The sequence below is a fragment of the Sinocyclocheilus anshuiensis genome, unplaced genomic scaffold (genome assembly GCF_001515605.1).
Source record: "Sinocyclocheilus anshuiensis isolate Anshui unplaced genomic scaffold, SAMN03320099.WGS_v1.1 scaffold454, whole genome shotgun sequence".
Classification (NCBI taxonomy): domain Eukaryota; kingdom Metazoa; phylum Chordata; class Actinopteri; order Cypriniformes; family Cyprinidae; genus Sinocyclocheilus; species Sinocyclocheilus anshuiensis.
The window spans coordinates 3267874-3322686 of NW_015548217.1; the positions used below are offsets into that span (position 1 = coordinate 3267874).

Below are 54813 nucleotides of genomic sequence, written 5' to 3' on the forward strand. Positions count from 1 at the left end.
CTGGGAAGTTTGTGTGCATTGGGAATCATATTTTTTCAAATAAAGCCAAGGTAACACTCATTTTACATAAAGCACACAGTGAAAATGACATGATTATGACAGTGGGCAAATGCATAAAGCGCAGCATAATTTAAAATCACGAGTTTAAAGTTTGTCGATCGCGCGTCTCAGTGAAGCTGAACTCTCCTCCTGTCCACATTCCATTCACACGGACCGACCGTCAAGCAGAGAGAACATGCGATCATGCAGGACACAAATGCACACTTCACAAGATCTCACAACTGGATCCGACTAAGTTTGCAAGGTTTTTAATCACAGCTATTTTATGCAGGCTGTGTGCATTTTACTGTGAACTGACTATTTTGAAACTTATATGGTAGTTAAATAGCCCCTAGACCTCAGTTATCGTGAAAAAAGCCAGGAAATTTCAGTTTTGACAATATGGGGCCTTTAACGACAACAGCGAACAAGAGGGAGAATGTGAGCACTGTGTGCTCAGGCGCTGCCGTTCTCAGCGCCGTCAAAATAAAAGTCCCGCCTCAAACGCATCGGCCAAACAGGAAAACTTATCGGCCGATGCCGATATTTAAAAAATGCCAAATATCGGCCGATATATCGGTCGACCACTACTCTTATTGGTAGAGGTGGGAGTGTTCAGAAGAATATGCTGAATAAGCCAACTAAAGATCTCAGCCCTATGCACACTTAAAACCTTATTTTTTCTTCTGCCATGCTGGTGAGTGCTCAACACAACTACTTGCAGATTACAAGGTCGCCTTTGTGTTGATTTGCACATACGTACATAGAAACAGAGAAAAATATAGACGTGACAGTGTTTGGGGAGACTTCCTGTAGCAGACCAGTCATCATGTGAAACCATCATGAGTCTTATAGTGCGTGCTTGACTTCACTGAGACCTCTGACCTTAGATACACAAGGAGGATCAAAATACAGCTAGATTTGCATGAAGGAAATTTCTTGAAGAAAATAGCAGTGTTTACAAGGCAGCAAAGACTATACCTAAAATTTACAAGTCCAGTCATAATTCAAATGACTGTGAGAAGAAACACTAATGATGATTCATTAGCATTTTATTTTTTAGCTCAGCCATCACAGGATAGTGGCATATGTCAATGTGTGTGATTTGCAAACCTTATAACCAAAGATACTGTAGATTAGACACATAATATACTGTATCTACAAATTAATGTTTGAATTGAGCATGTAAACTGAATCAATTTATATGAATTGAAAAATTTTCAAACTTAATCTGAGGTCACATTTATAACTTTTTTTGCCAATTTTCATGGGCAAAATACAGTCATTTCAATATGAATCCATGTATTAGTGCATTAGTGTGAGGGTGAAAGACTTCATGGGTTCAAATTTGTCATTTATTTGTGGATTCGCCATGTTGACGAACAGAAAGCTGCTTTGTTTGAAGGTGAATTCTGTGCAAAATGTTCTTCATACATCACTGCACGACTAACAGTGGACCTTATTGGCCAACGTTTTGCCGGAATTTCGGAGGTTTAGAACAAATCCTAAGCAGAATGTTTGAAGTATATCAACACTTTTGTTAAAAAGCAAGCTCCTTTGTGGAAAGTACATGGCTGCTAACATCTTAATAAACCATTATAGTCCTTAAATCATTTCGTTCTATTCAAATGTGGAACAAAATAGTCCCATGGTTGATGATGCATTTGTGTTGTGAGCAGTGTTTGCTCTCGGGGGGACTCTGGGGTCATTTAATTTGTATTCTCCTGTACATGTTGAAAGGTGGGCCTTTTGTATTACATTTCCTGAGTGCACTGAGTAATGATGAGCGAGGACCCAGACGTATCAAGCTCCCTAGGTGACCATTTTCACTTATACGTGAGACACCTTCACTCCTTCTCATCTGATATAATCTGCTCAGGATGAGATATTAACGCCAGTTCCCTGTGAGGACTTCATGATGTTCCCAACAGTGGTCTTTTGATGGCCAGATATTTTACAGCTCAGCTTAAGATGATCTGCAAAACAGACTTCAGCCACAAATGTTATGAGCCACTAACGCTGTTAGGACAATTACTAATACAAAACCAGCAACACCCTAACACAATCCTGAGCACCCTAGCAACAATATAGGAACATGCTGACAAATTCTTAATGGACAAGCACAACTCCTGAATCAGAAAATGCATAATTCCTCTTAGGGCAACAGATGCTTGTCTGGTGATTTTTGTTATTTTGTAACACAAAATAATGTACCATCTCTTAGAGGACTGACATCATTCTGAATAAGATGAAAATAAATCTTCAGTCAACATGAAACCACCTGTTCACAACAAGAATGAAAACTATAACAGTAACTGTAATGATAACTATATTTACATCCACACCAACATACTATAACACTATGCCTATTCTAAGCTCACTGCTAGTTGTTCTCAGTGTGTAGATTTTGATTGGCTGTCAAAGTTTTTGCTGTTCATAAGGCGGAAAAAATCACTCTAAAAGTGATTTTTGTGATATTGCTCTTCTGTATCTTTATCTAAAAATAAATGAGTAAATAAAACTTTTGAAATAAAATAAAATAAAATGTAAAAAATGGGTTTTATTTCAGCTAACTTCCAAGGCAACGTTTCATATTTTTTGTGTAGTTTCTAAAATAACTAAAACTAAAAATGAATGAAATAAAAAGTAACAGACCTAATAAAAAAAAAAAAAAAAAATGACATAAAAACACAACAAATTACAATTAAACAAACAAACAAAAATAAATAAATAACTTTAAAATTTAAAATCAAAGTGAAAAAGGAAAATATATAAAAAATTAATACAAAATGTTAACAAAAACTAGAATATATATCAATGATATTAAAATAATACTGGCTACTGATTTTGTCATGGTAATTATATAAGACAAACTATTATATTTATAAAAAAAAAGTATTATATTTAATATTTATTTTATTTTTGTTATTATTATTATTATTATTTTTTATTTTTATGTATTTTTTAATAATTTTAATGTGTCATCTTGAGTTCAGGACCATCTGTGACATTTTACATTCCGGTTGTGTAAAAGAATCACAAAGTGAGTCTGAATCCGCAATTAATAACTTCAGGTTCTATGCCAGTCCAAATCCTGTACAATTCATAGCTCACGCAAAAATTATGACTCTATATCTTGACAGCACACATCCTCATTCACTTTCATTATATGTAACAGTGCAGCCATGCAGGATATTCATCAACAATTCACTTTTAGTGTTTTCCAAGGAAGAAAAAAATATCCTACTGGTCTGGAATGATGTGAGGATGAGCAAGTGATCCTTTCTAGACGAACTTGCTTTAAAATTGGTCCCTGAAGGCATTTTCCAGTTTGTAAAAATAGAATTGGCACAGACTTACCACTCAAATTTAGAAGAAAAGTATTAGATTCTGCTGATGTCTCGAATGTCTAAATCAGTGCTTCTCAAAGTCCGGACTCTGATCCGGATCCGGACCCGCCTCCATTTCGTATTTCAAGAGCACTAATTATATTTCCTACGTTGATAAACGCATGTTAAACTTATAAATTATTTGTTTAGTTTTTTTATGTCTTTTTGGAGATGGTCCGAAATGAAAGCAAAGGCGAGACACTGAAACTTTTCCTTCATGACATTTGTTGTCATGACATCCAGTGAGCGTATGACGTTTGACATTTGACATAATCAGGCGACATTTCACGCTAATATGAGTATTATTATTATTATTTTTTTTTCAATTTTTGTTATCACTTAGATTAAGGCCATTTGACTTCTAGCAGTGTCCAGTGTTTTTTTGGCGGCCCGTCACAATATCAAAACTGACCGCCACAAATTTCAAAATTAAAATGCAGCGCGGGTGTTTTTATATGTATGTATCTTTAAAAAGAACCGACCGTCTTCAGAAAAGCTTCGATGTCATTTTCATTTCGTCTTTCCTGTAATATGCCTGATAAAGTAGCGCGTGTGAGTGCAGCGCTTATTTGATTACAGCCGTTACCGGGGAAACGGCTATATCTCCCACTCCAAAAGCGCCTCCTGCTGGCAGATAATGAATTTGCATTTGCACGTCTGTGGAAAACACTGGTGTCTGTCAACAAACATAAACAAAAAGCATGCTTCAGAACTGTTTTGAGAAGGTGCTTAAGTTTTGAGCCATGTAGTATTACTATGAATTAGGCTTACTACTGCTACTACTATTACTATCTTGTGCCCTGCAGTAATCATTTACTCAAACTCTTTTATGAGATAAAGGGGGGACAAAAAGAAAATCGGCCAAAAAAATCAGCATCATATATCAGCCATCGACTGCCCTGATTTCTAAATATCTGCATCGGCCAGAGAAAAAATCTTGTCGGTCGCTCGTAAGTTCATTGTTTTGCCACTTTTGCACTTGTTATTGATGTATTTTGAATGAAAAGGGCACTTTATTTAAAAAAAAAAAAAAAAAATGCTTATTTGTTATGCATGTTATGTATGTTTATTAAAAACAAGTTTTGTAATAACCAATTGTTCCAGTCCGGACCTTTGACACTGATGAAAATTTAATGTAGGCTTTGAGAACCCCTGGTCTAGATGATAAATGTCAACATTTCAATGGCGACCCAGGCTCATCAGTCAACAAGTCAGCACAGAATCCTACAGGGGATCGTCACAGTACACATCTGGAGCTTTCAAAGACCCACACCTGAATCAAACAGAGGAACGGCTTGGGATGAAAAAACGAGAAGGCTGGAGGGTTGCCAAATCTCCCGTATTCATGCCATGCACTGAACAGCTCATTCACGCATAAACAAACGCATTTTTCTCGTTTAAATATAGTGACACGAAATTAATCTTGGGAACGTGAAAGTCCAAGCAAACATTTGCTCTAGAGATCATTAATTTTTTCTCATTGTAAACAATCAGAAAGAGGGAGGTATGCCAGCGAGGATTGTGGGAGCTGAGAATGAAAAAGACTATTTGAATTATTTATGGAGCAAGAGTGATGTTTATAAGAGGGAGCTGAAATGTTCATGGAACGTTTAAGAGTTTAAAGAGAGAAGATCATGCCTGTCAAATGAAAAAAAAAGGCCTTGAGCTATAGATCACAGACAGTTACAGTATGCAACACATTTTCCTTCATTTAATTAAATGTGTGACACAGAGGAATCAGACCCATTGATCTGATCTTACTCTCCATCAGAAAACAAAAGCACAGCATTTAATAAACTCTCTCTCTGAGGCAGAAAATGACTGTGCATGCTTGGTTCGCAGGCCTCTAATAGCGCTGTAATCCTCCTCTGTTTGATAGGTAGCAGGTTCCCAAACGCCTCTGCCTCTCTTTTGGTCCTGTCCCAACCTGCAGCCATGGCAGGTCCACTTGAGCAAGGCAGGATGAGGAATTCTCAGCATTCCACAGAGTCAGAGGACTGGAAGAACCAATCAAAGAGCTGAACACAACACCACCAGCTCCTGCACAGGAAGAGAAGATAAAGCACTCCATGCTGAACGAGCTGTTTAAAGAGGTTGTAAGAAGACTATAGTATATTTGTTTTGTGCTCTGAAAGGCTGCCATCTCTGCAAAGGGATCAAGTCGGGATATGAATAGTTCACTCTAGCAGGCTTAAAATTGGCTTGACATTAAATTTGACCCTTTTTACATTTACATTTACATTTAGTCATTTAGCAGACGCTTTTATCCAAAGCGACTTACAAATGAGGACAATAAAAGCAGTCAAAACTAACAAAAGAGCAACAATATATAAGTGCAAATGACAAGTCTCGGTTAGCCTAACGCAGTACACGTAGCAAGGTGTTTATATATATATATGATATATTTTACCCCTTAAAGCATATTCTTGGTCTTATTGTGCATGATTCATTGGTGCACTTTATTCCAAAGATAAAGTGTTTGTCTGTGATTTAATTGAAGAATAATACATTTCTCTGACTTCCTGTAATCTCTTTTCTCCAGCACCTGTTAGAGGTGACTTCTCATCATCCAAACAATCTAAATGAATAAAATACAACAGATTATGAAAACAAAATGATTTGCAAACAGATTTTCCTTTTCATTTTAAGTTCTCGTTTAATCCCATTTCCTTATATTTTGTCACAATTATGATACGAAGATGATTCTCCGTAACTCAGAAGGATCAGAGAAGTGGAACCAGTGATATTTTAGTATAATTGATACGTTTTTATTATTTTTTTTATTTTTTTAAATGCCTAATTTTTTTTACAATTTAAAAAAAAATAAAATGTATTTTTAGTATTAGTGTATTTTTTATTTGTAATGTTTTTTTTAGTTTTAGCTAATGATAATACATTAATAATTATATGTTTTGGTCAATATTTAAATTATATATTTTTATATTTTCACTTTATTTTTAGTTCAAGTTTTAATTATTTTGTTGTGTTTTTGTCATTTTATTAGTTTTTTTTTTTTTTAAACGTCTATATAATTTTTATTCATTTTATTTTCATTATTTTAGTACAATATTTTAGGGCTTAAGACAAATGAAAAATGGTTTTTTTTGCAATTAACAAAAATGTTTTTTAAGGTTTTAAGTTTAGTTAACAGTAATAAGTTAATAATTATATGTTTTTGTAATTTTATTTGATTTTAGTTTTTTTTTTTAAATGTCTATATAGTTTTTATTACATTTTTTTGTTTGACTTATTTTAGTACTTTAAGTAAAACTAAAGAAAAATGAGTAATGTTAATGCTTTTTTCCAAATAACATTTTGTTATAGTATTAGTTTTAGTTAATTAAACTGCATGTTATTCCCTAAAAAACTATCAAGGTTCATCCTTCACCTCCCTTGTCTCTTTCAAACTTACACGTCTTCATTTCACACACTAAAGCAGTGTTAATGCATGTTGTAAATGGGCAATCGCTTGCACTTCTGCATTATTTAAAAGTTCACACTCCTCATGCTCAACTCAACAAGATCTAATTCTTGTCTCTGAGGTGAGACAGTGTAGACATTTGGGTTTGGTGGACAAATGCAGAAAAGCAGTGAAAACATACAGCAGAAATGTATTTCTCTCTTTTCACTGAAAACGCTTCAGTTTGAGCCAGCACATTCCATCTCTCAGGATATGCGGAGGGAAGAGAGGGGTCTGCGCAGTGTCCTGCTTAGACAAACATGGCCAACAGTAAAGAGAGATTTGATTAGATCTCTCTCATAAGATGCATCAATAAAATGCCCCCATGCAGCCCAACTTCAGTTCAGCTCTAAAGCACCTCAGTAACACACAACTGAGAAGAATCAACCACAAAGAAAATATTTTTTTTTCTTCCCAAAGATGAAATACTGATGTCAGGAAAAGGTTTTAAATGTATATTTCTCATCAAAATCTCATATTTAGATATAGTCTTTTCATTACAATCTTTTTATAATAACTTCATTTTCCTCCATAAGCACATTTTCCCCCAAATTTGAATTACTGTACTGCAAAAAAATAAGTAAATTAATAAATTAATAAACCTCATACTCTTCACTATAGCACAGTAATGAAAATCATCCTGTCTGGGCACAATAAAAAATGAAAAATAAAATAATAAATAAAAATAATAAAATAAAATCTATCTATCTATCTATCTATCTATCTATCTATCTATCTATGTGTGTATAATTATTTAACTACATTTAATATTATTATTTATAATAATATTTAATATGTATAATATTTCATCAAATATTATTATATAATTAAATCTATCTATCTATCTATCTATCTATCTATCTATCTATGTGTGTATAATTATTTAACTACATTTAATATTATTATTTATAATAATATTTAATATGTATAATATTTCATCAAATATTATTATATAATTAAAGTATGTTATATAGTGACATACATGAAGTCAGAATTTAGAAACTTAATTGTAACTTTATTAATTTTAATAATTTTAAAGAAACTTTATAATAAAATCAAAAGCAGCATAATATAAATCAATTACTTAAACAAGTAATTAAAAACAAATACTACCAGTGTAACATCTTTATCATTGTAATGTGTATATATAAAATTGTATACATACATACATGTACTGTACATATACATACATACTGTTTGTATTTATTTTTTTTATTTTTTTTACAGGTCCACTACTCTGACTTTATTAGCTGGTCTTTCACAAACTGGCTTGTACAGTTTTACAGCATATAAAGCATCTTACAGGGTGTTTTTAAGTGGCAGATTGTTAAAGTGAGCACAGCTGGGTCTTCTTTAACCGTGCATCTGCCCATCTAGCCATCCTAGACACAGATCCTAAATGCCATTTCTGTACCAGTGTCCCCATCCGCCTGTGAGCGAAGGACACACTCCCCGTGACCGTGTGGCCCCTCTCATGTTTCAGTGCCTGGACAATATCACGCTCCCCAGAGGGCACAGCATCCATCCAGTCCTTAACAGTAACACTGGGTTAAGTGACAAATTTATAACCGCCTGATGAAGCAGAGAGGTGAAGTGATTTAGGTGATTACTTTCAAAGCAGTGTCATCGACTAAAACATGCGCCAAGGAGATTCCTCGGTTCTTTGATGTGCCTTCAGGGCCTGTCGATGAAACTAGACGATAGGCTCTTGATTAGCAGGAAATCACAAATAAGGAAAGAGCAATTTGGGGGAACTCCCTACCATCCCACAACAGAGGCATAGCTGACAGCTTCACAAAATACATCAGCGACAATCATATACAGCATATTCAATCCATCTTCTCACTAGTGCTGACCCATATTTGTGCTGCTAATTCTGGTGCTACATGCTTTGATATATAGCAGCGCGCCATTGCTGAGAGTTTTCCTTTTGAAAGCATGCAGCCACCGAGAGGGTAATAGGTTTATCAGGAGCATAAACAGTCTGCAGGCAACAGGTTATACAGGATATGAGGGCATGACAAAGCTCTGTCGTACAAAACCTGCATATCTTTGAAGATATATACTTTAAAGCAAGAACATACTTCAGTGCACTTCTGATAACAGACATTATCTTATAACAGATACAGTATAAAAGCCTAAAGAAAGGATTATGTTTATATGCGATTGTTTCCTGTCTTTGAAATGAAAGCACAGCCCACATTCAGCTATAAATCCATGTCCTGAGGTGTAATTTTCTTTGGCATAGCCAGCGGTAAAAGTATACAGGTTCATCTGAACCTATGTCTCATTTCTCATAATAGGGAGAAAGATAATGCAATGATCTCAAAGTTGCAGTATTCTACTGTCCTGTCTTTGGCTACACGGTTTAAACACAGTCCTATTGTTTTGACTGTTCTTGGCATCTGTTGGCGTGTTAACACCCATCCTATTTCACCGGAGTTGTATTCAAATTACCTCAGAGGGTAACTAGAAGACTGTAGGAATAGTAAACCGATATAATGGTGCCATTTATAGTCATGTTAAAGTATAGCTAGAACTGTACTTAAATTAAAAGTAAACTAGTGCTGTCAAACGATTAATCGCGATTAATCGCATCCAAAATAAAAGTTTTTGTTCACATAATATATGTGTGTGTACTGTGTATATTTATTATGTACATATAAAAGCACACACATACAGTATATATTTTGAAAATATGTATGTATTCCTAGAGTATATATTTATATTCATATAATTTACATTATAGGCTACATAAATATATTTAATATATAAACATTACATATTTTTCTTAAATATATACATGCATGTGTTTGTATTTATATATACATAATAAATATACACAGTACACACACATATATTATGTGAACAAAAACTTTTATTTTGGATGCGATTAATCGCGATTAATCGTTTGACACCACTAAAGTAAACATAACAGATCAAAAACATATTGTGATGGTTCAGTGATGGCATCAGATGTGACATATACTGTAGCATAATGCTGAATGAATATCATATTTATGAAAAACATGACATTGCCCAAAATTTGTTTATTTTACCAAGGCGGTATAAGCTTGGTGGTAGGTAGCCTATTTTGTTAGTGTTTATAGCATATTTACTTCAAGAGAACTTCAGGTAGGCTATAATATAAAGCAGAACAACTCGGATGGTAATAAAAATACAAACAAAAACTGTAGACGAGTAGCTAAATTATGGCGTCTGCGCAGTTTGTGAAAGTTAAAGACTCACAACGAACAGGTTGCCTTTCGGCGGTAGCGCTGAGATTCGTTTGAACCATTTGGTTCATTTTAGTGAACCGATACACTGAACAATCAATACTGATGCTTTTAAAGTTTGCAGGGCTGATAACAGCTGGTTCGTGGCTGGTCCAAGATGGTCTACCAGCTTGCACTAGCTAATGACAAGCTAGAACCTAACAATCATGCAGATACCAATAGTTTCCAGTAGCCTATTATGAATGATAATATTTAGTAGCCTACTCTAGAGATTTTAGAATATTGTTATGTTAGATTTACTCTTGAATCATTCTTTATAATGTAGTGACTAGCAGTGTTGGGGGTAACGCATTACAAGTAACGCGAGTTACGTAATCAGATACGCTACAAACGCTTCTCAAATCAGTTGAATCATTCAACAGAATCGGTTCAATAGCCTAAATGATTCGCGAATTGGACATCACTTCAGCGCTGCAGGTGCGAAAGAGAGGTTGTTTTAGTTTATTTGGATGCTCAAAACTAGATATTAATTCATATGAATGAATCCATCCACGGAGCATAAATATCTAAAGGTTTGTGACGTTGAATATGCGATCGTCATTTGTATTCCTCGTTCTAGCCTGTGTTAGACTAGCGCAGAAAGAACGAAAAGAAACAAAAAGAGCAACTTTCGATATATGTAATATCATTCTGGTACTTACAAGTTCGTCTTTGTCTTTTCGGTCTGTTTGTGCAATGCAACAGAAAATCCAAATAAGCTGCCCTCGGTTTTTCCTTCTTTGATAACCGGGAACTGCACGTCAATGTTAAATCCAGTGTTCGTTTGAATTGCGCAAATCAAGAATACGCACAAGTGCAGAGACTTTCCAGCCATGATTAATATTCCCCTCTCTCTCCCTCTCTCTGCCACTTGTACAAGCAAAGCCAATGAGATTGAATTGATCAATCACACGCCATAGGAAAGCGTCTTACACTCTCTGGCACTGAGCTGTAAGGTGTTTCTTACTGTTCTCGGTTCCCCGCTTCCACACACCCGCAGCGAATTCCAACCTGCCGCTGTCCGCCACACTTCACCAGCCCTCAGCCCTGCTTCCCCAAATAGAGGACTAGATATGTCCCACAAGTCTGATAAGAGAGAGAGAGAGCCCTTAAATGCAGTAGTGCGCGCTCTCTCTCTCTCTCTCTCTCTCTCACTCACACACACACAGACACACAGTTACACACAAGCCTTCACTTGTTGCTGTGCTGCACATTAGATTTAATTTGTCAAGGTTTTGTTATTCAAATTGTAACGTGGTGTGCATGGGTGAATCCTGAGAAAACATGTCCAGGTCACATTTCACAACCAAATCTACAGGAAAACAAACATTAATGATTAAGTTACCCTTTTAGTGTCCTTTAGTAATAATATGAGAATTTTTACAATAAAATCAGTATAAAGTCAGTACAACAAATGCTATCATGATGCATAAACACGTTTGAATTTAAATATGTATAGAAATTTAATTATTTTTGACATTACAATAATAAAGAAGTAATTATTTTTCTGAATTGGGTGAAAATGCGCTTAAAGGGATAGTTCACCCAAAAATGAAAATTAACCCATTATTTACTTTCTCAAGCCATCCTAGGCGTATTTGACTTCTTTTTTTCAGATGAATCCAATCGGAGTTATATTAAAAATTGACTTTGATCTTCCAAGCTGTTTAATGGCGGTCATGGAGTGGGCTTGCGGCAACCACATGTGACGACCCCGGGCTGGACTCCACTTCGTCCACGGTGAAAGCCGATCCGGCGATCGACAGCGCGAAGTTGCGAAGACCAGCACGGATCAGCTCCAGGCATGACGAAGCGGATATCATCCTGTTTTGGAAGGCCAACCAAAGTAGTTTCGCTTTCACAACGAATCACACAGTGCCTTCATGACATGGCGGCGGCAGCAACAATACTACAGCGAGAATCAAAGTTAAGCCTTGTTTTTTTGCGTGAACGTTTGGGTGGCGCTATGCAAATCTTCCCACATCGTGACGTAGACATGTGGGGGCGTGTTAGAACGAGACGTTTTAGGTAGGCGTGGTTGACTCTTAACTTTTATAAAGAATATCTCTTTGGATTTGAGACTTTAGTCTTTGCAACTTTACAGATCTTCTTTATGCACCAAGAGCTTGTAACACTCCAAAGAGAAAGGAAAAATTTAAATCATATCATCATATGACCCCTTTAAGCAAAACTCTATTTTCAAATAAAAAAGTGAAATAGGCTACAAACAGTTCTCAATCAGTTGAATCATTCAACAGAATCGGACATCACTACAGCACCGCAGGTGCGAAAGAGAGGTAATAATAAAAATGTAGACTTTTTTTCTAATGATTATGGATGTTTTTTGACAGGTTTTTGTGATTTAATCATTTACTGACAAGCTTAACAAAAATGTATCCATTCCCCCTAAAAAAAACACCTTTTTAAAACGGTCTGAAAAGCTTTGTTTTGGAAATTCTATGCAAATTCTCATAAGATGAACTCATTAAATAGTGTTTGTTCAGCTCTTCATGAGAATCAAGACTCTTGACTCCCTCAGATGAGCTAATTGGAGCAGAACTGCCGTCACACAAGGGCCCTGATAAGAGCAGCACTCAAAACAGATCACCAACAAACGACTGACCCCAGGTCATCACAGCATGAATGGACTGAACGTAGACCAGGGAAGGAAGCAGACTGAAATGAATCAGTGACCTCACATGAACTCTTTCTAACTTTCAAATAATGTTACCAGAGATTTATATTAGTTTTACAATTCATTTCACCTGTTTGTGCATTTGGGTCAAAGATTGATTCCACTTGTGTCATGGAACCTTAATGCCACCACCTTCTCACTCTGATCTGCCTTGTCATGCCTTGGAGTTTCTCCTCCCTTTTTCCAGGAGAGGTAGGGGATGGAGGTGTGGATGGTTTTGGAGTGGGGGATGCACCCACTGAACTAAAATAATAGCTTTGTAGATAGCAGATCACAGCCCCAGCTTCTGTAAGAGGGAGGAAGACTCCAACTCATGGGAAAACACAGAAGCAGATCTGAGTCTCCAAGCAGATCTCAATCTATTAAAAAGGCTTGGAAAGGTTTTTTTTATTTATTTGCTACTAAATGTATATTCCCTATAGCTGTGCTTTTGGGACGTTTCTGGGTTTTCCTTGAGCCTTGCACCATTTTAGAATTATCCATTTAGGGCAATGCAATGAAAACACTAAAATATTTTGGGCAAAAATGGAAATGGCAAAGTACATTCGGTGCCTTGGAAATGGCAAAGACAGAGTCAATCACACTATGAGATACTCTTCAGCTACAGAAAATATGGTAAAGATTTCCATATCCAACAGCTTTCAAAACCAGATTTATATATAGTCTGTAAATTAGTGGTACTTGTTAAGACAAACATGACTATTATTGCTCACCCATTTTTTACTACAGACTTAAAGGGGTGGTTCACTGTTTTTTTTTTTCTAGGATTAATTGTGTTTATGGGGTGCAGTCTAACATGTGTTAATGCTTCGTTTTTTTAAAAACGCATTATTTATCACATAATTTAACAAAACATTAAAAAGAAGGGTTACGATCAGGCAAGAGTAAATATCGGAGCAGCTTCCCAGCGGTGGAGAGAACTCAAGGAGCGGGAGGGCCTGGAATCGGACGCCGAGTTTGCGTTGTTTCTTTTTGATAGGTGAGTAATGTTGATTTTGCTTCATTTCACACAACTTATCCGTGTTGGCTTTTGTTTGAATATGCTTGTTTGTCATCTTCACTTGTTTCCGCGATCGTCGTTGCCATGGTGGTGTATGTACGTGTGGGGCGGAGATTTTAAAATAAGGGCGAGGTCCCTGTTGGGGTATGGGCGTGTTTGTTTTGGTGCTTTCAAATATCAACATAGTTTGGCAAAAATCGCTTAGTGCACCTTTAATAAGCAGCAAATTAGGAGTTTAATGAGACAGAAGCCGTAGTTAATAGTTCACCAAACTATACATGGATTCATCAAGCTAGCCACCAATTTGCCAAAATGTAGTGTCTTTGTCAGTAAAGCATACAGGCTGGTAAAATGCTCTCAGTACACCCCCTCCGGCTCCCCAGCGCACCTGAAGCAACCACACATATATATCTGCATCTATTCAGCCTGAAAGATGATACCATGAGCTCTGTAAATCTAGTCAGGATCTGTTCTCTCTATGGACACAGATATATTACTCTTGTACATGACAAGAACACTTTTACATATGCATGAAGGGAACGCTGAGCTGGATCCGTGAGTGTGAATATTACACAGCAAATGAGACCTAGCGACACAAATGACTCGTGAATTAATTGTCTGGAGAGATAAAAAGTGGGATATTATGGCAATATGTTAATTATGTAGATCTGTATCTCGCCTTTATTCAGTGGTGCTGTAACAATAGATGTGTCAGTTGTATTTGTTTCAGGCCGAGACCCTGAGTAAACCAACACCAGTCTGACTTCTCACGGGGAAAAAAAGCCCCCTAGTGCCCTGAGGTTCACCACAGAAAGACCTTAGTCCAACCACAGTACATACTCACATGTATTGTGTGATACAGTATACCCTAAAGCGCCCTTATTGCTTATTTAACTTCACTTTTAACTCAAAAACTATGCAAATGCAATTGAACAGTGCTATTTGCCAACAAATTAACAAATCAATTTTACCCCTAAAATAAAATATTGTCATTATATATCAGCAAAAGGAACACAAAAGTAAATTCTTAAAATCATTTCATGTACAACAACAATTTAAAAGTGACAAAACAACACAGGCATGTTCACTCCAAAATGAATGTTCAGTTGCAAATTTAGAGCAATAAACATTATTTTTTTTTTACGAAATAATGTCTGTTAATGCGTCTATTCAGAATGTATTTTCCATCGCACTGCAAAAAATTCTGGCCACCCAATAAGATTTGCGCTTGTAGTCACATGGCCAGAGAGCTGCTGCTGTTACATAAAAGGACAACTTGGTGCTTAAAAAACAGACTGTGTAACCAAGATATTTTGCTTTTCAATAAGCGCCACCTACTGTCAGAGAGTAAAACTGCATTTTCATTCAGCCCACCTGCCATTTTTTGCTCTGAACAGATAAATTACGTAATTTTCCAAACATTCATGTTTGTGTGTACAGACCTGAGACTTCTGAGATTATACGATTGCTGTGTTTGAGGAAGACACTCTCGCCACCTACTGGACTGGAGTGTGAAGTGCCATCTAGCACTTCCAGCAAAATCAGATGGTGCACATACAGTATGCGCGTACTATTCTGGTGACAAAATTTGCTTAACGTGCACTATACGATGACGCTTACGTATGCATAAAAACCAAAGTATACTTTTGGGCTTAAGGGATAGTCCACCCAAAATAAAGATTGATTTGCAATGCTCAGGGCTTTACTCAGTCAGATCAGCTCAGGCACTTAAGATAAATGAGCGTGATAGGGCAAAATCTGATCTCGGATCACTTGAAGGCTTGTTAAGTTGTTCTTAAATGGCACAGTCCTGTTAACTCTTGAACCCCACGGCCTCTGACTATTTCTTCAGGTCTTTAAGGGTTATCAGTTGTAAATCCGTTTCAGACTTTGTCAGTTGGCGTAAACAGGCTGGGTAAACATTATCCAAACAAAAGAGTATGAATACTGACAAAAGCACTCGAGACTGAGCAATTATTCATTGCCAGAGTAAATATTTAAGAGAACAATATATAATGTCTAGTAAAAGAAAGACAGATTGCGGCTTCCTCAAACAATAATAAAGCAAACATAGTCTGGATCGGCTAAAGAGCAAATAACCTGCTTTGAATCTGCTTGACTTTAGTCCAGATCTTTCAAAGGCAAATCAGTGATGAAGTGCTGGAGAGACTATAATCTATTACTGTGCAGATTCACTGAGCAGATCTGCAGTGCGTAACACTTTCGGGATTTCGGTCAGCGGCTTCACTCCTGTCCGCACCTAGATGACAAGGCCTGCCGTTGTCATGGAGACCCTGGTTGCTATGTGCGCAATGCTCTCCAAATGTGTGTCAGGGGAGGACGACACTGAGTTCTTTTAAAGCCCTGCCAAGTTTTCCAGCTCTAGCGTGACCTTTACTGCTTCATTCTGCTGTATCACAGAAAAAGTATGGCAACTTCTGGATAATATATAGAATATATAATATGTTAATGGTAATATGATACACAGTGTCATCTGTTAGTAATAGTTGTTGTGGCCTAAATTCATTACATTAAGATTGTTGCAAAGAAATGGTGGCTCTTAAAGTCTAAAAGTGGTATCCAATCTAATTAATTAAAGACAAAGACTTTTGACTGAGCGCTACTCATACGTTCTTTTGACAAAAAGCTCTCACATATGCATGTAGACAATGTAGAAATAAAATAAAAACCACTGCTTCCTTTCTGTGTGTTTGTGTAAACAACAACTTTTGCATCATGTTAAAAGAAAACCAAACAGTTGCGGTTTATTCTGAATTAAGAGATGAATTCTCACTTTTGATAGCGTCAATTTAAACTCAAAAATATTATCTCAGTGAATTGTAACATCAAATCATTTTTTTCAATGCAAATAGTTTAAACAAACATTAAAGAAATGAAGGACCAATGAAACATTTAAATGAAGCATACGGGGAGAGAAAAGTTTTATTTATTTTGAAAATGAAAATAAGTAATTAATAAGTTAAGTAGCTCTCAAATAATGCTTGTTCCTTGATTCTTCTTCTTATTATTATTATTGGTTTCCTGAATATTCATTCTGTCTGCTACGGGTCGGCCAGTCAGACAGTCCTTTCCCAAACGTATGTCATTGATTGTGCAGTTGTTAGTGCCATGCTTGACTGTGTGAGCAACTTTACAGGAACTGAGAATTTGATACCTCACAATTAATCCAAGTGCACAACCATCAATTATTATGAGCACACAAGGTTTAGTTGATGGTACAGCTCTTGTTCTGACATGTCTAATCCATGTCTTCCGTTTCTTAGTGCTTTAATTCATGCATTTATTTGTGAACAAAAACGGCAGTGAAGGAATGGCAAAATACAGACCACAAAAATGTCAGCAGTGTTTTCAGAGCTTAGAGGCTTTCAAGGTTCTGCATGGGGAAGATAATACTCTATTTGGAAAAGAGTTTGTTTTGGTTCAAACTGTCTTTATCAGACAGTTTTTAAGACAATCAAAGAGAAATGCTCCTGTGTTCCTCTTTGACCAGCTGTTTCCTAAAGGAAAAATACAAAATACACAAATAGAATGTTTTAATATATATAACAATATGCTGAGTTTGATTGTTGGAAACAGCTGTGCTGCTTATTTTTTTTAATTTTTTGGAACCTGTGATACTTTTTTCAGGATTCTTTGATGAATAAAAATAAAAGAACATAATTTATTCATTTCTAACAATGTAATTCTTTACTATGACTTTTTATAATTTTAATCAACCTTGCTAAAAAAAACGAAAAAACTAATTTCTTACTGAATTTACTGACCCAAACTTTTAAAAAGTAGTGTATATTGTTAAAAAATATTTCTATTTTAAATAAATGCTTAATTAAAGAAAAAGAATGTATTACAGGTAAAAAAATAAATAAAAAAAAAGCAACACATAATAAATCAGCATATTAGAATGATTTCTGAAGGATCATGTGACACTGATTACTGGAGTAATGGCTGATGAAAATTCTACTTTGCATCACATAAATAAATGATATTTTGAAAGTATATTAAAATAGAAAACTATTATTTTAAATTGCAATAATATTTCACAATACTATTTTTTTTCTCAGATCAAATAAATGCAGTCTTCATAAGCATAAGAGAATTCTTTAAAAAACATGAAAATCTTACTGATGTGTGTCAAAAAATCTATTCATAAACTGCTATGGTGAAAACTATGCCTTTTAAGTTTCTTGACTATTCAAAAACTTTTTATGACTTAAAGTAAAAGGAAAGGTTTGTCACAGTATTTTACATACAGATCTATCTGAACAGGTGGAGCTGGGGGAGGTGGAGGGTTTCAGAGGAACTGCACTGTTGGATCAGCTAACAGCAGACACTGATTCAGACTATTTAAATGTTGAGCAAGGAAACTTTGGCTGCAGAATCAGCAGAGACCAGTCAGCTTGTGACATGTAGTAGTAACTGGTGTGATTGCTAGCAGGTTGCATCTAAAGGACCTGTCAGCCTGCACCATATAGAATTTAATGCCTGTACTATATATATATATATATATATATATATATATACCTAAATGACCAATAATTGGTAAATTAATTCACACACACACACACACACACACACACACACACACACACACACACACACACACACATACATATATTTATAATTATTTTTGATTAATTCAAAGGGCCACTTATAATGTTTTGTTTCAAGGCCGTCAGGTTTTTGTCCTTAAAACGCTCTTTTCTGTAAAACTAATTTCTTATGCATCTTATCCCAAGCCTTCATTGATCATGAATGTAATTTTAGTGTGTAACGGAGGCTTGAGCCATTGATATGCAGCTATGAATTGCCTGAGTCTGTGCATCTCTACTAATAGTTAAACTGTAAGTTTAACTGCTTCAAGAACAGCAACATTGCCGTATTCATACTGAGAAAAAAACATTTAGCTTTAGAGTTGTGAACTATATAACCAAAAAAGTCAATCACAGGGCAGCACTGACAAGAGGTTTCTGTGCTTGTGTGTGTCTGCACTGTATGTGTGTGTGTGTGTGTGTGTGTGTGCAGAGAGAGTGGGAGAAAGAAAGTGCTCTTTGCATAGAATATAAATGGTAATTTAGTTAGGAAAACATGGAAATTGTATTTTTTTATCCTGTTGTTGGTCATATATGTTTGCTTGAAATAAACCTTTGAAATAACTGAAATAAATTGATTTGTAACTGTAATGTGGAACTACTTCAAAGCTGTAATCAAAAATAAATTGCACACCCTAAAACATTTGTCAACCAATCAGAATCAAGCATTTAAAGGCACAATATGTAAGATTTTTTAATTAAAATATCCAAAAACCACTAGAACAGTGTTCATCGTATTGCATCGGCTGTGGAGATGAAGACGACAACTCCCATGATTCCACACTCAGTCACGGCGTCATCAATCAAACTACGCCTTTTTTCTCTGTTTATTTTGAATACGCGCCCTCTAGCGGTGAAAATTACAGATTGTGCCTTTAACAGCCCCATAGTATAAATATATATGCATATATAAAATCATAAAAATCATAAATCAAGTTAATCACATAGTCACATGTACGTATTGATGTTTTTGGTGGTAACTTGGGCTAGCTGTTTCCCACTGGCTCTCAGCTCTGGGTGTGTGCCACGTGTTTAACATATCAGATATTGGACAATAGGGGCTTGTTATGTGATACATGTTGTAAGAACTGTGTGAGAAAATCACATCACACTGTTTCAGCTCACTTTCTGTACATTTACGACTCAATCCCCCTCTCTGTGTAATCAGTGCCTTCACTTAGAGAGGAATGCAGGCACTATGAAAGAAATGATCTCATACATAAAGCCTCAAAGGCGCAAGATTTTTTCAGAATTATTTTTTAGTACATTAATAATGAATTATAGTAATTATCATTTAATACGGATTGAATGAGAGGGAGGATTGACTCATTCTCTTTATTTTAGTCACGTACAAAAGATTGTATTTGCATTTCAAATTAGCCATCATTATTTAATAAATATGATTAAATCTAAATTCACATCTAAATTAACTGGTTATATTCAAGTTTACAATATTATTTAACAGAACTGAATCAACATAAATATATTCTATTATACCAACAACAACAAAAATAGCGCTTTATAATAACAATCACGTTACCACTTTTTACAGTGTCAGTACTGGGGCAAAATAATACAATCTTGATCTACGTTATCTCATGTTGTGCACATTCTATTGTGTTGATAAGAAAGGCGACTTTGTCAGATTAAGTGCAAAACTGAAGTGTTGGTGTCTTTGCAGTCTCAGATTTATAAGAACACTTTTTTGAGACTCTAGTTACTAGCACAGTTTGTTTTGACTTGATATTTTGTGCTTTAATTTAATTTTACTTATGTTCTCATTTTTGTTAAATGTAGGCTTACATTTTAAAAGGAAAAAAAAAATAGTAAAAGTTACTAGTAATTTTCTGCCAGGACATTATCCGTTAAGTTTACAGATATTTACTTTAACCGTGAAACACAACATAATGCAATGCATGAGTAAAACATCTGTTAAAATCAATGCCGAAAATGCTATCATATAGACATTTAGTATAATGTGAAAGCTGTGTCCTAAAGAAAAATGAGTTAAGAATCACGGATGTAGATCCCTAATCCGTAATAATGTGTCTTTCCAATCCATGTGCTTGTCCTGTAATAAATCAAACTGTAGTTTCTCAATGGAGTGATCGAGTCCCACCACAGCTTGACATCACTGCATGCTTCACTTCATAAAAGAGCTGAAAACAGGTTCTTTAACTGCTGGGACAGTAAGGATGATATGCTTGTGACTCTATAATGGCAAAAGTGATTTAGGAACAACTCCAGTGATAGTACTGGTGGAATAAAAGCAGAAACATGTTTTTGATATTAAAGGGTTAGTTCACCCAGAAATGAAAATTAGGCTGTGTTTTACTCACCCTTGAAGCTTGAAAGATCAAAAACAATTTTTAATATAAATCCGACGGGATTCGTCTGAAAGAAGAAAGTCATATACACCTAGGATGCCTATGAAAGTATATGACTTTCTTCTTTCAGATGAATCCAGTCGGAGTTATATTAAAAATTGTCTTTGATCTTTCACTGGCGCAAACTAGATTCAAGTGATTATTACATTTTGAACATGGATATTTTTCTTACAAAAACGCATCGATTCACTACAGGAGGTCTTTGTTCACCCCCCGGAGCCGTTTGAGACACTTATTTTTATGCATGGGCGCTTTATCACATCTGTCTTTATGTTTCCGGGGATTCTTTCTGTGTTGTCTCCAGGTATCTATTGCACTGCTTACCTCTTCTCAAGCAGAATGGTTTGCATTTTGGAGCAGAGTTCTTGGCCAGGCGAATTGGATTCTGCCGCGAACCGGCTGCCAATTGAGAAAAGAGCTGTGCCATAAAGTAACGCTGCTACGTATTGTTTATTAAAACAAACATTGTGCCGTTAAGAAAAGAAAAGCCAGAATTGTGAGATATAAACTCGTAGTTGTGAAGGGCTTTTAACAAAGAAGGAAGGAAAGAGTTGAGTATTAGAACGGGTCTTTGTTCTCTTTGAACAGAAAGACAGCGCTCCACAAACCTGCATGTTTCACACTCAATTGAATCTCTCATTCAGATCATTATGTCCATTCATTAGCACGGGGAGAACAGGCCAAAGCCTGCCACAAAAGCAAACACAACAGAGCAGTCTGGGAGGCCAGGCATTACACTCTACAAATAACATACTTTAGCAGGAAACGGACAATTATTTAGACTGTATATAATACTTCCCCATCTACAATTGATTCTATCACAGGGCAAATTATATGTACATAAATATCTAAATGTGCTAAAAAAAAAAAATCCGCAACACTTCAGTTTAGGGACCTATTCTCACTATTAACTAGCATGCACATTACTACCATATTGGCTATTATTATTATTATTATTAACATTAATATTAAGCATTACAAAATATTTATTTTGTTTTATTATAATTTCATTAACAAAATCAACAACTAAATAAACACATTAATTAATTAATCAATTAATTTATTATTATTATTATTATTATTATTATTATTAACCTTAGAACTGGCACTTTTTATTTATTTATTTAGTTTTATTTTATTTTTTTATTTTTTTGGCATCAAAACAGATATCTCACATCATTCATATGTATTTCATTTTTATTCTAGACTAGCTATTGATTCACACATTGGTTTTGGTAACTTATTTATAAAAAATGTTTGAACTCTTAGATCTTCAATATAGCAGTTGCTGCACAAAATGCCACCATGGTAGCTGCTGAGGGCTTGAGAGACGCTGAAGAATGAGAAGAGATTGAATGCAATGATGGAGTTCATTAAGAGAAGAGGGACCCCCTTCACTCCCACCACAGCTGTTCTGTCCAGCAGTTCAGAATAAGTCTGTCCTGCGAAACGAACACATTCCTGTGAAGCCCGCTCCCGTCACCCAGAGAAACCAGCTGCTTCTGTGCCGCTTATTCCTACAGACACCAGCTGGAAAACCAGAGAATAGAACAGACGTACATAAGAGCTTCAGAGAAAATACAACAGATCCTGTTCTTGCTGAAGAGAGGCAATGTGATATTTATTAATAAATAGATTAGATGCATATCAAATATCTTTAAAAAAATTTTTTAGAGCATGTGGATTGTGACATTTTTAGCTCTGTAGTTATTAAAGCCAGCTTTTTAAAGAAAAGAAAAGAAAAGAAAAGAAAAGAAAAGAAAAGAAAAGAAAAGGAATATCACATATGACCTCCTTAACATCTCATTTGTTTCCCCTGGACAGTAATAGGAAGCAAATGAAGAGGTCTTCTGTTTCTCAGATTTTATTTTTCTAGCTATTGCATGTAATCTCACAACAATCTCTCAAACTCTGCTCAGATTTTTTATATTCAGTACTCTTGAGATCTTAATATGAACTTAAACAATTATATTTTTTATTATCTGAGCTAGCTATGATATCTAGCTACATTCATTTTTATAGCTTTGTAATTCTATGTCAACAGTTACAAATATTTACGAGAAACACTTGAGGCAAAGTTGATGCTCAAAGGAATAGTTCACCCAATTATTATTATTATTTTTTATAAACAGTGCTTGATCTGTGCATATTTCTCTCCTGAGTCAGATGAGACCATTTGGAGAAAACAATATTATGGATAGAGGACTTATTTGTCTGCTGGAAACAACCGTTTGAAGTTAAAAACGTCTTGATGGATTTGTTTATTACAAACATGCAGTTTTTCACTTCACAAGGCATTAACTGATGGACTGGAGTGGAGAGGATTACTTGTGGATTATTGTGATGTTTTTATCAGCTGTTTGGACTCTCATTCTGATGGCACCCATTCACTGCAGAGATTGCTGAGCAAGTGATGTACTGCAACATTTACCAAATCTGTTCTGATGAAGAAACAATCTCGGATGGCTTGAGTGTGAGTTAATTTTCAGCAATTTTTCATTTTTTGAGTGTGAACAATTCCTTTAAATGAAACAAACAAGTCTCTGGAAAGAGCAACCAAAGAAGCACATTGTTTCTAAGGAGTAATGGAAATGATGTTTTACAGCACCAAAAAAATTAGAAATTAAAAAGAAAAATCTGTTTATGATCTTAAAGAAGTGAATATATATACTCTAGCAGAGTGATTTATTGTTGCTGAAGCACATGCAGCAGTATAGAGCTGCACCTGCTGTGAACTGGGATCCTTCGGTGGAGAGGATGTAAGGCTAAAGGTCAGAGGTCAGCTGTACTTATGAAGGAGGTAAAGATTAACGCATGAGATGCGAAAATATCCCCAGAAATCATTAGCTCACTATGGTAAACGCTTGATGTTTTTCTACATATATGTGCTTGTGGGTAAAAAAGCAAAAGAGGGTTCAGATAGAAAGTTGGAATCAATTTTTGCGGCATCAAGCAAAGGCTTCATTCACAACATCCAGCCACAGCTGGCAATCATTTGCTAACTGACTCCTTTGACAGCTGTGGTCCTCTGGGAGTGAATTACTGAGGGCTTTACCTTTAACACCCCATGCACTGAGCTCATAACCCCAGCACTGCCTCCCACAGCAGCCTTACAACACGCTGGGAAGACTCTACCTTACAGCATGAATGAAACAAAGATGTCAATAAAAGGAAACAGAAAACACACAGATATTATTTGTATTTGGAAACACAGCTGAGATGTCTATGTGAAACACTTAAAGATTCTGCTCCCACATTAAGTTTGTCCCTTTCATAAAGATATAGTAAGTATAGTATAAAGTTCTCTTCTTTACTTTTTTGTTGTTGTTGGATGTTTCTAATGCAAGGGTGAATAAGTTCAATAGCATGAAAATATATTATAATATAAAATATTGAAGTATGTGCATACATGCATGCTATATTTGATATTTTTATGCTCATTCCTATATATAGTGATAAGCAAACATTACAAATTTGAACATTTAATAATAATGTATGAAATATTTCTGAGTGAATATGATCTCAAAATATAATATCAAATATTAATATTATAATATATTTGTGTGTGTGCTGTATATATTGTGCTGTGTATATTGAGTGATTAAATATCTACTGACAGTAATTTAACAAGTTTAAGAAATTGGAACATGTAATTATTTTATTGTTGTTTAATGGCAAATATTACATGAAATATAGTATTTGCCATCCAATCTCTTTTAACTGACCAATGGTCCACAATTTCACCATTTTATGTTCTTCACACACACACACACACACACACACACACACACACACATTAGAACTGATCACTGAAAGGTTCTTTGAGGAACCAGAAATGGTTCTTCTATGGCATCACTATGAAACCCCACTTTTGAAACCTTTATTTTTAAGAGTGTACACTGTGTAAACAGGCTTTAAGAAACCGATTATTGGGAGATAAACCAACTACATACACCTCTGCCCATCATAGTACACAAAAAAAAGAGGTGAAGAGCATATTTCCATACATATATGAAGAGGTTAGCTGCAAAAACAGTTAACTCAGTTTTTATTAATTTTCTTAAATCATGTTTTTATTCTGTTATCTTGTTTTTATTGTGTTAGTTAGCTGTATTTTGTTTTTTGTTATTATTATTTAATCAAAACAACCCAACTGCAGTTTGAATAAATAATTCAATATATATTAAACATTAGACAAAAATGTAAACATTAAATTGGCTATTGGCTAATTTTCTAGTTGGGTTAATTCATTTAAAAGATATAACATTTTATGTTGTACACATTTCTCAAATTTCTTCATAGCTGAATTCATTACTGCTAGCTCAGAGATTGAAAGATGCTTCCCTCGTGAGTGTGCTCTGAAAGACATGCAGAGCTCCTGTTGTTCAGTCTGTGTAGAGAACCTTGAGCTTCATTATCCCAGAGTGCTCTCTGATGTTTTTCTCAAAGAAACTGAGTTGGTTTTGCAGACGCACAAAAAGAGAGAGAAAAACACAAGTGGGTGGGCTATTGTTGCCCGCCTCGCCAACCTTAATGAAATTCCAAACTTCCTCTCATCCTCCCTTTATTAGTTAGTGTGTGTGATGTAAGGAAGAACAAGTACGCACTTCTACTTTTTACACACTTTTTAACGCATTACATAGGGAATTTTCGAAAAGCCATACAACCTGATCAACTCTATGCGAAGGAGATGTGTTGCACTGCGTGAGGCAAATGGTGGTCACACCAGATGGTTTTCGGACCCCTCCTGGACCCCCCAATACAGTAAAACTGCACATTTTAGAGTGGCCTTTTATTGTGGCCAGCCTAAGGCACACCTGTGCAATAATCATGCTGTCTAATCAGCATCTTGATATGCCACACCTGTGAGGTGGATGGATTATCTCGGCAAAGGAGAAGTGCTCACTAACACAGATTTAGACAGATTTGTGAACAATATTTGAGAGAAATAGGCCTTTTGTATACATAGAAAAAGTCTTAGATCTTTGAGTTCAGCAAATGAAAAATGGGGGCAAAAACAAAAGTGTTGCATTTATAATTTTGTTCAGTGTATATAAATGCAGACATATGTAGAAAACATTCACATTAGCCTAACTAAAACGTATCGTCATTGTAATCTAATATATATTCATGCATGTATTATGTACTTTGGAGGAAGTTTTATATTTCTAAAACACCCAGACGCCGTTACAATGTTTTCATCTGAACATCACTGCTTAATTCATCAACAATTTAACACCCATTACCTGCCAAAGGCAGCGTGTTAAGCCGCAGCTGCGCGCATTTTCCGGCGGATTTGCGAGCGCTTAATGGAAATTACGCACTTTGAGGAAAGACGGAACCATTTGTAATCGTCACAACAAAAGACTGCGCTCAACCTGGCTGACCAGTGGAGCTGTACACTCATCCTGTAATTGCAGGCTTCCCCTAAGAACTTCAGTGCTTTGGCCAGGCCACAAATGAGAGGTTGAACCACTTCCAACATCAAACAAAGAAGGTCTACAAGAGCTCCCATCAAGACTTTCAAAGGAGTCTGTCATTTTTAACATGCTGAAGCCTCTGACTGTCATGGCTCATGATCTATCAGAGGAATGCCCAGCGCTGATTTCATGAGAAAGGGAAAGTGTGAACAATGCATCTTTAATCTCTGCCAGTCTCATTCCAGGCGTGTGTGTGTGTGGGTGTGTATATGTGTGTGTGTGTGTGTTATTCACTATACTCAGATAACAGCCACAATGAACCGATGTGAAGAAGGGAAAGGAAATGTTTTTACTCATGTTCTTACATGTAATGGAACAAATAAGTCAACAACAGAAACATCCACTATGTATTAATATCATAAATGTCCTTATAATAAAATAAATAAATAAATAAAATAGCATGCAGAGCAAATAAAAAAAATCATTATTTATTATTATAGTGGTCATTAAGCGTTATTTATTAATTAAAGCATAATTTATAGTTCCTGAATTAAAACTGAAAAACGCTTACAATAAAGATTACAGAGAAACGGTGTCACTGGCGCCACCTGCTGATTAGAGTATTACATCACACATTTTTTACAATCTACATATAGAAACATTAGCAAAAACCCCTTAGACCCAGCTTAAATAATATCTAAATAAAAATCATAGTAAATAAATAAATACATTATATTTGATCTAACCTTACATTACTTAAATTATTCATTTACTTTTCTTTTTTGTTGTGAAACAATGTACACTGAAAACAATTTGGTGTAGGATTTAATTTAAATAATTGTAACTCAAAAATTGTTAGTAAATTTCACAAATAATTACAAAGAAATGACAGCCTACATTAAATTAAACATTACATTTTGATGTACAAAGAAATAAATAGTATTTTTATTTTCCAATAATGAACTCCAATAATGTTTTTTTTTGTACTGCTTCAGAAAAATCTGTTTCTGCAAGTGTTCTTTTTTGCATCGAGAAGATTTTGAATTAGTTTTTTTTTTGTATTATCCATTTTCATTTTAATTTTAGTTAGCTTTAGTAATTTTGTTGTGGGTTTTTGTCATTTTAATTTGTTAATGTTAGCTTTTAACATGTGTGTGTGTGTGTGTATATATATATATATTTTTTTTATTTATTTTTTTTTTTTTTTTACATTTTTTTAAATTTTTTAATTAAGATTTTTTTACATTTTTTAATTAAATTAGTTATTTAAATTAGTTATTTTACATACAAGAAGTTAAACTAAATGAAACTACAAATTTTGCCATGGCAACTAGCTGAAATAAAATATATTTTAAATTATATCTCACTTAACATTGATTGTATTCCAAGTAACATTTAAAAAATATATATTTTTATGTTTTACCATGATAACCCTGGTTCTTACTGTGTAGTGAGGTAGATTAGTAATTTTTAAACGAATCAGTAAATGCTTAGGACATCATTAACTATTAACGAAGATCATTCTTAATAAAGAATAATAAATATAAATAGGCTAATATTAAAATAATAATTGAATGTAATAAAATAAAATATGACAGTAGGTAAAAGACTATGCCTATTGATTTTAAAATCAGGACTCTCCTGCAATATACAGGCCTTCAGCAGAAATAAGATCTTTCATGCAATAATTCAGTCTTCTTTACTAAAGGAGTAATATAGTTCTAACTAATTACCATCTGGAACAGTAATGAATTATTGCACTATAGCCACTAGGAGGTAGTATCACACCAAAAACTACCACAGCTCTGTAACATGCCTTTACCCGTAGGACTTTGAATTGAAAACACAGCTGCTACAAAACAATATTAATGTCACATTATGTATCCAATACATTTAGATTTTACTGTTAAATGAGAATGTATGCAAAGGCTACCCATTTCAAATAAAAACAGTAATGATGGTGATTTGAATGCTTTTGGTGCATTAGCTCCGCAAAGCCGATAATATAGGCTTGACTGACTAAATAAGAAAACATTATTTATTTATCTATAATTTCATTTACTTTACTTTTTTAATTTTAATAAGACTACCAGACCAGACACTGACATCGGACAGAATGTCCCAGATCTCAAGAATGGTTTGCATGTCTCTCAAAAGCCTTTATGGAATTTGACTACAAGCCACGACTGTGCACATCAGGTATGTGACAAACCGATGTCTTGCGGCTGAAGTGCACACATGGAGGAGCACGTTTACCGTCAAACAGCGCGTTCAGGTGCACAGCATTTGCATATGCTACTGACAATTAATAACGAGCAGCAGTAAACAGCTCGTCTCATTCTCTGTTCCTCGTTTACATTTATAGGCCAGTGGCCGATAAAGGTTATTTGGGTGCTAGAGGTTAAGAAGTACTTCTGGTACCACGCCTTGCCCTAATAAAGAGGACACACAAGTGAGAGCCGCAGGGGTGATGAGTGGAGCAGATAAACTCCTCCAGCCTCTTTCACCAAAGCCACTCTGAATCAGAAAAGAGCGAACTGACGAGATCAAAATGTCTCCAGCAGTACAGTGTTTTTCACTACATTTACAAATCAATTATTGTTTATGCATTTAAGATGTAAGACTTAAGACAGCCACGTCTTGACTTCCACATACACGACTATATATTGAAATATTATTGAATGGTTCTTTGCAGCAGCTTTGGTTCAGCAAAGAACCATTTTCTTGTCAAGAACTAATTTAAGTTAGCTGGTTCAAAAGTTACATTACAGTAGCTACATTTCGTTGCATTACAGCTTCTTCAGATAGGCTACTGGGTTCTTGTTCTTTAAAGCACTAGTAGTTTGTTTCATACGACTTGTTGTGAAACTAAAAACGGTTATTTTTAAAGTTTTTCTTTCTAATTTTAACCTTTATTTTTAAGTGTCATTCACGTAAAAAAACACGCAGTTGTTACCTTAACGTAAACAACTACATTCTAATAGCCTATGACTCTTATAATGGGATAACCTAATGTCGATTTAGTCATATTAAATAATAGAATGTACTTGAAACTGACGTTTATTAGAATTAAAACGATGAAGGCTACCCTATTTAAAGAGTTCCGTGTTTGCGCTATTTTAATGTAGTTTTTTAATGCAACGAGAAAACATGCGTAATTCTGTTCTACTAACTTGCACAGACGCTCAACCTACTTCACTGCAGCTCTACTAAAATGTCTGCAACATTTCATATCTTCATTACCACTATAACAGCCCAAATGCTGAAAGTTTGGAGACGCTAAGGCGCGAGGCGGAGAACAGTCGTTGCTTCGCCCTCAGGGCTGGAGAGAGAGAAAAACAGAGAAGCGAGGAGCCAATAGGAGCCGAGCGTCCACCCATGTGCCCTATAATTCAGAGTTTCTCATACTAGATCCCTGCCGTTACCTTCAGTGCCTCAACCGAGGGAGTTCGAGAAAGCAGCTCATCTAGGATTTTGTGTTATAGAGGCATCGTCCTGAACTAAACGTCTGCATGGTTTGTTCAAGTCTGCCCTGGAAATAAAGTGGACGATCGTTGTTGTTTTTTTCTCCCTCTAACGGATGAGTGGACCGACATATGACAGGAAGATACCCGGTATTTCAACCGATCTTTCAGGCTCTATGAGTTGCCATCCGACTTCTAAGGACTCTCCGACTCGTCCAGAGTCATCGGCTACAGACATGGGTTATTACAGCAGCCATCACGAATATTACCAGAGTCTTCCATACCCTCAACAGATGAATTCATATCATCAGTTTAATCTGTCTGGGATGGGGGCATCAGCTGGACCTTACCACACCAAGACAGAGTACCCTTACAATACTTACAGACAATATGGACATTACAACAGAGACCTGCAGACGCCACCTCAAAGCGCAGGTGAGATTTTAAAATATGTATTTTGATTATTTTTTAAATATGCCAGAGGTATGCACTTAAAAAAAAAAAAAAAAAAATCGGCAGCATTTTTCTTCTTAATATCGGTATAAAATAGGCATCTTCTAAAGATGATAAAATTGTGTTTTGAGCGGCTCGATTAGCCTACACTCTAAAAAATGCTGGGTTGTTTCAACCCAACTTTGGGTCAAATATGGACTAACCCAACCGTTGGGTTAAATTTTTACATTACATTTTTAACCCACAAGTTGGGTTAGTCATATTTGACCCAAAGTTGGGTTGAAACAACCCAGCATTTTTTAGAGTACTAAGAAGAGTTCGCGATTCTCTTGAAAAAAATATAAATAATTTAGAGTTATTTGCTTGTTTTGTTGTTTTGAACATTTTACTCTGTATTATTATCCCACTAAAGTCGTTTATTTAAATGATTGTTATACATGAAATATATGTAAGCAGGGTAGAAAGTTCCCTCTACTTTATCACAAGAGATTTGCGGTCGCTGTAAAACAATTAGGCTATGACATTTTCATTGCATCTGTAACACGATTAATCATTATTACTCGGTGCTGAGTCTAGGCTAGATGTCACGGTATATTTTATTGTTGAAGTAGGCCTACAAATGACTAGATATGCTACAGCCATTAAACTTGAAGATGATTTAACTATATTCTCAAACGGGCATTTCTTTATCTGATAGCTACTGCCTACCACAGCTGACATACATTTTATTTTACTCATATAATGTCGCTTGTTTAACTTTCAAGATACAGATTTGTTTAATTGATGAATTTCAGTGACTTTTTAATTTGCGTCACAATCCCAAAATGAAACCAATCGGTTTTCGGCTTCCTTTTAGGTCCTGTAACCAACCTACTTTGCCATAACGTGGTCTATAATTTTATTCTTTCCAGTCAAAGAGGAACCAGAGACTGAAGTTCGGATGGTAAACGGAAAACCCAAGAAAATCCGCAAGCCGCGCACCATTTACTCGAGTTACCAGCTCGCCGCACTGCAGCGCCGCTTCCAGAAGGCGCAGTATCTGGCGCTGCCGGAGAGAGCCGAGCTCGCCGCACAGCTGGGGCTCACGCAGACACAGGTAATAGGCTACTGGAGCTCAAATTCATTTACAATTCTGTTGACATAATTACTGGGCTGCCACTTGACATTGCGTTTACAGCTTAGAGCACTTCTATCGCTGACACTGAGCACACTGAGATAAGTAGCAAGCTTATCAGGTCATAACGCGTTGCTCATGTCAGATGTGTTGAAATGTTATTGCTCATATTCTTACCACCGTAATTAATAAATTAATAATTGTTATTTATTTGCAGTGCTTGCAACAAAAATACGTGGAAATCACTTTGTTTCGTTATGTTTTCAAAAGATATCGCCATGGAAAGTGTTACAGCCTACAGGATATTACAAATCGACATTTTATTTTCGTCTGAACATAATTATGGGCAATATATGCACTGTCAAAAAATATTGTCATCATTATGTTCTAATAACATCTTTGTTTCTATTCATTTAAGAATATTTTTTATAAATGATTGAATGATTTGATTCAAAATGTCAGCGTTTATACATTATACAGTGACTGTTTTAAATCATTTCGGCTTTGTTAAGGTTTTCAAAATTATATTAATTTTATAAATGTAGCCTAAAGGTATTTTCGTGGGGTTGGCTGTGGAGGCAAACGTCACATATCTAAAAAACTTTTAAATACTAAAGTGTTTGTCATATATTAGTGATCTGTACAATTATAATTACGTTACATACATAATAAATGGTCAAAAAATGATCAGAAATTACCTCCTTGATCGTCTATTCGGTAGGCCTCGACCCTATTTATCGAAAGGTGAACGTGCTTTGACATGTAACTTGTAATCTATATTTTTTGAAATATTACTGAAATTATCAAACCATGTTGTTTTGTATATGTACAAAATAAATAAATAATACATAGGTCTACATGTACCAAGATCTCCCAACATTTTGTTTTTAAGTCTCTGATCCCCCAAGCCTTTCGTAACCAGTTCAAAGTAGAAATACTTAGGCCTATCACTTTAGCACCACTTTAGTTTTCTTAATTCAGTTTAATCAAAGAGTCGTTTGAGTTAATATTGTTTACAATGTCCAAAAGAAAACTGACGTGAATCGTTATTTTTTATTGTTTATTTTTTCTGGAACAGGTCAAAATCTGGTTCCAGAATCGGAGATCCAAGTTCAAGAAACTTTACAAGAACGGCGAAGTTCCGCTGGAGCACAGCCCGAACGCCAGCGACTCCATGGCCTGCAACTCGCCTCCATCCCCGGCTGTTTGGGACAATAACGCGCACTCTAGCCAGGTCAACCGGGGGCAGATCCCCCAGCCAGCCCTCAGTTCCACACCCCCCTACATGGAAGATTACAGCAATCACTGGTACCAGCAGGGATCACATTTACAGCATCCAGTGCACCACCCAGGACCACCACAGAGCGTGGGGGCCGTGTATTAATAGACACTGATGGAAGAGTTTAATATAAGAGGGAAAAGACTTTTGAAAAACTCAATATAAATAAGCTGAGAGATGCTCCGCGAGTATCTGGAGTGGAACAGCACACCTGTGTTTGGCGTTTTGTGGACTGTTTAAACGCATATATGTCGATATATGAATGCTTTGTGTTGAAATAACAGTAGTGTGATATTAATAATAACAATGTTTCAATGTGTCCCGGCTACTCAGACCTATTTCATATGCACATAGGTGTAGGTTAAACAATGTAAAGGAAGTTTGGAAGTGGTTTTAAATTATTATGTTTTATGACTTCCTTTATTTTCATGTTTTGTTCATTGATAGGTGAATATTAAAAATGTTTTAAAGAACAATTGAACCCCAAATTGTGTCGTTATCAGCCTCACCACCCACAATGTGGGCTGGTGTTGCGCGCGCGTCAGAGACTCAGGACATAAGTTATATAGACTTGTACTAAATGTTGAAAGCTGTACATATGTGTTTAAATAAAGCAGAACCACTAAATTCGTGTTACTTCGAAAGACAGAGACTGCACGCGGGTGCTCGAACCATTTTTTATTCCTGTAAGTAGTTTTATTGTTATTCTGTCAAACTGAATAAATGCGACTTGAAAATATTTCCTCTGTTTGCTTTCTGTCAGGGCCTATCTTTATGAGTTGCACAATTCCGTTTGTAATTATTTACAATCTAAGGTTTGCAGTGATATCGCACTGTTTGGACTCTTAGGGAAGGGTTAAGTCAGACAGATGCTATTTTGTGATGTGTTTGCATGCATAAGCCTGGTAGGGCTGCGTGCAAAGAGGCTGTAGGAGGCGACAGGCGAGCAGACATGTTGGAGTCACTGGATTTTATTAGTATTCTGTTGGCATTTAACATGTTCCCTCCCAGATTCCACCTTTCCGCGGTTTTGGTTTCTTTTCATACACTCTTAAAAATAAAGGTGCTTCAAACGGTTCTTCAAGCGATGCCATAGAAGAACCATTTTTGGTTCCACAAAGAACCATTCAGTCAAAGGTTCTTTAAAGAACAATCTCTTTCTGGTTCTTCTATGGCATCGTGAAGCACCTTTATTTTTAAGAGTGCACCAATACATATTATCGGTCTTTAAGACCGTGTAATGACTTTATGTAGCCTAATAATGCACGTAGAATATCCACATAAGTAGCCTACAGGCTAACACATTCAAAGTTCCTGTCCATTCGAATTTAGGGTATTTTTAACTCGACCCTCACGTGGCAAACGAAGCAATAGAATGCGTCCGTATTGTCACATGTTTTGTTTATTTTACGCTTTTGTCTCTTAGACAACAAATTCAATTAGAATGTGAAAAGGTTTGCGCAGTCTCAGGTAGCCTATGTCTGCTGGGTTGGTGCGTTTCTGGTGGTCTTGAGTTTACCAGCATCAGATGTTTTCTGGAAGAATTTATTTCCTGTAAGTCCTACTGAAAACACGTGTTGTTGATGTTTATTCAAGGAAGTTGGCTAGAAATCGTTCAGCCGATGCCAAAGCATCACGCAGAAATTAGGTGTGAAAAAAATATATTATGCGTCATGAGGCTTTAAAGGTTTTTAAGGTGCTAAAAATCAGATGGAATAAATACATTTAAAAAGTAAAAATAGACAATGGTCGTTTTATGTGCTCTATAATTTAGGCTACTCATAACTGACCATTAAAGGTTTGGGTAACAATTTATATTAAAAGACTGCATCATACAAACGTTACATAAGGCTAGGCTACATTCATTTATGAAACTGGAAATCGGTTTTATGACCTTTCTAATTATTTTAGTGTACATTGATGATCTGTTATTAATCGTATAATGGAAAATTGATGGTTAATGTTTAAAAGATATTATTGTGTAAAGTGTTACCCTGACTAAAATCGAAATTATAAAGATGTCATGCATTACTTAAGCGTCATGCCTGTACAATTAAACGTACGTAGGCCTAGCACGTAGTGTTCCGACAACATCATTCATTCATCTTGTGTTGTGCTTTTAATGTTTCAGACAGCTTGTTTACTTTCGGCTTTTTTGTGTTTTTAATTATAGGCTAACACATTCAATTAAATATAATAAAACAACATACGGTACGCATATCAGACCTTCAGAAAATTTTAATTGTTAGGTGTTGTCTGAACACCTTGTGCTTTATGTAGTTTAATTAATTAACCAATCTGCTACTTCACAGAAAAAGGGACGTGTATGATGAAAGACATGTTAAAACGCTCGGCTTCTTGTATCATGACTGTGAAAAACAGAAAACAGACTTCATTCAAGTTTGTAGGTCTTGCAGCATGCCCTTTGGGTTTACGTGGAATGGGCGCAAAACCATAATTTGAACCACAGAAACCATAAATAATCTGGTTTCATGCAGGAATCATACGACTAACCGCTAATGCGGTTCATCATTCAACCCCCTTACGCGGACTGTGACTAAAACGTGATCCAATATGCAAATAAGTTGAATTTTCATGACTGGAATCCTAAATAGAGCTATTCGTATATTCAAATATAGGCCTATCGCCTATATTATATTATTTTTATTCATCAGTGATGTATTTTAGAACAGACTTTTTTCCAAGTTCGTAGATTGGTTCTACGTGTTTATGGCTGGTTATTAAAATGTATTTTCAATGTCTCCTATAAAGTAGGCTATGATATTGGAATATCAATGTATCCACCATTCTCTTGGGAATATTAATATGGAGATGAGTAATTTGTGGGCACTCACATGGACCTCATGGCAAACACAGCAGTGCCTCTTTAGGACAAAACGTTGGGAAAAGTCAAAAATTCTCTTAAAAATAAAGGTTCTTTATTGGCATTGGCAATTCCATGACATGTAGAATCTTTGTGGAAACTTTCCATTCCACAGAAGGTTCTTTATAGTGGAAAAGGTTATTTAGATTTTTAAAATGTTCTTCGCACTAGGAAAAATGGTTATTTTAAGAACTTTTCACTGAAAGGTTCCTCAAGGAACCAAAACTGGTTCTTAGAAAAATGGTTCATTTAAGAACTTTTTAATTAAAGGTTCCTCAAGGAACCAAAAATGAAAACTTGAAAACCCCCATTTGGAATTTTATGGAAATAAAGTAGTTTGAATACTTTCAAATAAATCTTCATTCTGTTTAACAGCAACCGTTGTAGCTTTAGTAACAAGAAGCATAAACAGTCCATTTGCGTGACCAGCACTGTAAATCTTGCATCCAAAAATACCACTTTGATATCCATAGGTGGATGTGGATGCTGATGCTGACAGGGATGAAAAGAAAAAATGTGAGATGCCACTGTAGTTAGATTAATAGCATAATAGATCGAGATGGTTAAGATGGTTGGTTGGTTAACTGTGAGTAATTTCTGGGCATTTCATAGCTATGGAATTAGTCATGAAGATCTTATAATACCCGCCTCGCTGTTGCATGCGATTGAGTTACTCTCCTACCTCCAATAGAGAAGAAAGAGTCATATTCACACCTAAAACCTGTCAGGCCACTTAGTTCTTCTTAAAACATGATAATCCCGTCATCTGTGTACAATGGCCATAGCTCAAACCCTAAGACATTTTATCCCCTCTAATGTGTTTACCACTTTCATGTGAGGAAGCTATGCAGGGTCCATAAAGAAACGACTGCTATCTGTTTGATACAATATTTGCAGTTGTAGTTGGGCCATATGTAACGTATCTGTTTTCCGTTGGGCTTGTTCGTGGTGTGTGGCCTTCAATTACGGGCTATGATCTAGGTGGCGTCGTCTTGGGACGCATCGTTCACTCAGAGAAACCCGTAGCCAAGCTGGGTGTGTGGGCTGACATGGTCACCTCGGCCCCGTGTGCTCCGTCCGTGCCTGAACTGTTGAACTTGAACATGATACTACGATTCAGTGCACCGCAACACCTAAATAAAGATAGGCAGGGCCAATCTTTACATGTTTGACGAGAAACCGTATCCAAAAAATGGCACTGGAGGCCTCTGGGGTGGTTGAACAGGAGGTCAACTGCGGTTGGGACATGCATGTGTTGCCATGTAAAGACAGAGGGCAGCTGCCCGACACCCGCTCAAAGCCCAGGTCCGCAGGCTTCACTCAGCAGCATCGTTCTGCTCCAAATGTAAATAAGTTCAAATGAGAGAGCTTTTCTTGACAGCTGTGAACCACTGAACTCTCTTTCACCCCACAAACCGGCAAAGATTTCGGGAACCGGTTTCGTCCTTGTCCTTCAAATCTACTCCAGGCCTCGAAATCCAGTCGCGAAGATTCGTTTACGCAAACGCTGATGCACTGCAATTAAAACTCGCCAGGCACCTCGAAGTGCTGGAAATCTCTTTAAACCACTATCAGTCCATCCCATCACCCTTTAGTGCCCTCCCAAATCAGCTTCCCACATAATTGCCCTGTTTGAAAGCCCCTTTTCTCTGCTTGTCCGACTTGAGCACCCATTATTCTAATCTCGAGATGTAAAATTGCCCATAATTTCCCTTGTGAGGGCTCGCTACTTCATTCAAAAACACTTGTCTTCTCTTCCCATGACTGTCATCTAAACCGAGCAACATAAACTCCACAAATCAAACTCTGGGAAGGGAGTATATAAAGAGGTGCATGTTAAAATCATTCCATACTTTAAGTGCAGAGAGATGGTTTCCATTTACAGAAGCGTGGTGGATTTTTAAGCGTGGCTTGTCACCTATCGAGGGAGAGCAGGTAAGTGACTCTGAGCTAGTGATTCCGACTAGGACTGTGGAAGTAAGCAAGAAAATACTGATTGTGGGACTGTAGAGTCATCGCAGTAAATCTCCCACAGATGTTGCGGAGGCTCATAAATGTGTATTATTGTACATGATATTAAGAGTTTCATGCAGTAAAAGGTTTTGGAAGAATTTTGTCATTATTGCTCTGTGCATGAGAGTTGCATGTGGCAGGCATTATTCTATCTTATAATAAAATCCACTCAGCAATTTAATTTACATTATTTGTAGTTTGTGATTGATTTATTCCAAGCTGAAAAAAGCCCCACACTGTCCTGAATTGGGTTGGATCTGAAGAGCTTGAAATGACAGAGATGCTTTGTTATATGCCTGTTTAAACAAGGCTGTTTAGACAAGACCCTGTTGAGTGAGTCGGGTCAAAGTCAGGTCAAGTGGACCCCGCATTCCTCCAGGTGGCATCTTGTTACAGTGGATCAGAGCAAAATCTGCACCCTTTATTTTGTGACGGTTCATGATCTTTATTGATGCGTTTTTGCTCTGCAAAGGCCAAAAACCTGTATTTAGACTTAGCATTATATATAGCCTACAAAAAAATGGTTATTTTTAAGAAATTTTGACTGAACGGTTCTTTGAGGAACCAAAAATGGAACCCTAAATAACAAAAAGTCGCGTCGCGTTTTTCGACCTCTTTAGACGCAAAATGAATGGATACGAAACCTATAACCACGACAGGAATAAGCACACTATAAATCATGGTGAATCACATTAAATGAGCATCAGCGTAATTTGGGATGCGTTACAAACATCTTGTTCGCGGTATTTAGATAGTTTAAGCACTGATTATGTTTTCACTCTTGCATTTGATTGAATGTTGTTGTGATTTATCATGGTGGCATCACGACATCAACTCAATCAGTACTTTGAATTATTTTTACTTTAGAAAGAAAGGAGGAAAACATGTTGTGGAAAAGCAGATGTTTGCTGATTTGTTACAAACGTCTTGAAAGTCGACAACTAGTCGCGTATTTATAATTGAATTGATCAAATTGTATTTCTATGATTCGGACTAAATAAGGTATTAAGGGTAGTTGAATAGAAACACGCACTTCAAAATCCATCTTTTCTGCTGCATTGAGCATCTAATTGTTATTGGTTATTCATATTTCAGCTGTTAGCTCATCTATCCAGCTGTTCGCGCAATTTCTTTCTGCAAAAAAAGCAGAACAATTACATTGGCAATATTTCCGAATATTCCAAAATTAAATTGATTTAAATCGGACCCTCTGGACCTGAAAGGTTTTTGTGTGCGTACTTTCGCTTATGGATACAGCGTTTAACGTAGGCCTACTGACATTTTTGCAAGTCACAATTCCATTCATATTTAAAGTAAAATAACAAGCGCTCAGAACTCGACAAATAACGTGCTTCAGGTGACATGATATTTAAAAAAACAACAAAAAAAAAACAATCCTGGTCAGAGCCGAATAAAAACAGATCGTCTTACATTCATATGCCTTGATCATAAATAATTCATAAATCTGAACCTCTAGTTTTCCCACACCTGCACAACGGGAAAAACGAAAATCTGTAGAACACGGAAGCTGCCTGAACATCTGTGAATTTATAAGTGATGTATTGATATAATTGGTGTAATCACATATTTTGGCAGCTTCGTTTAATCAAAAAAATCTCATTAGTTCTGTGCTATTTTTTTATATTTATTCCAGAAGGCTAGTTTATAGGCCTTCATAGATCTATTTCACTCGCGTTTATTATTAACAATATTATTAAAACGGCTGTTCAAACATGATCGGCATTATTATAGGCTGTTCATATTGGTTTGAGTAAGCTACATACCATAGGACTGCACCAGGCCTTTAAAAAAAAAATGAAAACAAACGTTAATACCTTAATTCTATGGACATCATAATTTAAATATCAACATTTCTATAAATCATTCATAACATAGTCCTTTCATAAATCCTTTATTTCAAGCACATTGTAAAAGATCTGAAAAGGTTGAAAAGCTACTGAAGTGTACAGGGGAGTAAAACAGTCCTTTCCAAACACACTAAGCAATAAAACACATATGAACACCGTAAAGGAAAAAACCTTCACAGGTTAGGCAGGTGTCAACACGGAATGGAGTCTCTCTGGCTCTGTGTTTCCAATTTCAATCACATCATCTGAGGTCTGGGCACAGGATCCTGGTGGTGTGGGGGATACCAGTGCCCGTAATTGTTCATATAACTGCTGGGATGCATGGGTGCCACTTTGTTGGCCATAGAGACCTCCCAGAGCTGAGAGAGACCCGGAGAGCATGGAGAGGATGAGGAGGTGTTGTGAAGAAGCTCCCCTTCAGGTCCACTGGAGCCATGCTTCATGATCTTCTTATACTTGGAGCGCTTGTTTTGAAACCATATTTTAACCTTCAGCAAACAGAAGAGAGAAAAAAAAAGAACATTACAATACTTGCAACAAGAATGCAGGCCACAATCTATCAAACAGCTTTCAAGACATCAAGAGGTCTATTTCAAGAGGTCTATTTTTATGACACCCTTTTTTTATGATGATATTGACACTGAAGAATTTGCCAGACAGCTTGAACGGTCTTTGTTGAGATGGACTCAGTGACATTTCTGCGTTTCATTACACACGTACTCAGCAATTGTTCCGCCCTGCCATTTTTTATGAAGGCAGTGAAGCATGTGTCTGACAACAACAATCACAGCGTAAAAATATGCTTAGATTTAGTCGAACTGAAATTACTTCCAGAGAGTTTGCTTGGAAGATTTTGATAAAAGAATCAGGAATACATTTAGCGTGGAGTTGGTACATATTGATGCAAAAGTCACCCACCAATCATTAAAGGGATAGTTTACTCACAACTGAAGATTCTCACATAATGTATTCACCCTCAAACCTGTATGAGTTTTTTTTCTTCTGCTGAACACAAAAGAAGATATTTTGAAGAATGTTGGTAACCAAACAGTTGACGGTAGCCATTGACTACCATAAAATACAATGGTCAAAAAGTAAATGGCTACTGTCAACTGTTTGCTTACCAATATACTTTCAAAGAAACTCATACAGGTTTGAAACAACTTGAGAATGAGTGAATGATGACAGAATTTTTGTATCGTTTTCATGCACTGTTCAAAAATGAAAATTCTGTCATCATTTACTCACTTTGCAGCAGCACCAAATGTTCCTATGTATATTCTGAAGGTTTTTACAGAGGGGTTTGTTCATTTGCTAGATTTATATAACATGTTATTCCTAAAAACAGCATCAGTTTTCTTGCTGTTAACAGAGTGATAAACGTTGATATCCAAATCCCCTCATTTAAAATGTCAACAAAATGAAATAAAAAAAGTTCACATTTCTCTTCTGGAAATGAATGCAGATTTAATGAAATAATGCCTGCTTTGCATATTTAAACATAACATTTCATTTAATGTGCTGTTAATAATCAAGTATGCTTATATCTGTTAGTTACATTTTTTAACCCCTTGCACCCTGAGGTTTTAATTATTTATTTTTTTATTGTATGACCAGACGATTATAGTGGTGAAGGTTTTCTAGAATTATAATATAACGTATAGCTTGAAATCTATTTATTTCACTGCAAATACACTCGCACACAATGTTTGGGAAGTGTCCTTAATGATGTGGGAGTTTATGGTTCCTTTGCCAGAATGTGGACTCAATTTAGAAACACCTTGAAGAGCGAGACCCGGAATTGTGCCTTCGGAAGAATTCAGCTGAACGTCTGTGTGAAAAACACCAGCCACACTGAAAGGCTGAGTCAGAAAGCCCACCTAATGGAGTTTCCATAACCTCAGACAATCAAAATCTATGCACTGGGTTTTTAGTTTGGCTGTCAACAGATTTAATAAACACGTGTAAAAAGGATTTTCTTTTTTATTTCCAAAGATCGGTTTGCCAAACAGCTTTTATGGTGAGGTGATGGATTCCAGACCTATGCGCAAGGAGGGACTTATGCTGTGTGGCACTTGTTTATGTGCCTTCAATCACATTTATGGATCAAATGGAAACTGCCAGCGATGCTCTGGACTTCAAATCGCTGCCACCAATATTGAATACATTCTGTATCACTGTAGTAGGTTTGAATTCCAAACAGTGAATTTGCAACCACTGTCTGAGGTGAATGCAAGAAGCGTTTCTCAACCGGAAGACTTTGATGAAAACCGAGGCGTAATCAGACAGGAAAGCCCTTAAAGCTGAGAGAGAGACTGAACTCATTCTCCATGGCCAAAAACGAGGTGCAACCTGTCACACGAAGGGCGGCAAGTGTATAACATAGATATGAGAAACGAAGAAGGAAAGCTGTGAATGAAAAACAGTACAGGAATAATGGGAAGGCTTATGGGCAATATGGTTGCACCCAGGCTTATGTTTGGTTTCCATATTTCTCCACACACATACACTTTTCAGATGCATGCTTTAATATTTTACTGTTCATTCCTGCATGTGTGTGTCAACAGGAGGGATTTTTATAAAAATAAATCAAAGTCCATAACACCACCCAGCAGGAACTCATTAATGGGTGTGACATCAACATAACAAGCACAGGCATATGACTTATAAATCAATTAACTTTCCCTAAGAGAACGCATACAGAAGGTTCTGACTGAGCAAATGGCCCTAAAACTCATCAGCGCTCATTCATCTCATCCGCTGGCCCAGAAATGACCGTATTTTGTGAAATCAATCACATGAGTGAGCGGTTGGATATCTATTATTTAGCATAAGGCTTAAGCAATCAAGAGTAAATTATTCTTGGGATAAAATATTATCTTGTACTGTAAAGACTAAGAACACAAAAGCTAGTGTGCTAACTAAAAAATGAAAGTAAAGGTCGGATTTAACGAAATCCTCACTTAGCTTTAACAATAGTGAAACAAATCGGCCTACTTGCGTATACATGACACAAAGCACATAAATGCTCAGAAACCGGTATTGACTGACTCATCATGGTCTCATTTGAATGTTTATCCAGTATGATACTGACTTAAAGCCTCACCTCAGCATAATTACTTTCAGACAGATTTGCAGGTATTTGAGTACTTGAGCCTTGCTTAAAAATGCATTGACATTATTGCATTATATAGGAAATATAAAACCAAACGGCATTTGCAGTTGCATTACGCTAGACCTATCACAGAAGTAACTTCACTTTCAAAATGACTGGTGTTCTGGTGATTTTTAGTGGATGTACGAATCAGTACGACTATCAGAGTAACCACAAGCGCAGCTCATCACATTAACTATTAACATATTCCAATATCAAGCGTACTTTTCAATTACCGAATCATTTCCAAATAATCTAAAAAGTTTTTCTTTGTAAGGGTGTTAGTGCTATATTTCTTTATAAATGCCACTTGATTTGATATTTTAAAGCAAAATGTACTTTATAATAATAATAATAATTTAAACTTGCATGCTCAAGTGTCTAAATATGTTAGAGACAGCCCTAAAACAACATATAACATGGAAAATGCTAAAATGCTAAAATGCACATTTGTTTTTTCCTGTTTTCCCGTGGTTCATGAACGGCGCCCACCCAGCTAACAAAATATTTTCTTTGAGCATTTTGTTAGAAAATATTATTTTTGAATGTTCTCTGAATATTCAAAATGTCCGATTCTTAAAATGTTCTTAAAAACTGCTTTTTGTCAACATTAGGCCAAGTGAATATTCCACGTTATCATATTGCAAACATTAAGGGAACGTTCCTTTTGAATGCTCTCTGAACATTCTGAAACTTAAAAAAATTAAAAAACGCTAGAGGAACGTTCAACTAAAACGTTACACATACTTCAAAATCCATCTTTTCGTAAAAAAACGAAACTGGAACTTTTCGAAAGTTTCGTTGAACGAGACTTTCAACATTAAAAAAAAATAATTCCAGTGATGTACAGATAATGTTTTTGTGCTTGAAAATTATTTTAAAGACAAACATTGAACGAACGTTCAATGTTCAATTCAATTTTTGAATACCTAAAGGAATTAATCGCAATACTGCTTTGTCCACGGAGTTTACGGGAAACAGCTGTAATTCAGCTTTTCCATAAGCGCCACCTGCTGTCAGCGAGTGGATTTACAGACACTTGTATTTACATTCAGTTTGTGTGCAGTTTCTGTCTGGCCAAAAACGGACCGAATTTGCAAGCCCTGCTGTAAATTTTGACCGGTTGATGAAAAAGCTTATGTGGATTCTACACATTTAAACAATTCAGATAAGTTATTTAGAATTATTTATGGAGCAGATAAAATACATATAATAATGTATTAATCAATTATCATTTTGACTTAACCCTTTTCTTTATTTAAAGGCTGAAATGTGAGGTTTACCTTTATATGAAACTTTTTCAAAGCTTTATTTGAACATTTAACATTAGATATTTGAAGTCAGTCAAGTAAGTTGTCATTTAAAATCCAAACATCATTGGTAATGTTTTTGTTTTAGTGATTATGCAAACAAAAAGTAATTTTATTTGTTGTTTGTTGATTTTTAAATATAAAACTTGAAGTGATTTATGTGTCAGAACTTTTTGAACATCTCCAGCACGTTAAAAATACCGTGATAATACTGATAACCGTGATACGTTTGGTCACTATATTCGTGATAAGAAATTTTCATACCGTTACATCCCTAGATCATACTATACATAACCTAATATAATGTAGCCTAACCCGTAATCGTGTTCCACATCTGCTCTGCAATTCGTCCTGCCGTATTAACAAGGCCTCGTAGCGAGCAGGAGGAACACAGTTGTATGGTCCTAAACCGAAGCGAAGATGCTGGACATTTACCTGTGTTTGCGTCAGTCCCAATGTCGCGGCTAGGTCGGCGCGCTCGGGCAGCGCGAGGTACTGGGTCTGCTGGAAGCGCTGGTGCAGCGCCTGCAGCTGAACACTGGAGTAAATGGTTCGCGGTTTGCGGATCTTCTTCCCCTTGCCATTAAGGCGAATTTCACCATTCTCAATGACCGCTGGCTTTTCGTGGTCTTCAGGCATGCAGACGAAATAAAACGACAGCATTATGACACAGTAAACGGATAAATGGATAAATGTCTGCAAACAAGCAGGTTACTAACTGTGTGAGAAAAATCGTAAATTATGACGCACCAAAGAGCTGTAACTGTCTGTTTGATTTACAGCAGCCAAATAGGAGATTTATCAGGTGTTTTATTAATAACATTAATATTATGGGTCATCATTTTTAACATCAGTAAACCATAATTAACGTCGCTTTAAAGTTTACAGGCCTGTCGAGCCTAAACTTGAACCTAAGAGCAAACAACGTCATTTTTGGAAGAATTAATAATATTAGGCTACTATTGAAAAAGTATTTGAAAGGCTTTTTCGCTGCAAAGGTGGACGTACACAATATTATATGCAGCTATAATCTAGTAGGCTAGCTTTATATATTTACGTGCGTAATTACATAACATACCTATTTTAACAATGGATATAGCCTAGCCTACAAATATTGTGTGTATAGCTCTACTGTCGATGAGCTGATACAGTGTGAACAATGTGCAGTCTCGATATTAATGACATTTCTGACGACTGCATTAATGGCAGCCTTACGTTCCCTTTAAGAAATAAACGTTTTAATGTTGTTTTTAAATCAAGTTCGAGGCCTGCCAGGAAAAACGAGGTTAATTAAGCTTCAAAATACAAATCCCCAATAAGCTTAAGAAAGAAAAATGTTTTTTTTTTTTTTTTTTAATGAAAGTTGTTAAAATAAAAGGTCAGGACCTTGCAATACACAGACTTTTGTGTTTGCCATTTGCAACTGATTTACTCCGAGTTCACTGAAACCCTTGGTCTGTAAAATAAATTAGACCATGTGTGCTTTTTTTCTTAAATCTGTTATTTATTTAAAATGCAGTGTGCATTAAAGTAGCTACTGATACAAATGCAATAAATATGTATTAGCCATGACAGATATGAATCAAATTATGAAACATGCATGCATAAAGTTTTTTTTTTGTCGTCATTGCATTCTGTAGATATAGGCTATTGAAAAGTGCATTAGCAAACTTGATTACAAATGCCAAAACCTCACACTTTGACGTTTCATGAGGATACTCACTCGTCTCCTCAGCCCTCGTGTGCGCCAGAGTACTGCTGTGGTTGTTTGGCTGGTAAGGCATGTAAGCACCCGGAACTTTTAGAAAGTGGACCAGCAAAAAAAGGAGAAACTCCGAATTGTGCTTTAAAATATTTATAGGCTAATGAAAGTATTGGGTACAGCGAATATTTACATTAAAATACGAATTATATACAGGTCTACACATAAATATCGAATGAGCTGGAAGTGTGTGTGCTTTTAGTCTACGTAAGAATTTAGAGTTTAGGTTTTGTTTTACATACATTTAAAAGGAAAGGTCTGGGAAATACGTCAAACAGAAGAAAAAAAAATCCGGTAAATTTCACCTATCAAACAAATAGACAACGAACTATTTTAAATGTATAATACTCAATAAATTAAAACTAGACCTACTGGTTTTTCTAACATTTTTAAAATCATCCAAGGAGGCAGAAAAAGTTCCCTTATTTGAAGAACCAGCACAGTCCTAACAGCAGCTGTTTTTCGCTCATCGGACCGTGAAATCACAAAATGCAACCAAGCGCTGATATTTCGCTGCTATAAATTAACTGGCATACAGCTGTAAATATTACAAGTTTATTAAAAGTTTATTAGAAAACGAAGTGTTTAACCGAGTAAGAAGTGAACCCGTGACCTCTCGCACTCGGCCAACTAAAGCTAACATCATAAATTAACCCCTGTTTTTACTGGGTTCATGAGTGTAAGAGCTATTAAAATTAGTCATAGGGCCTAGATATAGATGCGACAACCTGCCCCGATCTCCCTTATGCTATCAAACACGTCCGGCATGGAAGTATTTTAATCTACATCTGATAACCACGAAGGCAAAATTGGCTAAATTGTTGATTAAGCTACACTCTAAAAAATGCTGGGTTAAATATAACCCAGCGCTGGGTTAATATTTAACCCAGCATTTTTTAGAGTGTATATTGCTATATAGGCTACTATAGGCCTACTGTAATTTCAAGCGGAAATGTTAAAGTTCAGTTCAATTAAAATATGCCTATTTCTGAGTTAGACAATAACTATTTTTATAACGAATAATAAAATAGTTATAAGGAATCCCCTCATTGCGTTTTTTTTTTTTGTAAAACAATCAGTAAAAGTGGAGCTGGTGTTTTCTGCGGGAGGATGAACGCGCTTTGTAGCCTAATCCAGTCAGAGTTTGACAAGCCTTTGAGCGCATGACAGCACACACACACACCTACAACAATGAAGAATTCATACGCACAATCTGCCAGTATTATTTTAAGATCTTTTAAAAAGACATATTATATTATATTATTAGTGGTATTATTATTTTTACAGTTATTTTTGTTTGAATTCAGGCCTAGTAATTGAGCGGAACACGGAGACTGTAGACGGGATGAATACTAAGAGTCAGCTTAACCAGTTTTAAATGAACCATGGGGGTGAAATAATTACCATAAATGGCAACATGAGGTGTCAGTATGTTTTAGGTGTCTGTGTAAAAATTAAATTTAAAAAGAAAGTAAAATCTCATGCCCGGATTTGTGACCATGTTATTGGGTGTTAAATGACAGAACTGCTGCTTCTTTTGTTTAATTTGATATGTAGCCAAATATCCACACAACAAAAAAACATAAATATCAAATATCATCAGGGTTGTTACACCTTCTGCCACTGGAGCAATACACGCATAAAAAAACACACACTAGTATGTTTTTTTTTCTTTTTCTTTCCTCTACTGAATTAAAACATTTCCTATACCATTTTGAATTAAAAATGAAAAAAACAAAACAAAACAAAAAAACAGAGTGGGTGGTTGTGAGAGATTATATAATAATTTTAACAAGAAACTTGATTTACCACAACAAACTTGTGCACAAAAAAATGTACACAATTTAGCAATAAGCAGTAGATCTATTTTAATATTTAGCATCCAAATAAGGGAATTTCATACCAAAAAGATATATTTGAGAAATTACAGAGAGTTAGACTGACTTGTGTAGTGAATTGTGCATTTCTCTCAACACTGAAAAAAAAAGCAACAACCCTGAAACCTAAAAATATGATTTAATATAACTGAATCAACCTAAACACATGAATTTTTACCACCAAAACTAAATTTTATGGGTGAAATCTGGTAGAAATAACTCTTTAAGTTAACATTTGCAAATCATACATTTTTACAGATATGAAAGAACTGCCTGAAAAACATGCACCATTTAAAATCAGTCACAATGATTGATCTGACACGCACACAGTAAACATATGCAGAAGCAGAGCAAGCAAAAAAGAGATTAAATGAGCAAAATCATTCTGTAATCTGCTTTACTGTTGCCCTGTAAACCTGCCAGGTTTGACATAATTATTGCTCAGCTTTCTAAAAAACCTGCAGTACATGTGATTTTTAATCACACCCTGAACATCCCAGCCATCACAAGCAAGAGACTGCAGCGATACCTCCCTCTTCATCTGTCTGTCTCAGAGTATGATCATTAAAGCGAAGCAACTTCCATATGTTGCTGAAGTGCTGGTGTGCCACTTGTTCAGTTTGGTCGTGTTTCTCATCGCAGCTGAGTTTTCTGGGGCCGTAGGGGACCACAGTGGGCTGAGACCCAAGCCATGGCAGCTCGTGGTCTCCAAGGCCAATGGACCAAAACATAGCCACAAATTATTGTCATGGCTAAACTACATTCTCTGAAATTACAGTGAGGATGTGACATGACAATTTCATTGAGAGGAGAGTTTTATCAGTTCTGTTACTGTAAAAGTAACATTTTTACAAACTACCGGTCAAATGGTTGGAATAATTACTATTTTTTCATGTTTTTGAAACAAGTCTCTTATTTTCACCAAGGCTGTGTGTGTGTGTGTATATATATATATATATATATATATTACAATGTAAAATAACAGTTTTTTATATATATTTAAAAATGTAATTTATGATGCAAAACTGAATTTTCAGCATCATTACTGCAGTTTTCAGTGTCACATGATCCTTCAGAAATCATTCTTATATGCTGTTATGTTGCTCAAAAATACTTATTATCAAAATGTTTAAAATGTTAAAAACAAACACAATTCACTACCAATCAGAAGTTTGGGGTAAATATATAAAATGAAATGAATACTTTTATTTAGCAAAGATGCATTAAATTGACTGCTGAAAAAAGTTGCTGACAATTCAGCTTTGCCATCACAGGAATAAAAATATAATTAGTTTGCATATTTTACAATAGAAAATGGTTGTCTTAAAGGGGGCATAACACACACAGTTTCACCCAGTCTCATGTTAATCTTGAGTACCTATAGAGTAGTACTGCATCCTTCATATCTCCAAAAAGTCTTTAGTTTATCATATTTATAAAAGAAAGATACAGCTTTACGATTCTCTCCGGAAAAAGCAGAGCTAATGGAGGCGTGCCGTGGGCGGAGCTAAAGAGTGACGAGCACTTGGGCGCCGAATGCCAACAAAACAGACATTTGATGCCGTTTCACTTACCGTCTGCAGTTCTGAATCATGACCGGGATGTTTTATAGCTGGGAACGCTCCATCTTTCAGTATCAAATGATGTGCAAATCCAGCGTCGAACTGGGCCTTGTTTATAAAACGTTTGTCAACAAACACACTTGTGAAACTCCGTTGCTGCCCCGCAAAAACAAACTGTATCCACTGTTTACATAACGCTGGGTTCTTTAGGAAGCTGAACAAAGTTATCTTTCCCTTACAACCAAAAACATACTTCTTTGGATTGGAGACATGCTTCCCGAGCAAGTCCCATGCAGCGCTGCCGCTGGATGAAGCGCGTTGATGGGCACGATCTCGCTCTCGCTCTCACTCTGGTCCATGCGTGCGCGGGCGCGCTCTTCTGGGAGAAATGCCCATATAAGGAGTTCCACCCTTGTCTACGTCACGAAGAGCCACTATCGAAAAAAAAACTCTCCGAAACTTGTACGACCCGGAAGTACAATTTTTTTAAATACTCCGTTATACGTCCAAATATAAAAACATTGACCTAAGTTACAATCTACGAATTTGGTATGCACTGACAATAAAATATCAAACAAAATGATGACCTTATCCTCACGTCTAAATAATTTTCAAAAGTAAGTTTATCATTTAAAAGCGGAAAATAAATGCCATTTGGCTTGAGATTTAATTATTGAATGCAATGACATTCATACATTTAGTTTGTTTCTTCAATGTCCAAACACTTTTCATAGGCACTGCATATGCAATATTCTAAGTTAAGCAAGAGCGGTTTTGGTGAACTGACTGTATTTCACAAAGCACATGCATGAGTACAATGCAGCAAAGTGAACTTGAGAGCAAAGTTGAAGCCAGAGCAGGTCCCTGTGAATACCTGTTGTTACGGTCTGGGGTGTGGGATAGAGTGGAGAGGGTGAGAAGGAAAGGTAGACGCTCTTTAAGGCTGTAATTATGCCTGTGTTATGGAGAAGAACAAAGCAGAGCCCTGGAGTCATAGTGCAGGGATGTGTCCTCACCGTGCCTTAATACACACGAGACTGAACGTTAATAACAATACACCAGAACGTGGCCCAGACTGGCTGGCGTCTGCTGCCCTGCACACATACGTCTTTGTGAATGTGCGTGTGTGAGACCAGAAAAGATGGAAAACCTTCCTAGGTAAGCGTGGAAGTGTGCGTGTGAATCTTGGACCGTGCTAAAGTCCTGTTAAGTCCATCATTGTCCAGTGAGGTGGAGTGACAGCATTCCTTTTCATTCGAATCAGTTGTGCGTTATCCATCTTTACGTCACTTCTCACATCACCTTTTCGTCAATGTGTTACACCACATCAACGGGAATTTTCAATATTTTTACAAAATTATTTAGAAAAAGTGTTAATATTTGTATCTATTTCTTAGTATTTGTACTAATTTTTTATTATCAGAATTTTTGCTTCAAAATTTCCAGTGGCTAGCTACACTACCGTTTAAAAGTTTGAAATTAATTATTATTTTATTTTTTTTACAATTTTGAAAGCAGTCTCTTGTGCTCACTAAGCCTTCATTTATTTGATAAAAAATACAGTAAAACAGTTTTATGGTGATTATATTAAAATATTAAAATATATTTTGAAATGTAATTTATTCCTGTGATGCAAAACTGAATTTTCAGCATCATTACTCCAGTCTTCAGTGTCACATGATTCTTCAGAAATCACACTAATATGCTGACTTGCTGCTCGAGAAACTTTTCATATTATCAACGATCTTGTTGCTTAATATTCTATCAATGATCAGATCTTGCTGCTTAATATTTTTGTGTAAACCGTGATACACTACCATTCAAAACACCTAAAACATTTTACTTATTTATTGTATATAAAAAAATTACTACTTTTATTTCGCAAGGATGTATTAAATTGATCAGTTGACAGTTAAAAATGTATAATGTTAGAAAAATGTACTATGTCAAACAAATGCCGTTCTTTATACGTTCTACTCATCCAAAAATCCTGTAAAATGATTTCAACAAAATATTAAGCAGTACAACCGTTTTGAGCTTGTGCAAATCAGCATATTAGAATGATTTCTGAAGGATCAAGTGACATTGAAGAATAGAGTAAATAAAAATAGCTTTACATTTCAAAATATATTCAAATAGACAACAGTATTTTCACAATATTACTGTCTTTACTCTATTTTTGATCAAATAAATGCAAGCTTAGCAAGCATAAGAGACGTCTTTCAAAAACATTAAACAATCGTAATTATTCCAAACGTTTGACAGGTAGTGTATGTGCTTGGGTCTTGCAAACAGCAATGTTTACAACAGGATTTGTCTTTTTCCACTCATGTTTTGGCCAGGGGGGGATTCTGGGTCAGAGGAAGAGGTAGGTGTGCTTTGTAGGATAAAGACTGTTAATCTGTGCTCCAGGCTACTGGAAGACCCGGGACTGTTTTCTGTGGTCCACCCTCATTCCTCTTGCGTAGACAGTCCATGGTCATTGATGGTGCGTGCGCGCGTTCATATGTTGGCAGGGCACTTTGCATAGGGTTTGCATGATCTTGAAGATGACTGATTTAGAAATCATGTTTCAGAGTTGTGCAAAACAACAGCACTCCCTGAGATCATTAGCTGGAATCATGAAAGAACTGTCTGCGGCTACTCCTTGTACAATCATCACTCAGCACTGACTGGAACGCAAGAGTGACTAAAGTGGATTAAATGGTTAAAAATGACAGTGAGACGATGAGAGAGAAGAATCTGAAGTGTATTTATGAAACATGTCTAACACCTTTGGGAAATGAGGAGAAGCTAATAGAGATGCGCACCAGGCAGAAAATAATAGCTGATTTTAATTGTTTTGTTGACAAGGTAAAGTCTGTCTAATGCAAATAGTATGTTCATTATTGAATAACCGTACATTTCAGTTTTGTTGTGATTTTGCTCTTTCAGACCTACATATCAAAATCAAGACTTTAACTATGATCAGTCTAATATGACAGTGAAAAAAACAAAACAAAAAAAACTTGTAGGACAATATTACTGTCACTTTCACTTTAAAAAAAAAATGTATTCAGCTCAGATCATTTTCTAAATTCTAAATAATGCTAAGTAATTTGGTTTTGCTATACAAATAAAACACTGTGTTGTCCTGTTTCATATTTTGTGGAAACGGTGATACACTACATTTTAAATGTTTATTTTTTTTAAAGAAATGAATACTTTTATCCAATTGATCAAAAGTGACAGTAAATACATTTACAGTGTTACAAAAGATTTCTGTTTAAAATTAATTCTGCTCTTTTGAACTTTCTATTCACCAAAGAATCCTGAAAAAATCTTTCCATGTGGTTTCCACAAAAATATTAAGCAGCACAACTGTTTTCAACAATCAAAATAATCAGAAATGTTTCTTGAGCAGCATATTAGCATATATAAAGATTTCTGAAGGATCATGTGACACTGAAGACTGGAGTAATGATGCTGAAAATTCAGCTTTGCATCACTGAAATAAATGACATATCAAAATATATTCAATTAGATCTAATTTCCTTCAAATTACAATAATATTTAACAATATTACTGTTTTATTGAATCAAATAAATGCAGGCTTGGTGAGAATAATTATTCCAAATATTAGACCTTTAAAGGCAAATGAATGATCTAATATGAAAGAATAAACCTGAATACAATGTATTATTGCAATGAAAGCTATTTTAATAGTCATATCACATTCCTTAAATGCATATTTAATTTCATCAATTCGAGTGAAGAAAAGCCAACATGCACCTGCAGAAGTAAGCAAAAGAGTTACATAAACAGTAGGAAAGCTTTCAGGCATTGAGAAGCCATTGAAAAGTAGCCTCTCTTGCTTTTTGTGGGAATTGCAAATGTGTGTGTGTCTGGTTTTTGGCTTGGGCTCTGAATTCATCACCAGAGTAATTGCTGCCAGACAGAAATGTGAGGGAAGGTGCTGGAATCTCTCTGCACGAATGACTTGACCAACTGTTAAATGACTGTCTATGTGTGTGACCGCAGTTTCCGAGATTTGATAACAAAAAAAGACAACAAGGTGTAATGTATAGCTTGCATTTGACTGCTCAATTAGATAAATTGGACATAATGTCACCACAAAAGTTAATTCATATTAATCTATGTTGCAAATCTAGTCTCTCTCTCTCTCTCTCTCTCTCTCTCTCTCTATATATATATATATAATAAATATACCTGTACTGTATATATACTGGCCACTACATGTAATGTTTTAATAGTTTCAAAATAAAACAAAATCCTATTAAAACTTGATTTCATCAAATTAGAGGGCAGCAGAAACTGAAGGACATAAAGAAGAGAAATAACAAAAAATAAAAAATAAGTGAGAAAGAAGCAGAACAAGATTGACAGAAAGAGCGAGTTTAATCCAACTCGCTAAACATTCATATCTGGATGGCAGGAAAACTGAACTGGAGCGAGCGCAGAAGCTCCACTGAGCTGTTTTCTGACACTCAAGCAGAGCAAAAGACACATTCCAGAGGACGAGACAACACCGGGGAGGGGGCTAGGGCTTTTTCCACTGTAAATGTCACCATGGACCACAAAAAAAGCAGAGTGCTCAGAAATGAGCTCAGATCTGCGGTGGGGCGTTGCAGAGGCCGGGGGGTGTCTAGGAGATGCGTCTGGGACGCTTTAGTGCGGCTGCTGGAGGAGATGGGCACAGTTCAGCTGAGGTCACCGAAAACAGGGCGGCAGGAATGATGTGGTATACGTACTGAGATGAGAGGTGGCCTTTCAGAATTTACAATTTACATTGAAACACAACTCCACAGCACACTGTGAGAGCTGCTAGCTGTATATTGTTTGTCATACGACCCAGATGAAAATATTAATTTATAATTCATTTTAACCATCGTGACACAATCCGATATAAATAAGTTATATGTCAAAGTAGTTTTTTTGCTTACAATTAAAGAGAAACTTCACTCAACACTTAAAATTTGGAACAATTTACCTTCATGTCGTTCCAAACCTGCATGACTGTTTATCTTTTATGGAACACATATTTTGAAAAAATGTCTGTACTTTTTTCATATAATGAATGTCAGTGGGGTCCAATTTTTCTCACAATTCTGAGCTTACATCTCACAATTCTGACATTTTTGTAAACTCAGAATTATGATATAAACTCAATCCTGAGATAAAACAATTCTGAGAGAAACTGCAAGTTTATTGTAACAATTGACAGAAAAACATCAGCATTGTGAGAATTGTGTTTCCACAAAGGAATAAAAAAATAAAAGAAAAAATTAAGTTGCAACTTTTAATTTCACAATTCTGATGTTTTTTTTTTGCAATTCTGAGTTTGTGTCTCACAATTTTGGACTTTTCTTCTCAGAATTGTGATTTTATTTCTCGCAGTAGCAAGTTATAAATTTGCAGCTGAACGTTAGCATCTTGCAATTCAGAATTGGCGAGACTAAAAGAAGTCACAATTACGTTTTTTTATTCCATGAAAATAAGCTTCCATACAAATGAACAACACTATAGTGACAATAAAACACCAACTTTTACTCCTTTTCACATGAATTATGATTATGTGGACAGATTATCGATTAATAAAGATTTTCACTTGGTTCCTTGCACAATACTATTGTTAAGACCTCAAAATGCTTTTCCCATAGTACATGATTTCTAAGCAAACACATTGTGATGTTTGCTTCACATAATCAGCTGCATATGCACAGTGTTGGGGGTAATGCATTACAAGTAACGCGAGTTATGTAATCAGATTACTTTTTTCAAGTAACTAGTAAAGTAAC

General features: G+C 35.9%; 3 protein-coding genes across 3 annotated transcripts in view; 1 reads left to right on the forward strand and 2 right to left on the reverse strand.

Annotated features, from left to right (window-relative positions):
* LOC107653925 (integrin alpha-3-like) overlaps positions 1-11291 on the reverse strand; it is a 60352-nt gene extending 49061 nt beyond the window's left edge. The window contains exon 1 of the mRNA XM_016440786.1: positions 10826-11291. Coding sequence (XP_016296272.1) covers positions 10826-10998 — 173 coding nt within the window. The 5' untranslated portion in view covers positions 10999-11291. The remainder of the gene's footprint in view (positions 1-10825) is intronic.
* Positions 11292-29718: 18427 nt separating this feature from the next.
* dlx3b (distal-less homeobox 3b) lies at positions 29719-33309 on the forward strand. The gene is made up of 3 exons (XM_016440811.1): positions 29719-30174; positions 31104-31288; positions 32385-33309. Exons 1-3 carry the CDS (start codon positions 29856-29858, stop codon positions 32688-32690), a joined length of 810 nt encoding a protein of 269 aa, XP_016296297.1. The 5' UTR covers positions 29719-29855; the 3' UTR covers positions 32691-33309.
* Positions 33310-39445: 6136 nt separating this feature from the next.
* On the reverse strand, positions 39446-48184 carry LOC107653926 (homeobox protein Dlx4b-like). The gene is made up of 4 exons (XM_016440788.1): positions 47983-48184; positions 45538-45612; positions 44250-44443; positions 39446-39838 (listed from the first exon to the last, which is right to left on the reverse strand). Exons 1-4 carry the CDS (start codon positions 48182-48184, stop codon positions 39587-39589), a joined length of 723 nt encoding a protein of 240 aa, XP_016296274.1. The 3' UTR covers positions 39446-39586.
* Between the last annotated feature and the right edge of the window lie 6629 nt (positions 48185-54813).

Excerpts from the sequence above, each read along its gene's own strand:
- LOC107653926 (XM_016440788.1), bottom strand. The coding sequence starts at position 48,184 with ATGTTTTGGTCCATTGGCCTTGGAGACCACGAGCTGCCATGGCTTGGG. Across the intron at positions 45,613-47,982 it reads ACAGACAGATGAAGAGGGAG|TTCCGGGTGCTTACATGCCT; the intron begins GTATCGCTGCAG and ends ACTTTCTAAAAG. Across the intron at positions 39,839-44,249 it reads TGGGACTGACGCAAACACAG|GTTAAAATATGGTTTCAAAA; the intron begins GTAAATGTCCAG and ends TGTTTGCTGAAG.
- dlx3b (XM_016440811.1), top strand. The coding sequence starts at position 29,856 with ATGAGTGGACCGACATATGACAGGAAGATACCCGGTATTTCAACCGAT. Across the intron at positions 30,175-31,103 it reads GACGCCACCTCAAAGCGCAG|TCAAAGAGGAACCAGAGACT; the intron begins GTGAGATTTTAA and ends TATTCTTTCCAG. Across the intron at positions 31,289-32,384 it reads TGGGGCTCACGCAGACACAG|GTCAAAATCTGGTTCCAGAA; the intron begins GTAATAGGCTAC and ends TTTCTGGAACAG.